The sequence below is a fragment of the Lithobates pipiens genome, unplaced genomic scaffold, assembly GCF_037356315.1.
Source record: "Lithobates pipiens isolate NorthernLeopardFrog02 unplaced genomic scaffold, aLitPip1_a1.2 Scaffold_22, whole genome shotgun sequence".
Lineage (NCBI taxonomy): Eukaryota > Metazoa > Chordata > Amphibia > Anura > Ranidae > Lithobates > Lithobates pipiens.
In genome coordinates, this window is record NW_027507784.1 from 35,799,053 (window position 1) to 35,863,592 (window position 64,540).

A 64,540-nucleotide genomic window follows, 5' to 3' on the forward strand; every position below is an offset into this window, starting at 1 on the left:
TCTGCCCGCCCACCAGCTGTCTGCCCGCCCACCAGCTGTCTGCCCACCCACCAGCTGTCTGCCTGCCTACCAGCGGTCTGCCTGCCTACCTGCTGTCTGCCTGCCCACCAGCGGTCTGCCCGCCCACCAGCGGTCTGCCCGCCCACCAGCGGTCTGCCCGCCCACCAGCTGTCTGCCCGCCCACCAGCTGCCTGCCTGCCCACCTGCTGTCTGCCCGCCCACCTGCTGTCTGCCCGCCCACCAGCAGTCTGCCCGCCCACCTGCTGTCTGCCCGCCCACCAGCTGTCTGCCCGCCCACCAGCTGTCTGTCAGCCCACCAGCTGTCTGCCTGCCCACCTGCTGTCTGCCCGCCCAGCACTTACCCCATCTTAGAAGTGGGTGACGGGCTTCAGGTCAGGCAGGGGGTGACGGTCGGCAAGCTGTAGCTCAGGCAGCTGCTCCGGTGTTCTCTTAGATGTGAGTCTCCTCTCTTCTCCTGCCAGACGAGGAATAGCAGAATATGTTTTGGTGTGTAATTCTAAGTATGTCTATGACGTCTGTTAGAAGTATTTTATCGACAATGTTGTGTAAAAATAAATAAATAAATAATATTATTTCACTTTCTTTCTTGCATTTTCCAAAAACTTGTGGTAAAAAAATGAAAATTTTAAAAGACCCATTATCAGTGGCGAAACCCTCCCCCGGCGGCACCTCAAACCACCTCCCCCCTTCGCTATCTGCCAGTCCACTGGCACTTACCACATCTAGGCAGCAGGGATCCGGCATCAATGGGAGGCATCAGCGGGCACATCGGGCTCATGGGTGTCCTCCTTGCGTCCACTGTGCATCTCCTTTCCTCCTCATATATCTCCAATAGGATCGCCTGCCCTTTCAGCCAATCAGGTGACAGGTGTCAGTATTATTTCGCTGTTGCAACACACCTGGGTGGGCTCCAGAAGCAATGATCTGCACCCCAAGTCCACCCTATTGTGAGCCTCTGGCTCTAATCAGGTGCTTACAAAAAAAAATGCACCCCACATTAATGTAAGGGGCTGGGTGCATGCATAAGGAGGACAGTGGATTTGGGGAGGTGGCGCCCATGTGCCCACAATGGACAGACTGCCCCTGCTCAGAAAATACCTTGGAGTGTCTGCTTTCCAAAATATTTTGTGGATGTTTTTTCATTGTCCTGGTTCTGCAGGGCCTTCAAAAATTTGATAGGTAGTGAGGAAATTATATGTGGAATGTAGGCGTGCCGAGGGTGCATTTGGGGGGGGGGGGGGGGGTTACATGACAATTAAAAAAAAAAAAGTGCTGCTGGTTGTTAAGGACTCCGGCGGTGCCAGCTCCTTAACAACCAGCCAATCACCAGTCTGAAGATGGAACCAGCCAATCACTGATTGTTAAGGACGCTGGTGGCGGCTACTTAACAACCAGTGAATAGCAGACCCGCTGTTATCCTTAACAATCAGTTATTCCCTGCATAGGCTTTGCATTCAATTTAAAAGCAATACATGTAAAATGCACTATAAAATAACTTCAATAGAGTGATGAGTACAGAGCTGGAAAACAAAAATATTATATTTTATGTTTATAGCCAGGACACGGCTGTCTCCCCATTGGTGGATACAAGCTGCTCAAACTCAGGATCATCATAACCAATGCTCAAATTACACCAAAGAGGAAAAAAAAAACCTAGTGCTCTCCATAATAAAGTATTTATTGCTACAAAGTAATTACTCTTACGATTTTTTTAAATTTATGATTTTTCAAATATTCTGAAAAGTTTGTTAAATGGGATACTTCCGAATGAACAAATTTGTTAAAAAAAACTAATTCAGAACAAAACGAATTGCACATGTCTAAACAAGACTACAGTCACTGGAAGGTCTCATGAGGGCAACATGACATATCAAATAACTTCTCCAGGAGCCCCCTATACACCCATCTCCCCCCCCCCCCCCCGGTTACAAGCTTGTTAGCCGGAGGAGATCGGTGTACAGGAGTTATTTGAGGACATGTAGTCACCCTGGGACTGAAGGATTATTTGATCTATTTACAAGTGAGTGTACAGTATTTACTTTGTAGTAGTAAAAACTTCCCAGAGTCGGAGCAGTTTGCATCCACCAGCTGTGTCCTGGCTATAAAGGGGATGTGCGCTTTGGACCTTTTCACTTAGTCATATTAATTAGGTGACGGAGTGTCTATAGGAGTTTGGTTTGGCTTTAGCAGGATGACTTTCCTCTGTGTACAATGTACATCATTTTATCGACCTTCGTTTTTTTTTTTATAATAGCGCAACATTCCTCTTGCAGTAGAAGGCCCAATGATAATTGTACATTATTGGGTTCAGACCACCGATCTGCGGTAAATGATAAAGTGTTTGGCAAAGGCAATGCCGGGTCTCATTAATTTTGTGCCAGTCTGATCCAAAGTTCACCAAAGTTAGAAGCGGGGCCGCTGATGAGGCAGTACAAATGGTCCTGATGTATTGGGCCCAGGCCTCATCAGCTAAACAGGGGGGGCTCTAAGCAGCTTTATTGTTCATTCTGCCTCAATTAATAAATTGATTTTACTAGACCACACCGTGGCCCCTACTTGTTTACAATAAATTAAATTACATTTCCCTGGGAGCCATTATGCCAACAGGGGAGGGCCTAGGAGGTGGGAGCGGTGGAGAGATTTTTCTTTCATTTTCTGGGCGCAGGCGGATAAAGTCAGTCTAATTTCCACTTGCGATATAATGGTATGTATGCCATAAACATGCACTTCTAGATTTGGATGGAGTGGGAGATGATTCAAATTCCTGGTCCGGTGATGGGTTGTCCCTGGGTTAGGAAGTATGAGGAAATCTTCCGAATGGAGGCCTTGAAAGCAGTAAAAGCATAACAGGGGCTCTAATCTGGTTCCCTGGTCTGTACACCTACGGTGCCTCTTATGAAGGGTTCCAACCATCCCTGTGCTGAGTTCCCAGGTTGTGTACACCTGCTGTGCCCATTATGAGGGGTTTCCAGGATCCCTGTGCTGAGTTCCCTGATCTGTACACCTTCTGTGCCCATTATGAGGGGTTCCCACCATCCCTGTGCTGAGTTCCCAGGTCTTTACACCTGCTGTGCCCATTATGAGGGGTTCTCACCATCCCTGTGCTGAGTTCCCAGGTCTGTACACCTACTGTGCCCATTATGAGGAGCTCCCACCATCCCTGTGTTGAGTCCCTGGGTCTGTACATCTGCTGTGCCCATTATGAGGGGCTCCCACCATCCCTGTGCTGAGTTTATGGGTCTGTACACCCGCTGTGCCCATTATGAGGGGTTCTCGCCATTCCTGTGCTGAGTTCCCGGGTCTGTACATCCGCTGTGCCCATTATGAGGGGTTCTCGCCATCCCTGTGCTGAGTTCCGGGGTCTGTACACCTGATGTGCCCATTATGAGGGGCTCCCACCATCCCTGTGGGGTTGCTATTTATGCTATATTATGGAGAATGTAACAGGAAGAGCTGAAACATGCAAAACTCCCAGCTTTACAGAAAAAGTCACTGGGGAAAGACTTTTATAGTCAGGAGATCATATTCTGGGCATATCAAAGACATATAAGACGTGAGGGGCTGACTGCTGGCCAGGCTCCATCTATGACTGAAATATCACATTCGTGTAGAGAGAACTATTAAAGGCATCTAGAATTAAAGTAGAACTATAGGCAAAACTTTTTTAATTTCTTTTATTTTGGATAGAGCAAGAAAGGGTTATAACCCCCCCACCTGTGTCCCATTGTGGAGATTTACCTTTACTAACTTTACTTCCTGTTTTATAGGCAAACAGGAAGTGAGAAGAAATCCCTGTAAATCAAGGGAATTCCTTGGAAACCCCCAGGTTACCAGAACTAATGTACAGAAATATAGTATACATATGCACTCTGTCAGCTCAAATAGAGAGAAATGGGCGACTGATCTACGCTCTATGGTGGGGAGTCCTTTTTTTAAATTTTTTAATTCTGTCTTGTTATATATAAAAGTCTTTTATCACCCCCCTCCCCCTTCTACCCCTGTATTATCTTCATTGCTATTTAAAAAAAAAAAAAAGCTCATCTTCGTTCACATGAGCTCGATCAGTCCAATCCAGCCTGACACACCAGTGCCTATTCTGTAATCAGAAGCCCGTCCCATGAGCGGTTGCCATGGCACCACATCAACATCTCCTGGCTGAATGGACTATAAAAACCTCTCCAAACATGGCTACTGCTACGCTAACGCCATCTGGAAGTGACACATCCAGTCACCCACTGAGCACCAGGAAGTGTTGGGAGCCACCAGTGCAGCCGGAAAACATCAGCTGCCTCTCCACCTGCGAGCTGACCGCCTTCCCCCCTGGAGTGGATCAACTTCCTATACAATTTCACATGCACTGTAATCTCTACAATCTTGTGAGTTTAAAATCGTCTGTCCTATATTAAAATGTCTTTATTAGGGATGAGCCGAACACCCCCCGGTTCGGTTCGCACCAGAACTTTCGAACGGACCCCAAATTCGAACGAACTTTAGAACCCCATTGAAGTCTATGGGACTCGAACTTTCGAAATTAAAAGTGCTAATTTTAACGGCTAATATGCAAGATACTGTCCTAAAAAAGGTTTGGGGACCTGGCTCCTGCCCCAGGGGACATGGGTCAATGCATAAAATGTTTTTAAAAATGGCCGTTTTGGCGGGAGCACTGATTTTAATGACGATTAAAGTGAAAAAAAAAAGTGAAATATTCCTTTAAATATGGTGCCTGGGGGGTGTCAGTAGTATGCCTATGAAGTGCCACGTGTTTCCCGTGTTTAGAACAGTCCCTGCACAAAATGACATTAAACGGAAATAACACCATTTAAAACTGCTTGCGGTTTTAATGTTATATCTGGTTCCTGCAATATGGTTGAAAATCATTGAGAAAAATGGCATGGGTAGCCCTCCCTGCCCATTACCAGCCTATTTGGGTCTTGTACGCATATTAAGGGGAACCCCGTACCCATATTAAAAAAAGGAAATGCGTGTATACTCAGAACAGCAGTATACAGACGGTGCAAACAAGACAGGGACTGTGTAGGTTTGTTGTGTTAAGTTGAATCTGTTTGTAATTTTCAACTGGTACATTTTTAAAGTGTAGCTCCAGTCCAAAAAACTATTTTTAAGTTTTTTGGAAAACATAGGGAAGGGTTATCACCCCTGTATAATTTGTTTTGTCGTCCATCTTTTTTCATCCCACTTGCTGTTGTCTCCTTCCGTTTGCAAGTAGGAGATGTTTGTAAATTGGATGTTTGAAAGTAGGGGCCTGCCCTATATGCTCTGCAGAAATGGCGGGACAAGGTGTTGGTTTTGCCACAACATTGTAAGCCCTCAAAGTGACTCTTGGTGGGCGCTGGAGCGCCCTGCTGCGAACGATTATATCAAGAATTGTAATTATATGCCATTGTTGAACAGTGGTAGAAAAATTGACCTTTGGTGGTTGTGGTGCTGGTGCCACAACACTATAAGTCCTCACCGTTACTCTGGGTGGGCACAGGAAGGGGCCCTCCTGTGAAATATTATATCAAGAATTGTAATTACATGTCCCTGTTAAACAGGGGCAGAAAAATTTGGCCTTAGGCACTGCTGCTGGTGCCACCACACTGCAACCTCTCCCATATACTCTAGTTTTATTGCAGGAATTAGCCCTGCTGCAAAGCATTGCATCAAAAATTGTACTTAAACACCCCTGTTAAACAGGGGCAGAAAAATTGGGCCTTAGGCATGGTGCTGGTGCCACCACACTGCAACCTCTTCCATATACTCTAGTTTTATTGCAGGAATTAGCCCTGCTACAAAGCATTGCATTAAAAATTATAATTAAACGCCCCTGTTAAACAGGGGCAGAAAAATTGGGCCTTAGGCACGGGTGCTGGTGCCACCACACTGCAACCTCTGCCATATACTCTTGTTTGATTGCAGGAATTAGCCCTGCTGCAAAGCATTGCATCAAAAATTGTACTTAAACGCCCCTGTTAAACAGCGGCAGAAAAATTGGGCCTTAGGCATCACCCAGAACCAGAAATGTTCTTCCAACATATCAGCAGAGGAGGAAGAGGATAGACAATCAACATAACAGGACAGTCACTCAGCATCAGCATAGGCAGTCTTGAAGGGATGTGATATTTAAAAAAAAATTATTCTGTTACATCAGCTTCAGGTGCTTGGTAGCTGTGGATGATCCAAGACTGATTCATCTTGATGAAGGTCAGTCAATCAACTGATTCGGTGGACAGGCGCACCCTGTGATCGGTAACAAAGCCACCAGCAGCACTGAAGGTGCGTTCCGAAAGAACGCTGGATGCAGGACAGGCCAGTAGCTCAATTGCATACTGTGCAAGCTCTGGCCAGTGATCCATCCTCAAGACCCAGTAAGCCAGAGGATTTTCGGTGGGAAAGGTGTCCAAGTCTGACCTTGCCCCTAGGTATTCCTGCACCATGTAAATCAGACGCTGGCGATGGGTGCTGGAACCGATCATACCTTGGGGCTGCGGACTAAAAAATTGTCTGAAAGCATCAGTCAGACGGCCACCTTCTCCACCGCTCCTTCTGACCGATGCCTCAGCAACACGTTGTCCAGGACCAGGAGTTTGTAACCTCCCAGTCTCTGGGAACGCGTTGCACAGACCTTTCTGCAAGGCCTCCCGGAGATGTCTCATCCTCTGCTCCCTCTGCGATGGCAAGATAAGGTTGGCAACCTTACCCTTGTACCGTGGATCAAGGAGAGTGGCCAGCCAGTAATGGTCCCTCTCCTTGATCCGAAGAATACGAGGATCCTTCCGCTGGCTTTGCAGGATCAGGGAGGCCATGCAGCGTAGGTTAGCTGAGGCATTCGGTCCGGAGTCCTCTGGGTCACTAAGGACAACATGATCCGCAGCTACCTCCTCCCAGCCACGTACAAGTCCACGTGTTTCTTGGGACTGTAAATCATCCCTACAAGACTGCTGCTGCTGCTGCTGCTGCTGCTGATGCTGAGTGCCAGCCTCCACCTCCATGCTGACACAATCATCCTCCTCCTCCTCTTCCTCCTCCTCATCCTCTTCCTGTGTGATGGGTGGCACAGCAGGAACACTGTCTGGATAAAGGGGGCCTTGAGAGGCAAGGAAGTCCTCCTCTTCCTGCCTCTGTTCTGCCTCAAGTGCCCTGTCCATTATTCCACGCAGCGTATGCTCCAAGAGGTGGACAAGAGGTACAGTGTCACTGATGCATGCACTGTCACTGCTCACCATCCTTGTGGCCTCCTCAAACGGTGACAGGACAGTGCATGCATCCCTGATCATGCCCCACTGGCGTGGTGAGAAAGAACCGAGCTCCCCTGACCCTGTCCTGGTGCCGTAGTCGCACAGGTACTCATTGATGGCCCTCTGCTGCGTGTGCAGCCGCTGCAGCATGGCCAACGTTGAGTTCCACCTGGTGGGCATGTCACATATAAGGCAGTTCTTGGGCAGGTTCAACTCCTTTTGGAGCTCAGCCAGCCGAGCACAGGCATTAAATGATCGACGGAAATGCACACAGACTTTCCTGGCCTGCTTCAGGAGATCCTGTAAGCCGGGGTACCTGCCCAAGAACCGCTGCACCACCAGGTTAAGGACGTGAGCTACACAGGGCACATGGGTCAGTTGTCCCTGTCGGAGGGCAGAGAGGAGGTTGGTGCCATTGTCACAAACCACCATTCCTGGCTTAAGCTGGCGTGGCGTCAACCACCTCTCGGCCTGCCCCTGCAGAGCTGACAAAACATCTGCCCCAGTGTGGCTCCTGTCCCCCAAACAAACCAGCGCAAGCACGGCATGGCATCGTTTTGCCTGCGTACTTGCGTAGCCCCTGGAACGCCTACGAAGCACCGCTGGTTCTGAGGACAGAGCACTGGAAGAGGCCATGGAGGAAGAAGAAGAGGAGGGGGTGGAGGAGAGAGGTGTGTCACAACCAATAGTAGCATTTTGGAGGCGTGGTGGCGGAACAACCTCCAACACTACTGCACCTTGTCCTGCATCCTTCCCAGCTGCCAGAAGAGTGACCCAATGGGCCATGAAAGACAGGTAACGTCCCTGTCCATGCCTGCTGGACCATGAGTCAGCGGTAATATGCACCTTACCGCTGACCGCCCTGTCCAGCGAGGCAAGGACATTGCCTTCCACATGCCGGTAGAGAGCCAGAATCGCCTTCCGTGAGAAAAAGTGACGTTTGGGGACCTGCCACTGAGGAACCGCACATTGTACAAACTCACGGAAGGGGGCCGAGTCTACCAACTGAAAAGGCAGAAGTTGAAGTGCTAGCAATTTAGCCAAGCTAGCATTCAACCGCTGGGCATGTGGATGGCTGGGAGTGAACTTCTTTCGCCGGTCCAGCAGCTGGGGCAGGGACATTTGCCTGCTATAATCGGACGTGGGTGTACCGCTAGCAGAGTTCCCGGAAGCACTTGGCTGTGACACACCTAATTCTACACCTTCATTCCTCTCAGAGCAGGTTTCAGAGAGGACTGAAGGTCTAGTGGGGTTGGAGATGCCAGCTGATGAGGAGCAAGGAGAGGTCCGCTTTGTTCTTTGGTGTGGGTCTTTGAGGTACGCTTGCCAACGAGCTGCATGGCAGGTCAACATATGTCTGGTCAAGCATGTGGTGCCCAAGCGGCAGATGTTTTGGCCACGTGAGATACACTTGAGACATATGTTGCAAATAGCAGCGGTGCGATCTGATGCACTCGTCTCAAAAAAGGCCCACACCAAAGAACTTTTAGAATAACGCGCAGAGGAAGCGCTCTGCACAGGCGGAGCTCTGCGGTGTGATTCAGTCGGTGTGCTGCCCCTAAGCTGGCCCCCGGAGGGCATCCTGCCTCGTTGGACATGTGCCTCCTCCTCCTCCTCCTCCTCCTCTCTCCTTCCAGGCACCCACGTGGAGTCAGTGCCCTCATCATCCCCTCCCTCTTCATCGCTGTAGCAAACCTGGCAGTATGCTGCAGCTTGTGGAACATGACTGCCAGATTGCTGTCCTTCTTGAGCATCCTCTCTCTCTGCGCTCACACTACTGCCTTCCTCTAGCTGAGTGTCATCATCAGAGCCCACAAAACACTGGGCATCCTCCTGGAGCATGTACCCAACACTGTGCTCAAAGAGTTCAGGAGACTCCTCAGGAGGACGTGGTGGGTCTAGGGAAGGAGTCACTGATGATGACATTGAGAGGAGGCAAGACGATGCGTTGGCAGCTGCTTTGCTAGTACCCTGAGACTGGGTGAGAGAGGATGAGGAGGATGAAGAGGGCTTGGTCATCCACTCTACCAAGTCGTTGGCATGTTGCGGTTCAACATGTCCAGCTGCCGAAAAGGACACGCGTGTCCCATGGCCACGTGCTGATGACAATGCACCGCGTCCACGACCAGCACTGTTGTCTCTAGACACAGAGCCTGCTTGCCCTCTTTTATCGGCTCGCGCCTGTCTGCCTCTCCTTGCTGGCCTTCCAGACATGGTAATGGCCTGAAGGGAGTTGGGTAAAACAGCAGTGTAATGGAGTCACACAACACCCACTAAGCCCTGCAGATGGCTCTATTAGAGAACAGCAATAAACGGTAGATACAGGTGTATATTGTGCTGGAGTCACACAACACCCACTAACTCCTGCAGATGCTTTTATTATAGAACACCAGAGATAAAGGGGTATACTGTAATTGAGTCACACAACACCCACTAAGCCCTGCAGATGGCTCTATTAGAGAACAGCAATAAAGGGTAGATACAGGTGTATATTGTGCTGGAGGCACAAAAAACCCACTAACTCCTGCAGATGCCTTTTTTATAGAACACCAGAGATAAAGGGGTATATACAGATGTATACTGTGCTGTGCTGGAGGCACACACAACTTCCAATAACTCCTGCAGATGGCAAGTGGGCTCAAATAGAGAAGAGCTATGTAGGTGGATATAACGGTATGTACTGGGTACAGAGCACGCAGACAGCACGCACAAGCTCCTAACACTACTGACTGCAAGCTCTATTATAAAAGATAGATCACTAGCTATATAGGTGAGGTGAATATAGCGGTGTATACTGCGGTCAGGGCACACAGACAACAACCACTACACAACAGCAAGATCGAAAATCGGCCGAAAACTATCGGTGTGTACTGTGTTGAAGGTACACAGAACACCCACTAACTGCTTCAGACGCCAACACACTACACTAGGCCGCCGCGCTGGCGGCCTTATATAGTGTGGGGCGTGTACTACACAGCCTGAGCTATGATTGGCCACAGGCATCCTGCCTGTGGCCAATCATGGCTCTCCTCGCTGCTGGCGCTGTGATTGGCCAAGCATGCGGGGTCACAGTGCATGCTTGGCCAATCATGAGCCAGCAATGCACTGCGATGACACAGTGCATTGTGGGCCGTGAGCGCCACACGAATTTGGCGCGAACGGCCCATAATGTTCGGAATTCGCCGAACGGGCGAACAGCCGATGTTCGAGTCGAACGTATGTTCGACTCGAACACGAAGCTCATCCCTAGTCTTTATCATGCTGCACTTAGATGGTGCTGCTTTTTTTTTCCTTTTTAACCACTTCCCGAACAGCGCACGACGATGTACGTCGACAGAATGGCACAGGCAGGCATATTGGCGTACAGGTACGTCCAATATTCAATGCCGCCCTGCCATCGGGAGCGCGGCGCGCTCCCGCGCTGGTCGGGACCCCCGTGATTCCGGTCGCGGGACCCGCGGACTCGATCGCCGCGGGCATCCCCGCGATCGTCTCACGGAGCAGCCGAATGGAGGAAATGCCGAGTAAACAGCATTTCTCCATTCTGCCTAGCAACTAGTGACGCTGATCTCTGCTCCATGTGATTGGAGCAGAGATCAGTGTTCACTAAATGAAAGCCCAACCCCCCCACAGTTAGTAACACACCCCTAGGAACACTTAACCCCTACACTGCCACCCACTGGTTAACCCCTTCACTGCCAGTGTCATTTACACAGGAATCACTGCATTTATATAGCAGTGATTACTGTATAAATGACAATGGTCCCATAAATGTGTCAAAAATGTCCGATGGGTCCCCCACAATGTCGCAGTCACAATAAAAATCGCTGATCGCCACCATTACTAGTAAAAAAAAAAAATAATAAAAAATTATTAATAAAAATGCTATAAAACTATCCCTATTTTGTAAACGCTATAAATTTTGCGCAAACCAATCAATAATCGCTTATTGCGATTTTTTTTTTTTACCAAAAATATGTAGAAGAATACGTATCGGCCTAAACTGAGGGAAAAAGTTTTTTTATATATTTTTTGGGGGATATTTATTATAACAAAAAGTAAAAAATAATGCGTTTTTTTCAAAATTGTCGCTCTATTTTTGTTTATAGCGCAAGAAATAAAAACCGCAGACGTGATCAAATACCACCAAAAAGCTCTATTTGTGGGGAAAAAAAGGACGTCAATTTTGTTTGGGAGCCACGTCGCACGACCGCGCAATTGTCAGTTAAAGCGACGCAGTGCCGAATCGCAAAAAGTGGTCTGGTCTTTGACCAGCAAATTGGTCCGGTCTGAAAGTGGTTAAGCAAGGATTTGTCAAAAGCTGTCTCTTGTGGTTTACTTTCGATGGTTGGGTACCCGATGCCCATTCACATAGGTTGGGGGGGGCCACCCTTGTTAAAGGGGGGGGCTAGCAGATTCTGATAAGCCCCTGCAGACCCCAACAACCGCAGCCCAGGGTTGTCAGGAAGAGGCCCTTGTCCCCATCAACATGCAGAGCCCCCCCTGCCCTAAAGCACCCACCCCCCCATGTTGAAGGCATGTGGCCTGGTATGGTTTACAGGTGGGGGGGGTTGCTAGCTTGGAGGGGCCCCTCCATCCTGACCTCCAGGCTGCATGCTTTGATAAGGATCTGGTATGAATTTTGGGGGGGAGGGGAAACTGCACGCTGTTGGTTTTTTTTTTTTTTTTTTTATGTATTGCCGTGAGCCAGCAATACATTACAACCATGAGCAAGTTTAAATGTCGTGGGGTGTTTTTTTTTTTTCCTTGAAATGCCATTATTGCTGTGGCATGTTCTATACATTACAGGTAGACTAAGGAACCCCCCCCCCCCCCCCCAGCACTAAAGTTAAAGGAATATTTCATTTTTATTATTTCACTCTAAGCATTATTAAAATCACCCACCCCCATGTTGAAGGCATGTGGCCTGGTATGGTTTGGGGGGGGGGGGGGGGGGAGGTTGCACTCGCTCGTCCCCCTGAGCTCCAGGCTGCATGCTTAGATAAGGGTCTGGTATGGATTTTGGGGGGACCCCACACTGAAGGGTATGGTATGGACTGGGGGTGGGGGGCCTGCATGCCGTTTTTGTTTTCTTATAATGTTGTAGTTGTTATTATTATTTATTTGTATTGCCATGAAATAATAATACATTCAAGATTAATCACTGCATTAGTAATGGTAATAAAGCAGCTGAATACATTTTATGGTGACAATAAGAAGCATGAAAAATATGATATGCAGCGCTATAAATGTAGTATTACAAGTAAAAAGTCCATAGTGTTTGAAATAAAGTCTATGTTCAGGGGAAAATGCTGGAATCATCCACAGTGTACACAGAAATACAAATTGGGTGAATACGGACTTCTCTTCCTCCAAACATCAACACACCAGGCCTGTTACCAAAAAGGATGGACCACTTAATCACAGGTGGTCAAACAGGCATAATCCACAAAACCATTACTGGAGATCACAGGTGGCTGGGTCTTGTAGTTCCACCTGTAGCGCTGGCTCCTGACAAGCAGGTGCTATGTTTTTCAAAGTAAAGTTTTTCTGAAACCACAGTTTTGGGGCTAAGTTTCAAAATTTATCGTTTCAGTACCAGTCCAGCTGGGTTGCACTGGGTTCTCCTTGACCGCAGGTGTCGCTGTCATCTCCGGCAAGAGTAAGAACAGTCTAGCTGGGTGTATTGAGTGCCGCTGTTCTTTCGGGAACCAGCCCAATGGGGGTGTTCTCCTGCTGTGCATTCTGGGAGGTGGTATTTGGGGTACCGACATCACGTGCTTCAGGATTCTGTTCCGGAGATTTCCTATCTGTTTGGTTCTGGTCCTCCTGACCAGCCCCATGGCCCTCCTGGCCTGTTGTGCGGAACCATGCATTTCAAGTATCGGGGCTGGCTGGCCCGAGGCAACGCAACTGCAGGGACAGGCCTGAATGAATTTCGGGGCCTATTGATCCAGGGGTGGTCCAGTGCCGTCTCCTCTAACGGAGAGAGGCCCAGCAACTGGAGAAACCCCAGGGGGGACTCTTCGGGAAAGGGCTGTGTGCAGGGCTGGCTTCTCTGGAGGAGCCTGGAGGCTTAGTTGAAGGATGCTACATGGATCTACACTCATGTGGTATCGCTGGATCGGCTGAAAGATACTGGTGCCGTGTGATGGCTCTTTGGGTTTGTCTATGTCCCTCAGTAATGCTCAAGTCTGTGGCAGAGACTTTGCTTAACACCCTACCGGCTGCTAGGCCTAGTGAGAGGAGGTCTATCCGAGGGTTGTAAAATCCAGCTGTGAAACGGTTGCTATTCTCCGGGTTTTTCCTATAGGAGACTTCATTTTTGCAGTCTAAGGTGCCTGAACTCACTCCTAACTAGGGGTGAGCTTCGTGTTCGAGTCGAACATACGTTCAACTCGAACATCGGCTGTTCGTCCGTTCGAACATTTTGGTCCGTTCGCGCCAAATTCGTGTGGCGCTCACAACCCACAATGCACTGCGATGGCGCAGTGCATTGCTGGCTCATGATTGGCCAAGCATGCACTGTGACCCCGCATGCTTGGCCAATCGCAGCGCCAGCAGCGGGGGGAGCCATGATTGGCCACAGGCAGGATGCCTGTGGCCAATCATAGCTCAGGCTGTGTAGTGCACGCCCCACACTATATAAGGCCGCCAGCGTGGCGGTCTTGTGTAGTGTGTTGGCGTCTGAAGCAGTGGGTGTTCTGTGTACCTTCAACACAGTACACACCGATCGTTTTCGGCCGATTTTCGATCTTGCTGTTGTGTAGTGGTTGTTGTCTGCGTGTCCTGACCGCAGTATACACCGTGATATTCACCTCACCTATATAGCTAGTGATCTATCTTTTATAATAGAGCTTGCAGTCAGTAGTGTTAGGAGCTTGTGCGTGCTGTCTGCGTGCTCTGTACCCAGTACATACCGCTATATCCACCTACATAGCTCTTCTCTATTTGAGCCCACTTGCCATCTGCAGGAGTTATTGGAAGTTGTGTGTGCCTCCAGCACAGCACAGTATACATCTGTATATACCCCTTTATCTCTGGTGTTCTATAATAAAGGCATCTGCAGGAGTTAGTGGGTGTTGTGTGCCTCTAGCACAATATACACTACCCAACTGCTTTTTTACCCAACTCCCTTCAGGCCATTACCATATCTGGAAGGCCAGCAAGGAGAGGCAGACAGGCGCGAGCCGATAAAAGAGGGCAAGCAGGCTCTGTGTCTAGAGACAACAGTGCTGGTCGTGGACGCGGTGCATTGTCATCAGCACGTGGCCATGGGACACGCTTGTCCTTCTTTTCGGCAGCTGGACATGTTGAGCCGCAACATGCCAACGACTTTGTAGAGTGGATGACCAAGCCCTCTTCTTCCTCCTCATCCTCTCTCACCCAGTCTCAGGGTACTAGCAAAGCAGCTGCCAACGCATCGTCTTCCCTCCTCTCAATGTCATCATCAGTGACTCCTTCCCTAGACCCACCACGTCCTCCTGAGGAGTCTCCTGAACTCTTTGAGCACAGTGTTGGGTACATGCTCCAGGAGGATGCCCAGTGTTTTGTGGGCTCTGATGATGACACTCAGCTAGAGGAAGGCAGTAGCGTGAGCGCAGAGAGAGGGGATGCTCAAGAAGGACAGCAATCTGGCAGTCATGTTCCACAAGCTGCAGCATACTGCCAGGTTTGCTACAGCGATGAAGAGGGAGGGAATGATGAGGGCACTGACTCCACGTGGGTGCCTGGAAGGAGAGAGGAGGAGGAGGAGGAGGAGGCACATGTCCAACGAGGCAGGATGCCCTCCGGGGGCCAGCTTAGGGGCAGCACACCGACTGAATCACACCGCAGAGCTCCGCCTGAGCAGGGCGCTTCATCTGCGCGTTATTCTAAAAGTTCTTTGGTGTGGGCCTTTTTTGAGACGAGTGCATCAGATCGCACCGCTGCTATTTGCAACATATGTCTCAAGCGTATCTCGCGTGGCCAAAACATCAGCCGCTTGGGCACCACATGCTTGACCAGACATATGTTGACCTGCCATGCAGCTCATTGGCAAGCGTACCTCAAAGACCCACACCAAAGAACAAAGCGGACCTCTCCTTGCTCCTCATCAGCTGGCATCTCCAACCCCACTAGACCTTCAGTCCTCTCTGAAACCTGCTCTGAGAGGAATGAAGGTGTAGAATTAGGTGTGTCACAGCCAAGTGCTTCCGGGAACTCTGCTAGCGGTACACCCACGTCTGAATATAGCAGGCAAATGTCCCTGCCCCAGCTGCTGGACCGGCGAAAGAAGTTCACTCCCAGCCATCCACATGCCCAGCAGTTGAATGCTAGCTTGGCTAAATTGCTAGCACTTCAACTGCTGCCTTTTCAGTTGGTAGACTCGGCCCCCTTCCGTGAGCTTGTACAATGTGCGGTTCCTCAGTGGCAGGTCCCCAAACGCCACTTTTTCTCACGGAAGGCGATTCCGGCTCTCTACCGGCATGTGGAAGGCAATGTCCTTGCCTCGCTGGACAGGGCGGTCAGCGGTAAGGTGCATATTACCGCTGACTCATGGTCCAGCAGGCATGGACAGGGACGTTACCTGTCTTTCATGGCCCATTGGGTCACTCTTCTGGCAGCTGGGAAGGATGCAGGACAAGGTGCAGTAGTGTTGGAGGTTGTTCCGCCACCACGCCTCCAAAATGCTACTATTGGTTGTGACACACCTCTCTCCTCCACCCCCTCCTCTTCTTCTTCCTCCATGGCCTCTTCCAGTGCTCTGTCCTCAGAACCAGCGGTGCTTCGTAGGCGTTCCAGGGGCTACGCAAGTACGCAGGCAAAACGATGCCATGCCGTGCTTGCGCTGGTTTGTTTGGGGGACAGGAGCCACACTGGGGCGGATGTTTTGTCAGCTCTGCAGGGGCAGGCCGAGAGGTGGTTGACGCCACGCCAGCTTAAGCCAGGAATGGTGGTTTGTGACAATGGCACCAACCTCCTCTCCGCCCTCCGACAGGGACAACTGACCCATGTGCCCTGTGTAGCTCACGTCCTTAACCTGGTGGTGCAGCGGTTCTTGGGCAGGTACCCCGGCTTACAGGATCTCCTGAAGCAGGCCAGGAAAGTCTGTGTGCATTTCCGCCGATCATTTAATGCCTGTGCTCGGCTGGCTGAGCTCCAAAAGGAGTTGAACCTGCCCAAGAACCGCCTTATATGTGACATGCCCACCAGGTGGAACTCAACGTTGGCCATGCTGCAGCGGCTGCACACGCAGCAGAGGGCCATCAATGAGTACCTGTGCGACTACGGCACCAGGACAGGGTCAGGGGAGCTCGGTTTTTTCTCCCCACGCCAGTGGGGCATGATCAGGGATGCATGCACTGTCCTGTCACCGTTTGAGGAGGCCACAAGGATGGTGAGCAGTGACAGTGCATGCATCAGTGACACTGTACCTCTTGTCCACCTCTTGGAGCATACGCTGCGTGGAATAATGGACAGGGCACTTGAGGCAGAACAGAGGCAGGAAGAGGAGGACTTCCTTGCCTCTCAAGGCCCCCTTTATCCAGACAGTGTTCCTGCTGTGCCACCCATCACACAGGAAGAGGATGAGGAGGAGGAAGAGGAGGAGGAGGATGATTGTGTCAGCATGGAGGTGGAGGCTGGCACTCAGCATCAGCAGCAGCAGCAGTCTTGTAGGGATGATTTACAGTCCCAAGAAACACGTGGACTTGTACGTGGCTGGGAGGAGGTAGCTGCGGATCATGTTGTCCTTAGTGACTCAGAGGACTCCGGATCAAGGAGAGGGACCATTACTGGCTGGCCACTCTCCTTGATCCACGGTACAAGGGTAAGGTTGCCGACCTTATCTTGCCATCGCAGAGGGAGCAGAGGATGAGACATCTCCGGGAGGCCTTGCAGAAAGGTCTGTGCAACGCGTTTCCAGAGACTGGGAGGTTACAAACTCCTGGTCCTGGACAACGTGTTGCTGAGGCATCGGTCAGAAGGAGCGGTGGAGAAGGTGGCTGTCTGACTGATGCTTTCAGACAATTTTTTAGTCCGCAGCCCCAAGGTATGATCGGTTCCAGCACCCATCGCCAGCGTCTGATTTACATGGTGCAGGAATACCTAGGGGCAAGGTCAGACTTGGACACCTTTCCCACCGAAAATCCTCTGGCTTACTGGGTCTTGAGGATGGATCACTGGCCAGAGCTTGCACAGTATGCAATTGAGCTACTGGCCTGTCCTGCATCCAGCGTTCTTTCGGAACGCACCTTCAGTGCTGCTGGTGGCTTTGTTACCGATCACAGGGTGCGCCTGTCTACCGAATCAGTTGATCGACTGACCTTCATCAAGATGAATCAGTCTTGGATCACCCACAGCTACCAAGCACCTATAGCTGATGTAACAGAATAATTTTTTTTTAAATATCACATCCCTTCAAGACTGCCTATGCTGATGCTGAGTGACTGTCCTGTTATGTTGATTGTCTATCCTCTTCCTCCTCCGCTGATATGTTGGAAGAACATTTCTGGTTCTGGTTGATGCCATCAGCCCAATTTTTAAGCCCCTGTTTAACAGGGGCGTTTAATTACAATTTTTCATGCAATGCTTTGCAGCAGGGCTAATTCCTGCAATAAAACTAGAGTATATGGGAGAGGTTGCAGTGTGGTGGCACCAGTGCCTAAGGCCAAATTTTTCTGCCCCTGTTTAACAGGGACATGTAATTACAATTCTTGATATAATATTTCACAGGAGGGCCCCTTCCTGTGCCCACCCAGAGTAACGGTGAGGACTTATAGTGTTGTGGCACCAGCACCACAACCACCAAAGGTCAATTTTTCTACCACTGTTCAACAATGGCATGTAATTACAATTCTTGATATAATCGTTCACAGCAGGGCGCTCCAGCGCCCACCAAGAGTCACTTTGAGGGCATACAATGTTGTGGCAAAACCAACACCTTGTTACGCCATTTCTGCAGAGCATATAGGGCAGGCCCCTACTTTCAAACATCCAACTTACAAACATCTCCTACTTGCAAACGGAAGGAGACAACAGCAAGTGAGATGAAAAAAGATGGACGACAAAACAAATTATACAGGGGTGATAACCCTTCCCTATGTTTTCCAAAAAGCTTAAAAATAGTTTTTTTGACTGGAGCTACACTTTAAAAATGTACCAGTTGAAAATTACAAACAAATTCAACTTAACACAACAAACCTACACAGTCCCTGTCTTGTTTGCACCGCCTGTATACTGCTGTTCTGAGTATATGGGGCCTGGGGGCCACACGCATTTCCTTTTTTTAATATGGGTACAGGGTTCCCCTTAATATGCGTACAAGACCCAAATAGGCTGGTAATGGGCAGGGAGGGCTACCCATGCCATTTTTCTCAATGATTTTCAACCATATTGCAGGAACCAGATATAACATTAAAACCGCAAGCAGTTTTAAATGGTGTTATTTCCGTTTAATGTCATTTTGTGCAGGGACTGTTCTAAACACGGGAAACATGTGGCACTTCACAGGCATACTACAGACACCCCCAGGCACCATATTTAAAGGAATATTTCACTTTTTTTTTTCACTTTAATCGTCATTAAAATCAGTACTCCCGCCAAAACGGCCATTTTTAAAAACATTTTAGGCATTGACCCATGTCCCCTGGGGCAGGAGGCAGGTCCCCAAACCCTTTTTAGGACAGTATCTTGCATATTAGCCGTTAAAATTAGCACTTTTCATTTCGAACGTTTGAGTCCCATAGACTTCAATGGGGTTCTAAAGTTTGTTCGAATTTGGGGTCCGTTCGAAAGTTCTGGTGCGAACCGAATCGGGGGGTGTTCGGCTCATCCCTACTCCTAACCCTCTACCCTAAACTGGCAGGCTCGGTTTCCATTTCAAATAAATAACCCAAAAAAGATTCAGTGTCAGTTTCCACGTTTCTACCATGGGAACCCCTAGATGGAGAAGCAGTCAAGAAGGTAACGGTAAGCCCAATTAAACCAGCAGCTCCTTCAGGGGCTAGTGCTACACGCCAAAGAATCAGCGGCGCATGCATAAAATATAAAAGAGGGAACTCCTCACGGTGTAGTATTATAAAACCAGGGTCATACATATTCACAGAAAAATCCATGGTACTCGCATTTCATCAGATGAAAACCAGCATATAAAAACAGCAGTCTGCATTTGTTTCCAACCATAAAGATGGCCGCAGTCGACATGTGTTGTGATGTCAGAACTCCTCCCTTGAGCCAGCAATACACTACAGCTGCGAGCAAGTTTAAATGCCATTTCTATTTTTTTTTCCCCTTTAGAAATGTCATTATTGCTATGGCATGTTCTATACATGCCACAGATGCACCACTTTGCAGGCAGACTAAAGCTGGCCATACGCCTATAGATTATCTGCAGATTTTCTATAGTTAGATGGAAAAAGTGGGAGATTCCTCCAACCACACAGTTTAGCAAACATGGAGAAATCTGTTGCACTTTTTCCATCTAACCATAGAAAATCTGCAGATAATCTATTGGTGTATGGCCAGCTTAAGGGGACCCCCACAGCTCCTGAAAATGGTTGAAATTGTTATTATTTTTTTGATACATGTCCCCCCAGGGCAGTACCCATACCCTCATAGCCCTTTTTTATGGCCAATTACTTTTTACATACCCCTTTTATGGCGCTTTTATTTTTATTTTTTTATTCAGCTGTCAGCGGGAAAACCCATTGATAGCAGATGACTCATCAGTATTTAAGGACGCAGAGACTGGCTTCCCGGCCCTGTTCCATAACAACCAGCTTACACTGCACTCTGATTGGGCAAAGCTTTGCCCGATCAGGGCAAAGAGTGCACTGTGCAGTTCTCGGTGCATTGCAGGGTGTTCGTTGGGGAAAACGCCCTGCAAATTTGGGTGTTCAGCGACTGGCCAAACAGGCAAACGTACGGGGGCACAGACTGCAGTAAAAACCTGAAAATGTACATAAGCAGTGCAGCGCTAAAACAATGATACAAATTGTACAAGAAAAATTGTGACGAAAAAGTTCATAGATGGCAGAACACACGAGCACCAAAACAAAGTGTCCAAGACATGCTTCAATGTATGATCATAGGGACCACTCCACCACTCCAGTCCTCAGAGCCTTATATTGAACACAAGCATAGAGGATGATCAGTGGAGCTGGGAGTATATTCAAAGTATTCTCATATCCAGGTGAAGTTACAATCATGAGGAAGGTCTCTTGGTGGAGCTGAAGCAGTGGAACATCACAGTTGGTTTCAATTGCATCTAAGCGTGTTTGATCCCTATAATCTGAGATCCATCCCTTTTGGTAAGAGGCTTTATTTGTCATTTATTGTGAAAACATAGATATTCATGACACAAGAGCACTGATGGACTCATTTTTTATTTTTATTTTTTATATTAATGTGGACTATTTGTCCAAATATTTTTAGGCTTGCACACTCATTGGTATACAGTGCCTTAAAGTATTCATACCCCTTGACATTGTCATGTTACAACCAAAAATGTAAATGTATTTTATTGGGATTTGATGTGATACACCAGTGATGGCAAACCTTCATTCTGGAGGTCACATGGCAAGATGACCTCTACATATACAGGCAGCTAACGCTGAATGCAAATATCGCCTTTTTGTGTAAGTCTAGATTGGCTGTGGCCCCTCCCAGGATTTCCTATACTAATGTAAGAGACAGTCTCACTGACCAATAGGGAGGCTCTGGAGGCATTGAGGGGTGGGGCCAAAAAAATTTAAATTTGTTTAGAACTTCAGTGGTCAACGACTCAGGATATGATTACGTTTCTACATCGTAACCTCTGTTTATGCCTCAACAACTCCCCCATATTTTCAGTCTCAATTGTTAATGTTTTTGGTATAGATCCACTTTGAAGAGACAGTTTCATCTTTCCCATACAGGTTAAAGTGACAGTGTGTCTGCAAAGATAAAAAGGACCCCCACCCGCAGAATGTCCCTTAGTAAAAAAAAAAAAATCTTCTGTTTTATCATTATAGGTGAGTCCAAAATGTTGACACGACAGTTTGAAGGACAAGAGCATGCATCTTATTATCAGAAATTCAGATTCGAGCCATCACGAGAAATAACAGACCTCATCTTCGGTTATGTGGATGAAAAGGTGAGTGATGGCTTTTCTGTCTGGTATATGCCCAGCTAAAAACAATAGGCCACTTTGTAAAATTTCAAATACATTTTTCATTTTTTCTATTAGGCAGATCAGGGAAGGGTGCTGTCGTGTTCTTGCTTCTGTCTGTGACCCAATAGGGAGATCCCCCCAACTTCCTGTCCCAATTAATGGTGGCACCAGAATGCGAGTAAAAATGTAACAACCTGACAAAGGGTCCAACTCTTCCAAAAATAGAACAAAAGGAAAAAGCCGCGCACATAAATAAATAATATAAATACATTTAAATAATTACAATAGTGAGAGAAAATCTATTCTCCCCTCTAGTAAATAAAACATACCATAACTTTATAAATGAGAATTATAAATGACTAACAAATGTGAATAATGAAATTCAAAAAATCCCAGTGAAGAGAGAAGTCCAATAAAGTGAAAAATAGTTCAGTGAAAACTTATTAAATACCTAAAGTGAAAATTCATATAAATTCATAAATAATAAAAAATAGTAACAAAATAAAAAATTTAATATGAGAAATATATTAAAGATAATAAATTGGTGATAATATGAAGTGATCAATCTTCTGTGCAGCCAAAAAAACACCAAGGAACGTGACCAGCACCACCACACAAAATATGCGCTTACCAAAAGGCAAGCATCCGCAGCACCTCATCAGACCATGATCACCATAGGCTCCCTTATTGAATAAAACAGGCCGGGACCATCAACCACCGCACGTGAAGCAGAAAGGCAATACTCGGGATCCCAGAGAAATGGAAATAAAGCTCACCATAGCATAATTCTGTATACCACATTTAATAAAGAAATACACTTACATAGAAAGCAGTAAAAAAGCCCATAAAAAATGCCGGCCAGCATTCAATTGCCCGTCCAACTTTACACTGTATCACAAAGACGTCAGCACGTCTGCCATCCTAAAATATATTTTTAAAGCTTACTAAATAACAATCTTTTTAAATATCAATATAGGAAAAGTGCATTTTGGGACTTTAAATGAGGCCAGCATCAAAGGGATGCCAGCCTCCATCCCTGTCAATAGTTTATAAGGAGAGGAGAGAGATGGGACTTTGAGTGAAGCACACAGCAGTAAATGGATTGGTCAAGTGACTAAGAAAATTTTATTTATTTATATTTCACAAATCATACATTGTTTGCAAGTATTTTGGGCAACAGGCCTCTAAAAAATACTTGGGGCAACATGCCTCGTACAGTATAAATCACAGTTCAATAAATAAATAAACATGTATTGAGTAGTTTTAAGACCTTAGCTAGTAAGTAAATTAACCAAAAATTCAGATTATATAAAAACTTGATATTCCATGATTGCAATAAAAAGAAGGTAATAATTCAAGGCTCTACGCGTTTCACGGCACTATAGCCGCTCATCAGGAGCAGGTACCATGGAATAGATCTAAAAAAGAAAAATAGCAAAAAATAATGAAAGGAGAAATAATAAAAAAAAGAGCTAAAAATGGGTGTTGGCCCATGTGAAAAAAAAAAAAAATCTGTGCATCCAACTTACATTTGCATCCACACACCATCTGGGTGGCATCGAGGATCGCCAAAAAAAGACCGCAATGTGAAGCCCCCAGGTAGCACAGTAGCCTGCATGGATGGTCGCAACCGCCAAGAACACCTCCAGAGTCGGTGAGTGCAATGGGTGTGATGTAAACTTAATGATTGAAAGAAACCCCAAAGGGGACCTAAGTGAAATAAAGTATAAAAATATGAATGGTAAACAAGTGTTGCAGTAGTGATGGATGGATGGTGCAAGAAAAAAAAAAAATAAAAAAAAAAAGGGAGCAATTAAAATGAAAAAAGAAAGGAAAACATGTTGTGTACCTATGTCGACTGAAAAGGACCATAGTCGATCCACGTAAGTGTGATCATACTAGTGAAAGAGAAAGGTGGAATGTGTGAACCTACAACGGGAGATGCCTGGGCAGACGCACCATCTACGTCCCGTCACCAGAGCCACGCAGGTGCATGCAACAGTGGAGAGAGGAAAAGCAGTCACCTAGACGGCTCAGCCATCTGGCGATTAGCGCCTGGCCATCCCCACACTGTGCACGCCTAGAGATCAAATTCGGTCGGCAATGCGGCGCCACGAGGACGCCATCCATCCGACCCTTATAACGAGGCTCCGGCGAGCAGGGACCATCTCCCCACCCCTCCTACGTCAAAAGGGGGCAGGATGGACAGGCGCTAAGCGCTAATGCACAGTGTGGGGATGGCCAGGCGCTAATCGCCAGACGGCTGAGCCGTCTAGGTGACTGCTTTTCCTCTCTCCACTGTTGCATGCACCTGCGTGGCTCTGGTGACGGGACGTAGATGGTGCGTCTGCCCAGGCATCTCCCGTTGTAGGTTCACACATTCTACCTTTCTCTTTCACTAGTATGATCACACTTACGTGGATCGACTATGGTCCTTTTCAGTCGACATAGGTACACAACATGTTTTCCTTTCTTTTTTCATTTTAATAGCTCCCTTTTTTTTTTCTTGCACCATCCATCCATCACTACTGCAACACTTGTTTACAATTCATATTTTTATACTTTATTTCACTTAGATCCCCTTTGGGGTTTCTTTCAATCATTAAGTTTACATCACACCCATTGCACTCACCGACTCTGGAGGTGTTCTTGGCGGTTGCGACCATCCATGCAGGCTACTGTGCTACCTGGGGGCTTCACATTGCGGTCTTTTTTTGGCGATCATCGACGCCACCCAGATGGTGTGTGGATGCAAATGTAAGTTGGATGCACAGTTTTTTTTTGTTTTTTTTTTTTTCATATGGGCCAACACCCATTTTTAGCTCTTTTTTTTTAATTATTTCTCCTTTCATTATTTTTTGCTATTTTTCTTTTTTAGATCTATTCCATGGTACCTGCTCCTGATGAGCGGCTATAGTGCCGTGAAACGCGTAGAGCCTTGAATATCAAGTTTTTATATAATCTGAATTTTTGGTTAATTTACTTACTAGCTAAGGTCTTAAAACTACTCAATACATGTTTATTTATTTATTGAACTGTGATTTATACTGTACGAGGCATGTTGCCCCAAGTATTTTTTAGAGGCCTGTTGCCCAAAATACTTGTAAACAATGTATGATTTGTGAAATATAAATAAATTAAATTTTCTTAGTCACTTGACCAATCCATTTACTGCTGTGTGCTTCACTCAAATCTCTCTCCTCTCCTTATAATCTTTTTAAATAGTTGTGGACACTGGGGGATCTATTTATTAAACCTTCTCTGGACGAATGTCTCACACAACAGTGCACATCACCAGGGGTGAACTGACTACTCGTGGGGCCCCCGGGCAATAGCAGATTGTGTAAACACACGTATACACAGACATGTTTCTATTGGCTGAGAAGGTACTGGAGAGGTGGGGCAGCTATAATCTCAGGGTTTTTAGACCAAAAGGATGTCGTTAAGGGACATTTCAGAGACAGATGTTAAAAAAAAACACATTTTTACATGCTGTCCCTGGTTTTACTGAGGCTGGCAACCCTGATGGGGCCCCCTAGTGGCTCGGGGCCCTCGGGCAGTGCCCAAGTGGCCCAATGGTCAGTCCACCCCTGCATGTCACACAAATTGTGGCTGTAATTTCTCTAATAAATCAATCCCTATGATCATCAGCTCCAGCTAGTGGCTAACATGTAGCAATCGTTTTCTGAAATACCTCAATGAGACAATATACCACATTTTGGCCACTAGATGGTGCTAAATATCACAAGGATTACTGTATATGGAGAAATTACAGCAAAACTGCACTGATGTGTTTGAAATTCAGCCAATGATTGTTTAACCACTTGCCGACCAGCCGCCGCAGTTGTACTGCGGCAGAATGGCACGGCTGGGCAAAACTACGTTATGTAACATCGCTTCGCCTTTTGGCCACTAGGGGCACGCACCCCCCTGCTCGCCCATTAAGCCAATGTGATCACTCGGGGCACACCAAGAACCAGGATCTGTGTTTGTAAACAGTTTCCGGTTCTCTGAGGGGAGAAGTGACAGATCGTCTGTTCATATTCTGTATGAACAGCGATCTGTCAACTCCCCTACACAGTCCCCTCCCCTACACAGTCCCCTCCCCCTTCAGTTATAATCACCTCCCAAGGAACACAATCCCTTGATCGCCCCTAGTGTTAACTCCTTCCCTCCCAGTGACATTTACAGTTAGCAGAGCATTTATATTTATATATTTATGCATTTATAGCATTGATCACTGTATAAATGACAATGGTCCCAAAAATGTCAAAATTGTCCATGTCTGCTATAATGTTGCAGTCCTGATAAATTGCAGATTGCTGCCATTACTAGTAAAAAAAACAAAAAACTTAAAACTATCCCCCTTTTTTTTTTTTGTAGACCTTATAGCGGGAGTCCACCGGGACTCCGCGTTTTTTTTTTTTTTTAAAGTCAGCAGCTACAAATACTGCAGCTGCTGACTTTTAAAATAGTGACACTTACCTGTCCAGCGCGCCCGCGATGTCGGCACCCGAAGCCGATCTCTAGATCGACACTCGAGTGCTGCCGCCGCCATCTTGGGTATGGGAATCAGGAAATGGAGCCTTTCGGCTTCATTTCCCGGTTCCCTACTGCGCATGCGCGAGCCGCGTTGCGCAATGAGGACGGTCCCCGCTGCCTCTGGGATCTGTGTGTTTCCCAGCAGGCAGCGGGGCACTTGCGGAAGGGGGCGGGCACTTGCGGAAAGGGGCGTAATGTACGCCCCTTTCCGCAGAGAGCTAGCCCGGAAGTGGGTGCAGTTACCTGGATTATCCAGGTAACTGCACCCCCCTCCCCCCTGAAAGGTGCCAATTGTGGCGCCGGAGGGGGGGAGGAATCCGATGAGCGGAAGGTCCATTTTAGGGTGGACCTCCGCTTTAACTTTTTTGCAAACCAATCAACATATGCTTATTGCATTATTTTTGGTAAAAAGCAGAAGAATGCAAACTGGGGGGGGGGGGACTTTTTTTTTATATATATTTTTAACCACTTCCCACCCGGCCAATGCACATATACGGCCGGGTGGGAGCCGCCTACTCCTGATATGACGTTCAGGAACGTCATTCAGGAGTAGCGGGATCGCGCGCGCCCGCGCAGCGGCGCGTTCCCGATGCGCCCGTGTCACCCGGACACGGCGCATCTCAGATCGGCAGGAGGGCTCTGTGATTGGCCCTCCTGATCACATGACGGCCGTGTCCAATCACGGCCGTCATGTGATGTAAACAAACAGCCGGTTGCTAGGCAATCGGCTCCTCCTCTCCTCACACAGAAGTCATCGCTGAGGAGAGGAGAGCAGATCGCTGCAGCCGGCTGCTGATCAGTGAGTATGAGCTGCTTTTTACTCACTGATCACCAGTCTAGTGTACACAGTAAACACACCACACAGTAAACACATCACACAGTATAAACACAATGTCCCCACACATGTCCCCAAAACATACATGTCCCCAAATAATAAAAACACATGTCCCTAATAATAAAAACATGTCCCCCACATATGTCCCACTAAAATCACATGTCCCAATGATTATCTGCACACATATGTACGTGATCACCTGCACACATATGTACATGATCATTTGCGTACATATGTCCGTGATCACACAAACCAATTATTATACACTTAACGGATTTTTTTTTACCAAAAACATGTAGCAGAATACATTTTGGCTTAAATTTATGACAAAATTTGATTTTATTGGATTTTTATTGAAGTAGAAAAAAGAAAATATTGTTTTTTTTTTCCAAATTTCTGCTTTTTTGCGCTTATATCGCAAAAAATAAAAAACGGAGTCGTGAATAAATACCACCAAAATAAAGCTCTATTTGTGCGAACAAAATGATAAAAATTTCATTTGGGTACAGTGTAGCATGACCGCGCAATTGTCACTGAAAGCGCTAGAGCGCTGAAAGCTGAAAATTGGGCTGGGAAGGAAGGGGGCGAAAGTGCCCTGTATTGAAGTGGTTAAAGAGGTTTCTGTCTTCCTAGTTTCCCAAACCGTATGGATTTGCTGTGGACGTTGGCTGTGGAACGGGGCAGAACACAAGAATTCTCTCTCCATACTTCAAGAAAGTTCTTGGAATTGACATCAGTGAGGCTCAGATTGAAGAGGCCAAGAAAGCCACGGAATCATCCAATGTCACATACAGGTGGGGACATTCTAAATGTGTTTCGTTAGTTGCATTCAGGGGTGCTTCACAGCCGGGCACCCACTGTGCATGACTGTGCGGCGCCGAGGGGAAGTGATGTCAGTGCCCGGGCACTGAAGGAGGCAGACTACGAGGGACCCCCTAGCAACCCCCTTTTTTGTGGAAACACCACTTTAAGATTGCACACATGATTCAAGAGATGGTTAGACTGCATTTTCTTGACCTTTCTTGCACTAAAGGTGTCAATGGCTAACAATAAATTCAAATTAATTAAAAATTGATATTAAAAAGTTCAATATAATGCAATTTATATAAAAATTATAATTTTATTTTTATTTTTTATGTAATTTTTGGTTTCGGCACCAAAATTTCCATTCGGTGCACTCCTACTCAAAACTCATCCTGTCCCCCACAGAAGATCAAATCTCTTAAAGAGGAATTTCTGTAATGCCTTTCCCAACTCTGGTAGGTTAGTCTCATGGAAAACATAATTTTTTGAGGGTTCGGTTGGTCAAGAGGAGCAGTAGAGATGGGGGCTGCTTTAGTGATGCCTTTCAAAAAAAATTTTTTTCTTTTTTTGGTTTTTAGTTCTCGGCATCCTCATCGTATGGAGAGCTTTCCAGTTGATGAACTGGGTTACATGAGAATTTCACCAGTATGCTATAGAGCTGCTGGACTGCCCTGCATCCAGTGTGCTTTTGGAATGGGCATTCAGTGCTGCTGGAGGTTTAGTGACAAATTGAGTGTGTCTGTCCAGACTCTGTGGACCAGGTGACATTTATCAAAATTAATCAGTCCTAGATTAGCAGCAACTATTAAGCCCTTGATGTTGAGGTCACTGATTAAGTGCTTTCTGGATCTAGAATCTCTGAAAGACTGTCTAGACTCTAGGCTGCCTAGCTTTATGGGTGTTTTTTCATCTGTAAGAACTCTTTTGATGTAGGTTTCATTGGCACAAACACCCAAGGACCAGGTTTTGCCACACCTGTTTGACAGGTGCATATCATTGCAGTTTTTGACAGTCCAATTCTTGCTTTCATCAAGAGTACCTTGATAGGGTTACAGTGTGAAGGCACCACTGACGCCCAAAGACTTTTTTTTTTTTTCTGCACTTGTTAGTTCTATCCAAGTCTGCGAAAAACACCAGAATTTTTATCCAAAGAATCTCTCATCCTGTTTCGAGTCCACTAAATTGTGGCCTCCATCATACAGAATGGCTCCCCGAGCTGTTTATAAAAGAGCTTGAATGGAAAGTCCTTTTTTGGATTCATAAATTGTATTGCTGCAACAGGCTCTATACACAGTACAGATGTGACACATTACAGCCAGACTAAGGGACCCCCCCAGCTCTACTTTAAAGGAATTTTTCATTTTGTTTGTTTGGACAAAGCGCCTCAATCTTGACCATTGGGTTATGTCGCAGGAGTAGGACTAGGCAAAAACGCCTGGCTATGCCCATGGGCTGTCCTCAGTCAGTATATAAACCCCCCCCCCCCCCGTCTAGGTATTCAATTTTTTATTTTTTTTGTCTGTCTAGTCAGGTCTCCTCAGTGCAGCTATGCGCTAGGTCAGCTGCAGCATAGCCTCAACAAACGGAGGCTGGCTTGCGAATTAAACATCTCACAGGGTCGTTTATGAATGGACTCTGGTCCACGTCACAGTGGTTCCTTGGCCAACAACCCCCTACTTCAGTGGTGAGGAGTTCTGTCTGGAGGGCCACCTGCATCATGGATCAGTAAGTACAGTCCCCCTTTGTGCGATTTTGGGGTGGATGCAGGTACCCTCCAGGGATGGTTGGACCTGCCTGCAGGATCCCTCATCCCTTGGTTAAATTGCGCTCCCCCCTCCCCCCCAAGACTTGTGGGTGTTCCAGGGCAGGCAGCAGAGACCCCTTGGGGTGGTGTCCTGCCCTGGTGATATGGGGGGAAAGTTCCAGTGCAGAGGGTGCAGCGGAAACCCCTAGGTGCATACCCTGCTGTGCAGAGAGCACAGCGGTGTCCCCTTAAATGTTCACCCTGCCTGGTGAAGTACAGTACCTCTTTTGGAAGGGTGTCCCCTTGCAGAGGGTGCAGCAGTGTTGAAGGCACAGAGGATCCTGGCAGCATGCTTCAGCATGTCAAATGGCCGGCAGCCATGTTTGGGTGGTCCGATTACATCAGTGACCATTTTTCCTTGGTCTTGCTGGTCTCCAGCTGTTGGCCATGGTTTTTGTTGCCAATGTCATGGCGGCCATTTTTTGTTAGTCTAGTGAGATGCCAGAGCTCCGTCTCAGGATATATGAAATGGATGCCAACATTGGTGTTGCTGGGTCTAAAATTGCGGTGCTCCTCCGTTTGGTAGGTTGAGCCTTCCTTCTCAGCCCATAAGAAATTCTTTTGGGATCCCAGGACTGCAGATAAAGGAAACAGGTCTCTTGTATTCCCCAAGGAAGTTCCAAGCAATCTTGGTCTGGTAAGTCTAGAGCAGGCTTCTCCAGATCCACTGACAAGACTCCTTCAGAATGAAGGTCTGCCCTCACCCATTGCTGGGGTGGGGGGACATCTTTGCTGGTTTCCAGATTAATGGACCTCCTTCGTGAGCTTCCATCCTGCTTTACAGTAACTGGTTTTAATGGCCTAGCCATTGAAAGCCAGGTACTGAGACAGTGGTCTGTCAGGATCACTAATCCCTACTATGGTGAAGGCAAGGAAGTCTACTTCTAGTAAGAAATTCTAATTATACAGGATTTATATAGCGCCAACAGTTTACGCAACGCTTTACAATATAGGAGACAATACAGTTACAATACAATAAAATTTAAGAGGGCCCTGCTCAGAAGGGCTTACAATCTAATAGGGTGGGGCAGGTGGTACAAAAGGTTGTAGAATGGGAGGAGACAAGAGAGCTTGAGAAGAGCAAAGGGAACGATTTGGGTGATATTCGGTGATGTATGGCTTCACATAGCCGGCCCGGGGGCTATTACCTTGGCCCGCAGGGTTTTGGAGTTGGCAGCATTATCCTGTTGTAGTCCCTATTTGGTACTCAATAGGGATAAAGAGGTTCTTTGTCCCTGTCCTTCACTTCTGCCCAAGGTTGTCTGACTTCCATTTGAATGAGGACATTGTGTTGCTGTCCTTGTGTCCCAAGCTGGCTTTTCCCAAGGAATTTGCTTTGTATATCTTGGATGTGGTTTGTGCGTATCTGGCAGCCACTGCGTCCTTCCTGGGGTCAGACTTGCTTTTGTGGTTACCCAGGGACCATGGAAAGGGCTGGCCGCTTCTTTGGCTACCATCTCCAGATGGAAGTAGATATTTTGGCATCTGCAGATGCTGCTGTTTAAGAGTGTTCCCTCTTAAGGGGTGTTTTTAAAGATGGTGCTGCTGTCACCTGGTTTGGGCTCTTGTGCTTAGCCTTGGGTTATTTTGCCCAACTTTTTTTTTTTTTTATATATATTTACTTTTTCCTTTGGCACTGCTTTTGGACGTCCCAATAGTCAAGATTAAGGAGGTGCTGTCTGTAACTAAACGAAAGAGAATAGGATCTCTGTACTCTCCGTAAAATCCATTTCTCTGAGTTTGCCAGACATAGCACCCATCCCTCTATAGAGCTTTTTGATACTTCTATTACTGCTTGCTACTAAACTGAATACCTAGAGCATGGAGGGGGTTATACTGAGGACAGCCCATGGGTATAGCCAGGTGTCTTTTTTTGTTCTGTCTTGTCCTACTCCTGGAGGTGATATAACCCAATGGTCATGATTAAGGAGATGCTGTGTCCGTTGAACTCAGAGAAACGGATTTTATGGTGAGTACAACTTTTGATTTTACCAGTTTGGGTCCCATGGACTTCAATGGGGTCCAGACTTCTGCGATGTTCGAAAAATCTGCTGTGAACCCAACAGGGGGACATTTGGCCCATCTTTTTTCCTGATTATATAGACAGACCTCTTTTGGCTAAAGTTTACCTTGCAAAGTGTGCCATATATTGCTGCAATAAACTGGTGGGTATTCCTAAACAACATTGTTGGGGTGATTGGTGGGTATTCATACATGATATTGTTGGGGAATGGGGGGGGACATGCTGTTTTGTTTAAATTTGTAAAAAAAAGTGGCCCTTCTAGTGTGTAATAAACAGTTCACCACTAGTGAGGAAGTCTACCTGTACAGCTACTGTACTTATGACCTTGTTGGTGGTTTACTGGCTGCCTCATTGGCCTGGTACACATTCATTTTAATGTAAACGGGGTGAATGTGTTTGGAGCATGTCGGTGAAGGATTCATATTTATTCCAACCAGATGGTGTCACTAAAGCCTAGTCTCTCGTTTCTGCAGTGTCTGCCCAGCTGAAGAGGTGACGGTTGGTGACGCTTCTGTCGATCTACTAACAGCGAGTATTGCTGCCCATTGGTTTAACATTGAAAAGTTTCTAAAAGAGGTAAAAACAAACTTTGTTTCTGACTGGTGCACCCTGTAAAATTATGTCCATTAAATACATTTGGCTGCTGAATTCTGTTCTGTGCTGTATGTTAACATAATCTGGACTCCTGAGCAATGTGCTGCATGTTGAATACTGCAGACAGCTGTACAATTTATGGATTTTGTGTGCTCTATTCTGCACCCTATGCATTATGATTTGCTCAGCCTAAACTGCAATATGTATGCTGTGCTGTATGTTGCATACAGTGGATCACTGCCATCTGTTCACTGTGCTGTGCAATACATACACCAAACTAAAGTCCAATTAGGCCCCATACACACTATCAGATTGTCTGCTGATTTTTTTTTTTTTCTTCAGATTTACCAAAACCATGTAGTAGAAGGGCCTGCCTGATTGCATACACATTGAAACCCCTAAGGTTTGACCTCATATTATATGGTTTTGGTAAATCTGATGGAAAAAATCAGCAGACAATCTGATGTGTATGGGGCTTATTAAACATCTGGGATCCCAAAAGAATTTCTTATGGGCTGAGAAGGAAGGCTCAACCTACCAAACGGAGGAGCACCGCAATTTTAGACCCAGCAACACCAATGTTGGCATCCATTTCATATATCCTGAGACGGAGCTCTGGCATCTCACTAGACTAACAAAAAATGGCCGCCATGACATTGGCAACAAAAACCATGGCCTACAGTGTGTATGGGGCTTAAGACAGGCCACACACTAAAACCCTCTGTTCTACTGTGGTTTAATCCATTGACAGCACACACTGAAAATTCCTGCTGGGAGCCATGCTCCAATGCTTTTCACCCATCACAGGGCTTGATGAGTGTACCATTTTAGGGGTGTGGCTTCTGGCATGAGTTTTCAGTGGATTAAGAGTGGACTTCTGGGCTTGAGGACCCGGCTGGTATATAGGAGGTGGATGTGGGTTGCTTGTGACCAACTATATGGGTTGGAATCATTGAACATACAAATGAACGAAGGGCTGCACTCTGTACACCGTGCTATATATTACAAATATTCAGTGGCATAGGGTGGGTTGCCAGCTCCCAGGCCAAGATAAGTAACTTGCACCCCCTAACCCATGGCCTGGCAGCAGTCCCTTCCACTAGTACAGTAGTACTGACCTGCCTGGTCCCTACCTCACCACTACACTGACCTGCCTAACCCCTACACTGACCTGCCTAACCCCTACATTGACCTATCTTTGACCTCCCCGATCATGTCCACATCTCTGGGCCAGCAACACTTCATTCACCTCTTTCGGTCTCCCAAGTCCCATCCGGAGCAGAGGAGAGCCAGCAAAGACATACCAGTGAGGTAGGATGCTAGAAGCGGCACTGTACATGATGCAATCATGCACCAACTGCGATCTTCACCCACAAGCCAGCCCCAACCTGTTGCCGCAACTTGACAACTTCATCACGGCAGTGGGCACCCATGTCTTCCACTCATCCGTCAGAGCACATTCCAAGTGGGTAAAGTAGGAAGGCCACCAGATGGGACAGTGTAGAAGGGTGGACAGACTCTGGATGGTGGGCGTTTGAATGTGCCCCCCCTAACTGTCATGCCTGGGGCCACCATCCACTTTGCCCCCCCCCACTACTTCACTACATACACTGAACTGCTACTCTATACCCTGTGCTATGTATTATAAACCAAACATCTGCACTCTATAAACTCTGCTATACATTATTTTCCCCAAATCACTGAACAATATATAAATACAGTCAGGTCCATAAATATTGAGACCTCGACACAATTCTAATCTTTTTGGCTCTATACACCACAATGGATTTGAAATAAAAGGAACAAGATGTGATTTAACTGCAGACGTTCAGCTTTAATTTGAGGGTATTTACATCCAAATCAGGCGAACGGTGTAGGAATTACAACAGTTTGTATATGTGCCTTCCACTTTTTAAGGGACCAAAAGTAATGGGACAGCTTGATCATCCATCAAACGTTCACTTTTTAATACTTGGTTGCAAATCCTTTGCAGTTAATTACAACCTGAATTCTAACGCACAGACCTCACCAGACATTGGGTTTCATCCCTGGTGATGCTCTGCCAGGCCTTCACTGCAACTGTCTTCAGTTCCTGCTTGTTCTTGAGACATATTCCCTTCAGTTTTGTTTTCAGCAAGTGAAATGCATGCTCAATCGGATTCAGGTCAGGTGATTGACTTGGCCATTGCATATAATTCCACTTCTTTCCCTTAAACTTTGGTTGCTTTCGCTGTATGTTTCAGGTCACTGTCCATCTGCACTGTGAAGCGCCATCCAATGAGCTCTGAAGCATGTTGCTGAATATGAGCAGATAATATTGCCTGAAACACTTCAGAATTCCTCCTGCTGCTTTTGTCAGCAGTCATAACATCAATAAATACAAGAGAACCAGTTCCATTAGCAGTCATACATGCCCACACCATGACACTACCACCACCATGCTTCACTGATGAGGTGGTATGCTTTGGATCATGAGCAGTTCCTTTCCTTTTCTATACTCTTCTCTTCTCTTCCCATCGCTCTGGTACAAGTTGATCTTGGTCTCACCTGTCCATAGGATGTTCCAGAACTGAAGGCTTTTTTAGATGTTTGGCAAACTCTAATCTGGCCATCCTGTTTTTTGAGGCTCACCAATGGTTTACATCTTGTGGTGAACCCTCTGTATTCACTCTGGTGAAGTCTTCTCTTGATTGACTTTGACAGACACACACCTACCTCCTGGAGAGTGTTCTTGATCTGGCCAACTGTTGTGAAGAGTTTTCTTCACCAGGGAAATAATTCTTTGTCCCAATATTTTATGGACCTGACTGTATAATATAGAATATACTTTTTATAAAATATATTTCATTCTGTTCAGTGGAGGGGCACACTTTTGCTGATATATTGTTATCATTTCAGGTCGATCGGATCTTAAAGCCAGGAGGCTGCCTTGCAATCTTTACCTACTTCCCCAGTATGGAAGTCCACTACAAGGACCGCTCAGAACAGATGACTAAAGTCTTTGCAGATGTAAGTACTGAATATCTTTGTTTTCAGTGTCCCTTGTCTTACATACTGCCTTGTCTCTGATCACTGTTGTCTTTGTGAGCTATGAGAGCCTAGCATAATAAGTCTGATTTATGAATTTGGAAGCAGTCACCTGCACTCCCCTTTCTTCACTGTGCCGCACCCTCTGGGGGCTTCCAGGTCTGGGGTGCTCAATATGCAAATACTGACTGACTCCAAAGTCAGAGCTATGCCCCGCCCACTCCATGTACAATACTTCCATTGGTCAGAAAGTGGCAGTGCATTGTACCGAGGGGTGTGCTGGTAGCCCTCATACACATAATAGCCTGGGAGTTCCCAGGGCCCCTCAGCATGAATATAGTATGTTGGAACCTTGTGATCTAATTTTTAAAACACTTTGTCAGCTTCAGTGATTGGGATGTTTGCTTTAAATACAATATTAATCAGGAGGTACTTGTAAATATTTTTTCCACATACCAAAACCATGTAGTGCAAGGCAAATAGACTGTTACTGTCAAGTAAATGAGGGGAAGCTCTGACTTCAATCATGTGCAAGCAAACTATTTTTTTTTTATATATTTTCTTTCCTTCCATGTGACTGGTTATTCTTAGCAAAGTGAAGCTTCACCTCCTTTTTTTTTTTTTCTTTTTACTAAACTATGGAGGAACTGCACTTGCAAAGTGCACTGACTGTTTGCCTTTAGTAAATCAACTCCAAGCATTATAATAGAAAGGAGCCCCAGTCAGTGTTTAACCACTTCAATACAGGGCATTTATAACGCCTTCCTCCCCAGTCCGATTTTACACTTTCAGCGCTCACACTTTGAATGACGCTTGCTCTGTCATGCTACACTGAACCCAAAAACTTTCCCACACAAATGGCTTTCATTTGGTATTTAACCACTTCAGCCCCAGAAGAATTTACCCTCTTCCTGCCTGGGCCATTTGTTTGCCAGACGGCACTGTCTTCTTTTCTTCTTCCCATTGATTAGTGTATAAATGTCACTGGCAGGGAAGGGGTCAACACTAGGGGGCAATCAAAGTATAAATTGTGTTCTAACTGGGGGAGGAGACCGGCCGGTGTCCCTATTTACTAGTAACACACGATCTGCTAACCCACAGATCCCCATTCCTGCTCTATTTGGACATCATGGCTGCCAGGCATGCACATCGCCTCCTCTGACACGATGCGTGCCCCCTATACCAGTGGGAAGCTGAGGATGTCTTGGGACGCCCGCCCAGGATGGGAGGTCCCATCTGTGGACATCTGACTATAGCAGGGATGTGAAGTGATTAATCACTACTGGGGTTTTTGTTTTTTTCCTTAAGGCCCCCCTCTTCACACACTGAAGAGAAACTGGAAATGGCACTACACTTTGTTGAGATTGGTGGCAGACTGTGATTGGAAATGTGGTAAAGAGCCAATTTCATTGGCGCTTTACCCTGATCGGGGAGAGGCTGTGTCTGGGAGACATTCTTCATCCCAGGGAAGACATATAGAAAGGGGCCCAAGGAGGGAGCCTTGGGGTAACCCAACAGGAATTATTTAGAGATTATCAGAATCTGTAAGCTCCCTTTAACGGTGGGGGGGGGTTGGCCCCCAGATCCCAGCCCCCTATGTGAATGGGTGTGGGTAACATTAAAAAGAGATGGTTTTGACAAGTCCTTTATTGAAAGAGAAGCACGGAGCTGCCTACTAAGAACAAAAAAAGCTGCTCTTCCTCCATTGTGTTGTCGCCTGCTGTCTGGCATCTCTTATGTAGCCATGGGATGTGGCCATCTGACATCACTCGGATGGCCACATCCCATGGCTATATAAGAGATGCTAGACAGCGGGCAACACAATGGAGGAAGCCAGCCTTGGAAGATGGACTTTTGTTTTTATTGGATAATCAGCAGTGTGGAAGAAGACCACTTCAGGCTTTTTTTCAATAAAGGACTTGTCAAAACCAGCTCCTAGGGGTGTTTAATAAAAAATAAAAAATTCCCTGCTTTTTGGGTTGTAGGGGTATGATGTACCCATTCACATGGGGGGGGAGTGGGTTCTGGGGGGCCCCCCTTTCTCAAAGGGGCTTTCATATTCCGATAATTCCCTGCCTGCAGACCCCAGCAATCGGTGCAGGGTTGTTCGGAAGAGGCCTTTGTCCCCATCAACTTGGGGGGGGGGCAGTGCTGTGGGGTGCACCCCCATGTTGAGAGCATGCTGCCTGGTATATTTTAGGGAGGTTGCTCACTCACCCCCCCCCCCTTTCCTGACGGGCTCCATAAGGTTCTGGTATGGAAGGCCTGAAGGGCCTGGTATGACCCGGGGTACCCCACCCCGGGTTTATTTTTATTTTTTGTGCAGCCACATAGATGTGAACCTAACCTAAATGCAGGTCAGTTATGAAAGAATTATTGAAAAATGCCTCCATTGTCTGTCTCCATGTGTAAAAAGATAATTTTCACGTATTTTTCAGGTGGGAGCTAGTCTGGCCCCATATGAGCATGAGAAGATAATTCATCTCCGGAATGGATGCAAGGAAATGTATGAATCCATCCCGTACACCGACAAAAGAAGGTCCGACTGCATCTACAATATATATCAATCATCTGATCTGGGGGTTTTTGGTAGATCATAAGCTCAATAATATGCAATGGCAAGCTGCGGTTTCCAAAGCGAGCAAAGTCCTTTCTTGTATTAAGAGAGGTATGGGCTCAAGAGAGATCATTAGTAAGACCTCATCTGGAATATGAAGTTCAGTTTTGGGCACCAGTTCTCAAAAAGGATATCAGAACTGGAGAGAAGAGCAACCAAACTGATAAGAGGCATGGAGGAACTCGGCTATGAGGAACTGAATTTATTCACTCTTGATAAGAGGAGATTAAGGGGGATATGATCAACATGTACAAATATATAAGGGGTCCATAAGGGTGAACTTGATGAGTTATTCACTTTACAGTCAACAAAGAGGATAAGGGGGCACTCTCTACGTCTAGAGGAAAAGAGATTTCATCTCCAAATATGGAAGGGTTTCTTCACAGTAAGAGCTGTGAAAATGTGGAATAGACTCCCTGCAGAGGTGGTTCTGGCCAGATCAGTAGATTGCTTTAAGAAAGGCCTGGATTATTTCCTAAGTGTACATAATATGATGGGGTACTGACATTTATAGGTAAAGTTGATCTGGGGAAAATCCGGTTGCCTTTCAGGGGATCGAAGGAATTTTTTCCCCTGCTGTAGCAAATTGGATCATGCTCTGCTGGGTTTTTTGCTTTCCTCTGGATCAATATTGGGTATATGGGATTGTATTTTTTATTTATTTATTTATTTATTTATTTATTTATTTTTTCCAACCTGGCTAACTATGTAACCTCTGGTCAGGGCTCCCCTGCCCTTTAAGGGGTTATGAATGTTGGGAATTGACAATCTGGGAAATGTTGGAGGAATTGTGGACAAACGGGAAGTTTGGCCCATATATGGTGGGATTGTCCCAAGATTAAAGAATATTGGAGAGAAATAATAAGATATATAGAAGTAATAGCTAAAATACAGTTACCTGAGAACCCATGGTTATGCCTATTCCATGCAGTAGATACCCCAATTAAGGAGTATAGGAATTCCCTCACAAGCTCATTAATAAACGTGGCAAAAAGCCTGATTCCGAAAAAATGGAAAGAAATAGAAGCACCCAAAGTAAAGGAATGGCTAGGAAAAGTTGAGGAAATGCATAGTATTGAAGGGCTGGGAATGGAGGAAGAAAGAGAAAGAAAGAGATTCCATGTGAAATGGAAATACTGGAAAATCTTTAGACAATCTATGATTTTTAACGAGGTAATGGGTCGGTAGGGGTGGGGAGAGGGGTGGGAGGGAGATATTTTAGAAGAACTCGAGAAGTAAAGAAAGAAAACTAGGATAATGGGAAAAATTGAAGGGCATGAATGTATTTTGGTCCTATGGTTTTCTTTTATAATACTTGATTATGTTTTGTACGCAACTTAAATGAAAAATTTAAATAAAGAATAAAAAAAAAAAAAAAAAAAAAAAAAAAAAAAAAAAAAAATGAATGTTGGGAATTTACAATGTCATACTGCCAAAGCTTTTCAGAAAATGGCTTAAAGGAGCAATTTTATTTTCTGTTCAGCATTACAAAAATATAATCTGATAGGGGTGTTTTTAAATAAAAAATAAATAAATAAATTTACAAATATAACTGTGCGCAATGCACTGAATGTATAGAATGCTACTTAAAAATTTTTTTTTTAATTTCATGTTTCTCAAACGGTAAGTCTTCCTCCTCCACTATTAACAAAATTCAAAAGATAAGGCAGCAGTCATGGGGCTTGACAGGTGAACACTCAACAAGCTCATGCTGAATCTCTCCTTCAAGTCATTAAGACAAGCTTGCGCCATTGAAAAGTCAAAATTTGATCACGGAGTGATCCCCCTTTTAAGCTCCATGAGTGCTGCCTTCTCTTTTGGATTATTTGCATCTTTTGTTCCGTTGAGCATCCGGGTCCATTTTTTTCCCTTGGATATGTCTGCAGTGACAACCACTGGATTATACACTGGCACCTTATGTACAGCATTCCGAGCCAGCACTTCTATCTGCCTAGGCATACACATTCAAAGCTTAATTCTTCTCTGATCTGATGTCCCTACTCTTTGGCTGGGGTAGATATAAGATTGCCAGGTCTGGGATCTCTTGTTTAATTTAAAGAGTAAGTAAACCCTGATGAGTTTACTTTCTCTTTGATTCCCTGCAAAGGTAAAGCATAATGGACTACTATGCATTGCATAGTAGTCAATTATGTGTCACTTACCTGACACAGGAGCCAGCGAAGTCACCGCTGTCCCCTTGTGTATAGAGCCTCCATCTTCTCGGTGGGTCTCGCTGCTCTGCCGCTGTCATTCGGCGAAGTCGCAATGACGTCACTCCCGCGCATGCACACGGGAGCCACCACTCGCTGCATATCGCCGTTGACCGCGGCGCGCTCAGGGTGCCTGTGCCTGTCTTTCGGCAAATATCTCCTAAACCTACACGGTTTAGGAGATATTTCTTGGACCTACAGGTAAGCCTTAATCTAGGCTTACCTGTGGGTCAAAGTGTGTTGTAAGGGTTTACAACCACTTTAAAACCCAACTCCAGGAAACCTTAAAATAACTGCTTGCAGTGGAGCTGCTCTCACATTTCAGGGGTCATTTGCTCATTTAGATCTAGGGAATATAATAATAAAAAATGATATACTCAATCCTTCATGCTGCTAGGCCTGTCCTTAGAGTCTTCTACATCACACTCTAAAGTCCTAACATTATCAAGACTGATATGGGGTCCATAGCCCTGCATTGGGCGTGATGATGCCAAGAAACAACCCACTGCCGGAGTATAGGGGAATACCATCTGCCAAGGGAGTGGAGGATCAGGTAGGGAGAAATGCTTTTACTCTCCCTTAGTCTGGGTTCACATCTATGCAAATTGGATGCGGGTTTCTTCGCATAGCTGGAGATGGACCGGTCTCTCTATGGAGCTTGTTCACTAATCTCTTCATCAGCTCTGGTGCAAATTTGAACAGGTGTTGTGTGTCTTTTGGTCAATTTCAGGTCTGACTTCAGCCCAAAATTCGGGCTGAAATCTGATCTAAAACGGTGAATGGAGACACACCGGACCCCTGCTGTGAGCCGCATGAAGCAATAGTGTGAACCCAGCCTTAGAATAAATGAGCAATTAACAATTAACATTAACTGGAAAAATGGACTTTATAGGCACTCCTGATAAAAAAAAAAAAAAAAAAAAAAAAATGTTTTATTGAAACTTACCCCATACCATTTAAAATCGGTTTTGAAAAGACACAGTACTCAAATGTCTCCAAGACAGCCACCTTAATCAGGGATGCACAGCCGCAACCCTAATAGTAGCATCACGGCTATACAAACAGTAATATATAAGGGAAGCTCGACCTGTCATAGATGTGACAATTGGTTAAATTGAACTCCTGCTGTTCAAGTAAAAAGTGGAAAAAGAGAGCATCAAAGTCCAACTATGAGAATTGCAGGGTGAGCACCAGAAATAAGAATCTGGAAAGTTGCTTATATTTGGAAATATGCATTTCCTTATTTCTGCAACCTGCATTCTGGGCCGACTCATATTTAGAATTTAAGGAATTTTCCTGACTTTTTTTTAATTTACTTTTTCTGGTATTTCTCAGTGTACTAGGATGTAACATTTTTTTTTGTACACCCACAGCACCATCCTATGTTGGTGTACTCCGCTTCTTTTACATCAACCACTTGCTGACCTCCCGCCGGCAGTACGGCTCCCCTGTGCGAATCACTGTAGCTGTACGGATGGCCACTTTAAGGTGTATAGGGTGCGCACGCCCGCTGCGTCGCTTAAATGCACGTGCCCGACGGCCGCGATAACCACCGGGCACTTGCAATCGCTCCTGACAGCCAGAACAGTGATCTGTGTGTAAACGCACAGATTCCGGTTCTGTCAGGGGAGTAGAGACAGATCGTGTGCTCCTAGTAATTGGGAACAGCGATCAGTCTTCTCCCCCCCAGTCAGTCCCATCCCCCTCAGTTAGAACACCTACTGAGGTGACACATTTAACTTCTTGATCACCCCCTAGTGTTGATCCCTTCCCTGACAGTGACATTTATACAGTAATCGCTGGCTATATATATATATATATATATATATATATATATATATATATATATATATATATGTGTGTGTGTGTATAATTTCTATTTTTAGCGGCGTTTTACCGCCGGATTTGCGGCGCATTTCGGCCGCTAGCGGGGCGCTTTTACCCCCCGCTAGCGGCCGAGAAAGGGTTAAAACCGCTGGCAAAATGCCATAATAGCAGCGTTTTGCCGGCGGCATTACAGCGCTGCCCCATTGATTTCAATGGGGTACAGCGGTGGAGGAGCGCCCTGATGTGAAAGGGGTGAAAATGTATTACTAACCTACAGTATACTCTCTGTGATGCAGAAGCTGCAATTAGTTGTCAGGCTTGTATGTATTGATATTATCTGTATTAATCGCCCTTTTTTTATATCACTTGTACAGCACCACAGCATAGGATCCCGCTATATAAATAACTGACCATAGAAATGTAAAGATTGCATTTGTTTTAACCTCATTAACTCCACAGTGCTGTTTGCCTTTGCAGGATAGAAAACATTGTGACCAAGTTTCGAATGCCATTGGCAAGTCTGATGGGTCTTATTCAGACTTTCCCTGAGTTCCAGATCTATCTTGAGACTAAGCCTGAGGAAGCGAAGGAAATGATGAGAACAGCTGAAGAAAGGTGAGAATGGAGGTGAATGGGACAGGAAATGGCAGCAGGGAACAGAGGACTAGAAAGGAACAAATTGTGCAGCAGTCTTGGCAGGACCCTCTCACTGCCCGGTCCATACTTCATACAGACCTGACAGCTGGGTGTTTACACATCACTGTGGCTGCAGCATCAGGATTGTGTGTGTAAAATCTCGCAAGCACGCTCTTGCCTGAAAGGTGGAAGCCCCCCCACGTGCCATCGTCATGTATCAAGAGCCCTGCTTGCCCATTTGTTGGCCTGGGACCCCAACCACATAAACCCCCCCCCCAATCCTTGTGTAATCTTGTATGCATGTAAATGCACACATTGGGGTGCCTACAGATGAAAACATGCATTGCAATATACATGTTGCGTATCACTGTGCATGCAAGAGTGAGCAATATTTCTAATGCCAGACCTCCTCTAACTAAATTGATGCCCTATAGGGGGCTTTTAAAGGGTCTCCTATTGAAAATATAGACACTTACCTGTCCCACGGTCCAGCCACGCAGCTGCCTGAAGTCTTGTGCCTCTCGGCGGTGCAGGAATTCCAAGTGTGGGCGCCCAGCTGTGGCTTCACAGCCAAGTGTGCATTGTGCAAGCCACGCAGTGCATTGTGAATGGCCGGGAAATCTTCTGGGACCTGTGACGTGTCCCAGAAGATTGCAGGGAGGGGGAGAGGTGTACTTCCGCACGGCGCCAGGAGAGGAAATGGGAGCTGGGTGCTGAAAACAAGGTACCCGCTCAACCCCCCCCCCCCAAAAAACAAAACAAATGTGGCATGTCAGGAGTCACCAGCTCTTAAAGCTGGGTTCCACCCAAAAAATGGAACTTTTGCTTTCAGGTTTGACATGTTGGGTATCTATTTACTCAGTGCAACCTCGTGCTTTTTTAAAAAATTCTTAATTTGTTTTTTTAACCAAACAATTGGGTAATTTTTATATTTGTGTGCCCTAAAATTAGCTTTGTGTATACATTTTTCTTTATTTTCTGACATTTTGCACTTTCTAGACCTTTGTGGTAATATTGTGTGACAAAAAAAAAAATTGGAACTACCATTGTTTTATTCCCTAGGGCAGTGATGGCGAACCTTGGCACCCCAGATGTTTTGAAACTACATTTCCCATGATGCTCATGCACTCTGCAGTGTAGTGGAGCATCATGGGAAATGTAGTTCCAAAACATCTGGGGTGCCAAGGTTAGCCATCACTGCCCTAGGGTGTCTGCTCTCAAAAGATATAATTGGGGGGTTTTATGTAATCTTCAGGGCTAAAAATTGTTAACCACTTGCTGACCACCCACTGCAGTTATACTTCAGCAAGGTGGCTCGGTTGCGCAAATTGCTGTACTGTGCAGGCTTTTGTGGGCACGCTGTTTGGCCAACGGGGGGAGGGGAGCAGATCAGCAGGTCTGGTGGACTCTACGGCCACCTGCAATTGCTCCCCGCAAAGACAGAGTGAGGAAAGCAGTCACACAGTCCCCCATACAGTTAGAAAACCCAAACAGGGAACCCATTTAACCCCTTGATCGCCCCTGATGTTAACCCCTTCCCTGCCAGCGTCATTAGTACGATGTCTGTGGATATTTTTAGCACTGATTACTGTAATGTCATTGGTTCCCAAAAAAGTGTCAATGTCAGTTAGTTGTCTGATCTGTCTGCCAAAATGTTGCAGTCCCACTAAAAAGCACTGATCAGCGTCATTACTTGTAATAAAGTAAAAATAAAAATTCCATAAATATATCACCTATTTTGTACTCTAACTTTTGTGCAAACCAATCAATATATGCTTATTGCAACTTTATTTAACCAAAAATATATAGAAGAATACATATTGGCCTAAACTGATGGACATTTCCAAATTAACGAAAATGTATTCAAGTTAACAAAAACCCACTTGACAGAATTTTCTGGAAGTCTGAAATGACTAATACCTATAATTTAAGTTCGTAATAATTATGTTATTGGAATCTTCCTTTCAAATTTGGCTGTTGGTGAATGTAACGAATATGAATTTATCCGAAATAACGAATGCATATCTAAACAAATGGAATATAACAAATTGATAATAAATAACAATGATGAACTTATTTGTTCCACTTGTTTAGAGGCAACATTTGTGGTTTCAGATAATTTTGTAACTTTGGATAAATTTGTATTCGTTACGTTTACTAACAGACAAATTTTGAAAGGAAATTCCAATACCTATAATTGTAGTTGTTTTGAATCTACGGATTTTCTTATTTTTAAATGTACGAGTTGCGATCATAACTAATGACCCAAAAAAAAACGGGGGGGGGGGGGGAGGGGGGAGAAACAAACAAATGAAACTTAAACTAACAATTTTTCTGGCAGTGCTCATGTCGAATTCATGTTACACTCGTAGGCTCCATGCACACTGAAGCTCAAAGCTGTTTCTGGACACCAGATTGCTGGCAGAAAACGCTGGTTGAAAAACTTGCTTTTAACAGCGTTTTGTACTAGCGTTTATGGGCGTTTTTAAATAAAAATACAGAGGACACTCCAAAAATCCCACAATGCATTGAAAAAAATAGAATGCCGAACACTAATGTGTGTTTATAAGCGTCTATCTGCATTTGTCGTTTTTTTGACGGTGAAAAACGGCACTTTGAACGCGAATTTCTGGCGTTCAGAGAAAAGCCCATAAACTCCACTGCTCATTAAAGCTAAAAAGTCCATGTGTGCATGGACACATAGACTAACAGAGTGGAATTTATGGCTTTTAAAAAAAAATACCCAAAATCCAATAAACTGCAGTTTATGAGCTCCAGTGTGCATGGAGCCTAAATATGACTGTAATATTAGCATGGTCCAAAAAGGTTGACAGCCTTTAACCCCATTGCAAGCCACCTAAAAAGTTTTGAGGAGTTAGGTTTGGAAAGATTCAATCTTTGGGAATGTTCTCAGACTCTACTGTACATGATTCCTGTTTCAGGTTCCTTCGGCTCATGGGGACGTCCTCCAGTGAAACTGAGGTTGAAATTTGGCTAAAAAATGTCCTGATATTGGCTTCTAAGCCACAGTAAAGGAAGAATTTGGGGAAAACCAACGCTGAACCCTGCAAGACATGGCTGGAGACCCCGCTAATCAGAACTTTACCATATCAATGTTCTGTTAAACGTTTCAATATGTCAGATGTACAAACGGAAAAATCGAGCACAATTTGCCTTGTATATAATCAAACCATGAGGTAAATGTATACACCTAAGAGTTGTTAATGAGACAAAATGATCAAATGTAGCAAAAAGTCCAAATAAAGAGAAACCGTTATACATTTGTATCTTTTTGTGATAATTTATCTTCAACTTACACTGTGTATGAATCCCTTCTAATAGCTCAGTCCCATACACCAGTAGCTACAAAGAACCCACCAGAGGGTATTGACTTTATTTTTTTATTTTTTTTTTATTTTTTTTCAGCTGCCCCTGAACTCGTTCAATGTTATCTTATGTGTTCATGTACACAGATTCGTTTAATGTCGTATTTAGGCAGTTCTGTTTTTTTTTTTGTTGTTTTTGTTTTTGTTTTTGTTATAGGCTTTTCTTTTGATTGCAAAAAAAATGCGTTCAGATGCCGAAGTTTCAGACGCAAAACACTGCTGAACACAGTAACTCTCCTTTAGCTGCGTTTCCTTTTTATAGGCATTTTTCATTTTTGGCTATTATGAAGAAAAAAAAGCGCTTCTAAAAGTAAACACAGCAAAACTGACATTTTAAACGTGGGTTCCTATCTGTCAAGTTGAATCGTTCAGGAGAGGTTGTAAAAATGTCCCATGTACATCAAGCTTAACACCCATCCTCTGCATATATGCATTCCTGTGGTGGTCTGGGTGGGCATTTAATCAGCACTACTAAAATTGTGACTGAACTGTCACTGACTGCTACCGATGATGGTGAGTTGGTAGGCCAGTCTCCAGATGGTGTCATCACTGTGCAGCCAATTGGTGCTCAGGATGATCAGGAACCTTTTCTACCAGTCTCAGGTGCTATGACCTGGTAGAGACTAGGTGAAATCAAGAGGCTGCAGGGACACACAGCAGCTGGCAGGAGGACCTGTTGGCGCATCATTGAGGACTGGCTACAAGAACATGGAAGAAATGGCCGGCTCCTGATAAACAAGGAAGGGAATATGGTGGGGAAGGCTATGGCTTGTGCTACAAGACTAGATTTGGTAAACAGAGAAGTGTGTTTTCTGGAAACATCACTGCGTAAGAGGATTGGGGGGGGGGGGGGGAAGCAGTGGGAGCCTGGTATACCATCTCCTGGCATATCTTGACAACCATTTAAACAACTATGGTGTAGCCCCTGTCTTTCTTCTTTGTCAGGAGGTATTCTGTGAAAATGCATGCTCGGGACCCTCCTCTCAATGGAGAGAGATCTGCTAAAATTGGTGCACACAGAATCTGGTGCAGCTGTGCATATTAACCAATCAGCTTCTAACTTCAGCTTGTTCAATGGTGCTTTGACAATAAAACCTGGCAGGTGACTGGTTCGGCCAGAGCATGAGTTCACCTCACCTGCCTCCCCTTACTGCACATCCCTGGTGTAGTGAGTACTCAAGTTTAAAGGCCACAACGCCACTTTAGTTGGCACAGTGCAGCTGCAATTGATGGGTGGTTTCAGTATTTTTCAGTTTGCTTGCCCCCCCCCCCAAAAAAAAATTGAGCACAACTGGTGTGGACTAAGCCTTTAACCCCACTGGAAGCCACCAAACTACATATTATGAGTAGAGCAGGTGTAAAGTTTTGATGCGTTCAGGGTATTCTTCTTTGGGAATGTTCTCAGACTATAAATTAATCCAGTTTCAGGTCTCTTCAGATCATGGGAATGTCCTACACTGAAACCAAGGTTGAAGTTTGGCTACGAAACATCCTCGTATTGGCTTCTAAACTGCAGTGAAACAAGGATTTGGAAAACCAATGCTGAGACATGGCAGGAGACCCCACTGATCAGTATTTTACCATATCAGAATTTGGAGACCCCATTGATAAGCATTTACCTTATCAGAGTTTTGGAAAAACACAACAGGGGCAAGGGATCTAACCCTTAGGGACTTTCAAGGTGCTGATATATCATAATAGAAACGATATCCAGTAGAAAAAAAAGCGTAAAAATAACACAAATTTTTATTGTATATAAATCATAAAAGCGCTTAATCACATTATTTGATTAAGGATTTTGATACAGCTTATGGAGCTTATAAAATATACCACTCAACATGTTTCGCTCCGAAAATGAGCTTCCTCAGGAGTAGTTGGTATATCTAGTAGATAAACTGTAAATGAAATAAATACATACATAAATCAAAATAAATTGGATACATGCATGGATATAATTCATGCTAACTAGCACTAAGACAAAATAGTTTGAAGTTACAAGATACAATAGAGTATATACAAAAGTCAGGAAAAAAGCATTGAAACACACTTTTATGGTATAAACAATATATGTCCAAAATGTGATCTCACCTACACACCCTGTTAGTAATACAACTGCGCGTCCCATTCGACTATGTTCTAATATGTTGGGATCAAGGTCAGAGCCCAAAGATTGATGCAAGGGCGGTCCATATGGGAGGTCATAGGAAAGCTGCCAAAAGTAGGACCTAAACAAACATAAAAGGTCTAAGTATGTGTACGCATATAAAATCCTACCCCATTCAAACATAGGCAAATGTGCCATTACCTAAATCTAATAGAGCAATAGGGTCAGCCAAGGCTCAGCTTATTTGAACTTGCTGGTTCAAATTCAATAGTTGAAACGTGATTTGTGCAGCGAAAAACAGATGGACAGGAACCCCTGCAATATTGGTTGAATAAATAAAAAGATAAATCAATAAAAAGGAAACAAAACACAAAAGGCAGATATTGTCCTAGGTACAAGGTATTCACCCGTATAAGGGACACCAACTACTTATTAAACATACCTGACAATCGGTAACCAAGAGTTCTGCTGGGAGCACAATAAAGTCTGCTGTTGTTTCTATTATGATATATCAGCACCTTGAAAGTCCCTAAGGGTTAGATCCCTTACCCCTGTTGTGTTTTTCCATATATATTGGGATGTGGCACTAAGAGTCATCCAGGTTATACCTCCTTTATGTATATCTTATCAGAGTTCTGTCAACAGTTTCAATATGTAAGATTTTCAAATGGAAAAACCTAGTGTAATCCACTCTGAATAAAATAAGACTTATGCCTCGTACACATGGTTGGATTTTCCAACGGGAAATGTTCGATGTGAGCTTGTTATCAGAAATTCTGACCATGTATCTGCTCAATCGGAATTTCCAACAACAAATGTTTGAGAGCAGGTTCTCAAATTTTCCGACAACGAAACTTGTTGGAAATTCCAAGCGTGTACACAATTCTGATGCACAACATTCCACACATGCTAGGAATCGAGCAGAAGAGCTGCACTGGCTATTGAATTTCATTTTTGTCAGCTCGTAATACTTGTTGTACGTCACCGCGTTCTTGACGTTTTGGCATTTGTGTGACCGTGTGTATGCAAGACAAGTTTGAGCCAACATCCTTCGGAAAAAAATCCACGGTTTTGTTGTCGGAAAATACTATTGTGTGTACAGGGCATAAGAAAAAAAAGTATACAACAAATGTGACAATGTAGCAAAAAGTCCAAATAAAGGAAAAATATTTTTAAATGTATAACTTTGTAACTTCTGTGATAATTTATCTTCAACTATTCTTGTTTAGGGATCTCTACAAATAGCTCAGTCCCATACACTAGTGCTCACAAATAACTCAGTAGAGTGTATTGTACCCTATTATGATCTACAGTGCTTGATTAACCTCTGTATGGCAGCTTTAGGCATACTGTATATGCAGCAGTAAAGAAGGTAGGTCTGCATATATATGCATTGCTGTGTTCTGGGGGGCATTCCATCAGCACCACAAGAACTATAAATGAACTGTCATTGACTGCTCGTGGTCAACTATGGACGTTTATGGATGATCTCCAGATGACTTCATGACTGCACAGTCAAATGCAGTGCTCAGGATGATCAGGAGCCTTTCCTAAAAGCCTCAGGTGTCACAGCAGGAGCAAGGACATACAGTGACTGGAAGGTGTACCTGGTGGCTAATCAATGGGGGCTGGCTACAAGAACCCAGAAGATAGCTGGCTTCTGACAAATAAGGAAGGGAATATGGTGGTGCAGGTCCTGGTTTGTGGTAGCAGAGCAGCAGATATTGGCAGGGCAAGGCTAGATTTGGTGAATAGATGAGCGTTTTCTGGCGACAACCCTACATAGCAGGTAGGAGGAGGAGGGGAGGGGAAAGCAATGGGAGCCTGGCATGATACCATCTCCTGGCATTTCATAGTCATCTATTCCAACGATGATGCTGTAGCCTCCAGCTTTCTTTGAAGGTATTCTGTGCAAGTGCATGCTCAGGGATTTCCTCTCAATGTGTCAAGGGTTCCCTTTTATTCATAAGGTACTTTTTACCCCTCTAGTAAGTTCTTTGTGAGCACTGGTGTATGGGACTGTGCTATTTGGAAGAATTCATACACAGGGGTAATTGAAAGGCGAATGACCAGACAATACATGGTTATATATTTAGAAACCTATTCCTTTTTATTTGGACATTTTGCTATAATATTGCATCTAATCATTTGTCGTGGTAATTTTAGGTTGCATATGTTCACTTGATGTTTGGATTTTATACATGGAGGATTGGGATTGATTTCTCCTTTATTCATTGTTGATTACATATGATATATTGTTTATGGTATATTTATAGATGGCACAAAATTCTCACCCTCAATGTCCGTTCATCGAAATTCACAACCACTCCGGCTTCTCCATCTACAGTGAAAACATTTCTCTAGTTTTTACTTATGAATCCATTGCATCCATTTTGTATCCTCTATTATCCAAGGAGACTCTGTGATCAATCACTAGCTGACCAACGTATGTATAAAAATGTCCCATCGGCAAGTAGTTCTGCAAGGATCATGGCTGCAGCTGTACTGTGGTTGTGTGTGGCTTTTCTTTTTTTTTTTTTCAGCCGGCAATTGGTGGTCTTGTAAAAGTGACCCGGGTGGCTTTATAGCCGCCTGATAATTTTTACAGAACTCAAAGGGCCCCCCTCCTGGCTGGGGAGCCTGGGACCGTGGAAAACCGTTTCATATACACAATGGTATGAGGTGAGGGTGCCCTCTTTCTCCATTATGTGCAATGATACTAGAACTCTTTCTTTGTAAAGTGAGGAAATATGGAAATAATGGACCTGTTGAACATAAAGTCTCAGCTTATGACTTATTTTATCTTTCCACCCCTCAGGCATCTCTAACTGCTTTGATGTCTGAAGTTAAGAAATTTGGTAGTTTATCTAACTTTAAAATAAACTTTGAGAAGTCTGCACTCATGCCCAGTCATGACCCCCAGATATGGTAGCGACTCTGCAATATTCCTATCCTTTTATCTGGAATACTGACTCTCTATTTTATCTGGGGGTGCACATCACTTCGGACCCAAAACATTTATATGAGCTTAATTATATTTCCCTATTGATGGGAATAATGGGGGCCTGCAGAAATGGAAGGGCTGCTACTTAAAGTGGAGGGCCACCCCAAAAAAAAAAAAAAAATATATATAATATATATTTTTTTTTCACTTGTCTGAAACCGCTGTTGCTAGGCAGTCTTCCGAATCTGCCTCTTCCTATTCCGTGGCGCTTCCTCCTCTTCAGCGAACAGCCCTGTTGCCTTCTGGGACATGTGTGTGTGTCCCAGAAAACAATGGGGGCCATTCAAAAAGCACCACTCGTCTTGCGCAGTAGGAAATGGGCAGTGAAGCTGTAAGGTTCCACTGCCTGTTTCCCTTTGTTTTAAGATGGAGGAGTCGTTAGCCAATCCAATGGACGGATCGGCCTTGGGGCAGCTAACCTCGTGGGATTGCTGGACAGGTAAGTGTCCTTATTAAAAATCAGAAGCTACAGTGTTTGTAGCTGCTGACTTTTACAAAAAAAAATGTATCGGCCGGAACGCCCCTTTAACATGGTTCAGAAGGGTGCGTGCTCTTAAAATGATTATATTACCCAGAATAATCTATTTTCTATACACTGTACCAATTACACTCCCACAGATCTTTTTTAAACGTCTACGGAAAGCCTTTGTGGCGTTTTTATGGCATGATAGATGACCTAGGCTGGCTTATGATATTCTATGTAGAAGTAAATTGGAAGGAGGAGTGGGGTTACCATATGTAGTTTTGTATTACAAGGCGATGGCTTTAGTACGCATTTTGAATTGGTGTCACTACTCCTCCAATAAAATATGGGTTTCTGTAAAGAAGACAATGGCGGGTAGAAATCTGGTGGGTGCCCTATGGATACCAACATTATCTAGGGGCCTTTCAGAATGGACTTCCCCCTCTAACCCGGAATTCTTTATCTGCTTGGGATAAATTTGAATAAATTAGGTAAATGTGAACCTCAGGTATCCCCTCTGGCTCCACTGGAGGAATACCCTAGGTTTCCCCCTGGGGAGGAGGTAGCATTCGTAGGAGTATGGGGGTGAAATGGGGATACGACATGTTGAAAATTTGCCCCACGGGGAATTCAATCACACTATTCAGAGCTGGATTCAGGCTTGGGGAATGTACCCCTAGCCAGGTGGAGATACCATCAAATGATGTTTTTCTTTAATAAACTGAAACCTCTATTAAGGCCCTTAAACTCACTCACCAGTAGGCATGGGTTTCATGTTTGGGTCGAACATGAGTTTGACTCAAACATTGGCTGTTTGCCCGTTCACCGAATAGCGAAAAATGTGGGGTGTTCGCTGCAAATTCGAAAGCCGCGGAACACCCTTTAAAGTCTATGGGAAAAATCAAAAGTGCTAATTTTAAAGGTTAATATGCAAGTTATTATCATAAAAAAGTGTTTGGGGACCCGGCACCTGCCCCAGGGGACATGTATCAATGCAAAAAAAAAAAAAAGTTTTAAAAATGTCAGTTTTTTCAGGAGCAGTGATTTTAATAATGATTAAAGTGAAACAATAAAAGTGTAATATTCCTTTAAATTTTGTACCTGGGGGGTGCCTATAGTATGCCTGTGAAGCGGCGCATGTTTCCCTTGTTTAGAACAGTCTCAGAGCAAAATTACATTTCTAAAGGAAAAAAAGTAATTTAAAACTACTCACGGCTATAATGAACTGTCAGTCCCGGCAATACACATAAGTCATCGAAAAAAAACGGCATGGGATTCCCCACATGGGATTCGCTATTACCTTTTGTACCACCACCCCCTCCCTTTAGAATGTAAGCTCTACGAGCCGGGCCCTCCTGTACCTTTTGTATTGTACTGTAATTGTGTTGTCCCCCCTATACATCTTTAGATCTTTTAGGCATGGAGTGAAATAAATTAATAATATTGGTAAATGTTGATTAGGAAATTTCGATTTATACATTTATGGACTCTAATATTGACCAAATAAACGAACTAAACCCGGACAAACCACTCCTAACATCATAAGGCACCAGCTGCTGCAGCAATAGTGTCCAGTCCAAATTTCCTCTGGACCAAGGTATCTGGACACACTTGTAAATCATCTCCCAATTTCTATTACCAATATGGTAATTCTATAAAATTAGGATTAGTGGTTGGGCATTGGATTAGAAGCAGATGGCATTAGAATGAAACAATCCATATTGGACATAAAATTTTGAAACAGATTGCATTCAAATTAATAGCTAATAGTTTGATATGAAACAATTCACATCCATTTCTAGATTTAACCCTCTAGGCATTAATGTATCCATCTGATATATCCATCTTGATTCATTTTGAGAAATGGTTCTTCTCATATTCGTATGCACCCCGTCTATCCCACAAAATCGGAGTTGTCTAGAGTCTCTGTGCTGGAGTCTAAAATGATTGGATAGGCTATGATGACTAAATCCTTTTCTTATATTGATGTGTTCTCTTAATCTAATCTTTAGTTGTCTAGTCGTTCTTCCAATGTACTGCAGGCCACAGCTACACTCCAAAAGATTTTTGACATGAGCGGTGTCACATGATATGAAGGTTTTTATTCATAGATTTTTTTTTCCCGTAGTTAGACCGACATTTTGTCATTGCTACTTAAAGGGCCCTTACACCATCCATGTTTAGCTGCATCTCTCATTAGGATCAGAGGTTAGACCGGCCAGTCTGGGCTTCTTTCAAGAAGTATTGTCAGCATTGCTGCTTAATTTTTTTTTTTATCCTTTCAGGTTATGCCCGAGTGGTATGTTACTGTACATAGGTGTATATAATCTGTTGTCTTCTGTGTCAACTGACATTTCTTAAGTGGTCATTCGGCTGAGCTTGTGCTGCTATCCCAAACTCAGTTGAACCATTACTTCTTTGTACAACCATAGCTTAACTGAAGTAATCCAGTAAACATTAATAGAACACAAACACATTGGGTGCTGTCTTATTGCTTAAAAGGTGTTGCTATGATGTCTGAACCCAGAGTGTCAGGTGGTTTGGAAGGTTCACAGGGTCATGGTGATGCAGATGAGCAGGTAAATCCAAGCAGCCCCCTAAAGGGCCATGCTACAATGGTAGTTCCTCCCCTCGTAATTGGGAGTTCCCCGAGGATGGTGGTCCCTGGTGATTAGTTTTTATTCCTCCCCTCGTGATAGGAACCCCCTTGTTGTGGGGGGCCATGGTGGTAGTCCATTTTCTTCTCCTGGTGTGTAGGGCCCCTGTATGTTGGTGAAGGGGGTAGATATGGGGGACCCCGATGATAACCCATGCAACTCGCTCCTACTATATTGCCTCTCCATGGGGAGCATCTGTGTCCTCTCCAATGAAAATTCCCTCTATATTGTCTTTGTTGCCTGTCCTGTAAGGTGGAGGTTGTTGACCATAATTAGGTGTGTCATCAGATCTATAAGGTCTGGATTCCTGTCTCAGTGACTCATATGTATTGTATACCACAGGGGCGGATCCAGAGTCTAATCTCGGGAGGGGCACTGCTATAAAATATGTTTTTTTTGGGGGGCAATTTATATGGGAAATGGCTGGTATTGGCGCTTCAATCATTATGGCACCGTGGTTGTTATGGTGTCAGGATGATTGAAGAGCATTATTTCTATTAATACATTGTAACATAAAATGAAATGGTTCAACTCACCATAATGCAGAATCAGTGGGAGCCCTGAGGGTGTCATTTGCCATGTCGCCTGCCACCAAATGCGGATTGTCACTTGCCATGTCACCTGCCACACATTGCGGATTGTCACTTGCCACGTAGCCTGCCACACATTGCGGATTGTCACTTGCCACGTTGCCTGCCACACATTGCGGATTGCCACTTGCAACGTAGCCTGCCACACATTGCGGATTGTCACTTGCCACGTCACCTGCCACACATTGCGGATTGTCACTTGCCACGTCGCCTGCCACTAGATGCGGATTGCCACGTAGCCTGCCACACATTGCAGATTGCCACTTGCCACGTCACCTGCCACACATTGCGGATTGTCACTTGCCATGTTGCCTGCCACACATTGCAGATTGCCACGTCACCTTCCACACATTGGGGATTGTCACTTGCCACGTCACCTGCCACACATTGCGGATTGTCACTTGCCACGTTGCCTGCCACACATTGCGGATTGCCACTTGCCACGTAGCCTGCCACACATTGCGGATTGTCACTTGCCACGTAGCCTGCCACACATTGCGGATTGTCACTTGCCCAGTCGCCTTCCACACATTGCGGACTGCCACTTGCCACGTAGTCAGCCACACATTGCGGATTGCCACTTGCCACGTAGTCTGCCACACATTGCGGATTGCCACTTGCCACGTAGCCTGCCACACATTGCATATTGTCACCTACTGTGTCACTTTTCTGCTAAGGTGGTCTTTTGTTGAGTCCTGAGTGAAGATAGGCAGCAGAGAGTTGATGTAATCTCTCTGCTGCACACAGCTTCCTGCACAGTGAGGGCGGAACTGGAGGGATGCAGGGCAGTGAGAGATGTCATCTCCCTGCTCCCCTACCTGCTGGCTTCCTGATTGGCCAGCAGCCCTCCTAAGCCACCCAGCTGCCCCCCCCCCTCACCTGTCCACTTAGCGCAGGTACTCGCGGAACCGGCCGCGCTGTCACCCGCGGAACCGACCGCGCTGCCACCCGCGGAACCGCCCGCGATTGCACCCGCGGAACCGGCCGTGCTGTCATCAGCTGCCGGTATTCTCGGAGGGGGCAATTGACCCGTTCCCCCCCCCTGGATCCGCCCCTGGTATACCGGAACATTGTATTTGGGTGTTTCATGGTGAGGATGCTATTGTGAGGACATTCTCTCAGATTCTCATTTATCTGATTTATCTTGGGATACATATTCCTCTGCGGAACATTATTTTATGTAGGTGTAGTGGGGCAGAAATTGGCTGAATGAGTGGATTCTCAATCTGCCGATTAATTCCCTGGATACTGCTTCTTCTGTTATTTTATCGACTTGCCATTTTTTTACCTTTCCCTGTTGGTAATCCTTAATGTCTCTTTGATATTGCTTCGTTTTTTTTTTCTTTTGGGTCTCATTATCCAATTTGCTAATGTAATCCTGAATGTGTTGTAATTTTTTCTTTGCATTGTAAGGATTCCAGTGCTGTTCCAAATTTTTCTTTTAATATCTGTGTTTTTTTGTTTTGTTTTCTAAACATTTTAAGTTTGGTCGCTCTTCTTCTGGACACTGAGTTCTAATTGTTTCTCCATAGGGGGCCTCTGTGTTCTTTCCCATGAAAATCCCCTCTATATTGTCTGTTGCCATGAATAGGGTTGACCTGTCCTGTAAGGTGGAGGTTGTTGACCATAATGAGATGTATCATCAGATCAATAAGGGCTGGATTCCTGTCTCAGTGACTCATATGTATTGTTTACTGGAACATTGTATTTGGGTGTTTCATGGTGAGGTTGCTATTGTGAGGATCTCACATTCTCATTTATCTTGGGATACGTATACACTATTTTGTGTAGCTGTCCTTGGGCGGAAATTGGCTGAATGAGTGAATTTGCTATTATCTTTTGTACCACCACCCCCTCCCCTTTAGAATGTAAACTCTACGAGCCGGGCCCTCCTGTACCTTTTGTATTGTACTGAAATTGTGTTGTCCCCCCTATACATTGTAAAACACTGTGTAAACTGTTGGCACTATATAAATCGTGAATAATAATAATCTGCCGATAATTCCCTGGATACTGCTTCTTCTGTTATTTTATCTACTTGCCATTTGTATACCTTTCCCTGTTGGTAATCCTTAATGTCTCTGATATTTCTTAATTTTTTTCTTTTTTTTTTTTCTTTTGGGTCTCATTATCCAATTTGCTAATGTTATCCTGAATATGTTGTAATTTCTTTACATTGTAAGGATTCCAATGCTTCCTAATTTTTCTTTTAATATGTTTTTTATTTTCTAAACATTTAAGTTTGGTCTATCTTCTGGACACTGAGTTCTAATTATCCTTTCACTGACATTGAAGAATGTAAACCATTCTTCCTGGAGATGTTCCCCTCAAGCCCATCATTGGGACCCAGATCCCACCTGAGCCTCCTGCGGGTGATTTTGTCTTTGATATATTGTTACAAAGAGATTATGTCCCACCGTGTTCTAACTTATTCATCCAATGCTTTTAATTAAGGCAGACATTGTTCACTATCTGTACTCATGTCAGCCTGTGTGAATATTTCTTCTGTGTTTAACAATTTTATTCCTGGTGAAACTGAAAATATCCAAAGCTGCTAGAAAATGCTACCAAGGTAGTGTGAATGATGGATGAGTATGTGGATGTGTGAAACACACCTGGTGAATTTCTGCGCTAAATAAGTGATTTAAATCAATACAATTACCAAATAAACTATCAACTAAGGTCTCAAAGTGCATATGTTATTAAAATCAGAGCGCTGCCTCGTGCTATGCTAATAAAATCATTGCCACAAACAATGAACCAAAATGAGAATATCATAACCATAATACATATAAATAATACAAAAGATGCTAATAGTCCATTGAAAATTCAAAATGAAATAAAAAATTTGAACTTCAAAAACTTTGCAATGTGGCTTCAAAATTATTACTCAGATGTGCAATTTATACGAGTGCTTTTGGATTTTCTGGAACAAATTATGCTTGTACTCCAAGGTTCCACTGTACATATAAATAATACTAAAAATGCTAATAGTGTGGCTTCAAATTTTATTATTCAGATGTGCAATATAAAGTGCCCAATGCTGGGGAAAAGAACATCTGTGCAATCCGTGCTCTCCTCTGTGTGCCCTCTCCCTCACCAGAAATCCAGGGCTCCCATAACAGAAGTCACAGACGCTTGAGGGGGTGGCTGGGCTCTGTAGTCCAACATGCTGTATATACGTCTACAGCGTGCGTCGCCCTCAATAAACAATCAGAGCCAGGATTCCCATAAAGCCCCATACACACGAGTGGACTTTTCAACATCCAAAGTCCGACGGACTGATTCCGTCAGATTATTCGATCGTGTGTGGGCTGCAACTGACTTTTGACTCGCCAAAGTCTGAAGGACTTTAGAAATGAAACATGCTTCAAATTTTTCCGAAGGAACTCCGCCGGACCCGGTCCCTTCGAAAAATCCGCTCGTGTGTGTGCTATTCCGACGGACTAAAACCGACGCTAGGGCAGCTATTGGCTACTGGCTATGAACTTCCTTATTCGAATCCAGTCGTACGTCATCACGTTCGAATCCGTCGGAGTTTAGTGTGATTGTGTGTGGCCAAGTCCGCTCAGCCGAAAAATCCGTCAGAATTCTGTCGGAACTCCGGCAGAACTCCGACGGAACTCCTTCGGAAGTCTGTCGGACATAAGTCCTCTCGTGTGTACGGGGCTTAAGAATGCCCACACACGCTTGGAGGGACGGCTGGGCTCCGTAGTCCCACATGCTGTGTCACCATCACCAACTGCAGCATACGTCGTCCTCGGCAAACCATCAGGGATAAGTACAAATGGCAGCGCAATATAACATAATTCTCTTTGTTTATTACATATAAACGAACAATAGCCACTCGCATGTAAAAACAGTGTTGGAACCCGGACTCGGAAGTGGCCAATGGCGTGCGTCTCACCGACCGGAAATTAGGTGGACAACTGAATGTTTTTATTAATATTGTAATTTATTATTATTAATTTGTTACGTTCTATTCGTTCAAATGTGGCATTCATTATTTCGCTTCTCGGCCTTTTGGCTAAGATCAAGTGTAGTATCTGTTCTTATCAGTTGCCAATAGGTGGCGCTAGTTTACCGTCCCTGCTCTACGGCGAGGTGGAGTAGGGGTGGCGGTTACTATGCAAAGCCTGTTGGTGTAAAGGTGACCCGGACTGGTTCGTAGCCGGTTCGGGAAGCCTCCTGATGAGGGCGGAGAACCACTGGTCGGCGCCAGGGGAGGGGACCCTGGCAGACCGGCTTGGATTGTGGCAGCTTTAGCCCCAGTCAGTTTTTCGGGAGGGAACGCTTAGCTCTTCTGTTCCAGCAGAGGGGCGGCCGGTACCTTTCGAATATAATTAGGTAGGAGTGACGGGAGTGAGGGTGGGACCTGATGGCAAAGGGTCTCACTAAGCTCGCTGATCTCCATGCCTTTCTGGCTGGGGTGGGGGCTGTCGTGGTCTGGGCTGGGCTGTCGGGGATGCTTTTGTTGGAAAGCCCATGGTGATGTGCCCCTGGAGTGGCAGTCCAGGGGTGCCTTCTTTCACTGTGCGTCTGCACTTTGATTTAGGCACCTAGGTCACGTCACTATAACACGCTTTTTTTACACCTGCCTCTAGGGCCCGGCCTTTTGGCTAGGACCAGAGGAATTTTTGATTCCTGGCCGGAGGGCCGGTCATTGTATTGCACAATGGCCACTTTTTCACTCACCCTCTTCACTATCCCTTCCTCACTTTTTTTGATTGTATGTCTTTGTTTTTGTCACTGTCACTGCACGTTTGATGAGTAGGGTGTCGGTCCTCGGACCAATCCTGAAAGTCTCTGGGAGAGCGGACATAGGCCTTATGGCTTGGTCCAATCTCCATGAGGGGGGGCCTACCTTCGGGGAAGCCCCCACAGTACCAAGTACCTAGGAGGTTCTGTTTCGGCAGTCCTCCCGGGGAAAGGAGGGATTCCGGTTTTGTCCGGGTCCCACATGTTGAGTCTGGTACCTCAGTCCCTGTCTGGAGCCTAACGCCCCGGGGGATCAGGGTATGGTCCTTCTTTTGGAGGACATCAGGCACCCGTCTGCACTTTTTAGTGTTTCACTCTTTATGTGTGTGCACTTTTTTTATGCACCGGGTGGAAGTTTTTTGGGTGTGTTTGCACGCCATGGGCTTTTTCAATAGAAAAAAAAATTCATTATTTCAGATAATTCGTAACTTCGGATAAATTTGCATTCGTTATGTTCACTAACAGCCAAATTTGAAAGGAAATTCCAATACCTATAGTTTATTAGTTGCTTCAGATTTTCAAATTTTTTGGGGGGTTTCGAATGTCCGATTTAATAAGGTGAGGGAGTGTCCATAGGAGTTTGGTTTAGCCTTAGCGCGATGACTTTCCTCTGTGTGGCTAGTCTAGTCTTGTTTTTTTTTTTTTGTTTTTTTTTTTATAATGGTGCAGCATTCCTCTTGCAGTACAAGGCCCAATGATAATTGTACATTATTGGGTTCAGACCACCGATCTGCGGTAAATGTTAAAGTGGAAGTAAACCCATGGATTTTAAACAGTTAAAAAAAAAAAAGGCATGCCGGGAATGCTAACTGCACATTGGCTATCAAACCATCAAACCATCCAATGGCTGGTGTCATAACGAATCACATGTGCAGCACCATAGCAGTTGAAGATTAAACAGAGGCAAAGATGGCGGCTTCCTTGGCTGAAAACGATAGGGGAGTTTACTTCCACTTTAATGTATTTGGCAAAGGCAATGCCGGGTCTCATTAATTTTGTGCCAGTCTGATCCAAAGGTCACCAAAGTTATATAGATGAAGCAGGGCTGCTGATAAGGCAGTACAAATGGTTCCGATGTATTGGGCCCAGGCCTCATCAGCTAAACAGGGGGGGGGTCTGAGCAGCTTTAGTGTTCATTCTGCCTCAGTGAATAAATTGATTTTACTAGATCACACCCTGGCTCCTACTTGCTTACAATAACTTAAATTACATTTCCCTGGGACCCATTATGTCAACAGGGGGGGGGGGGGGGCCCAGGAGATGGAAGCAGAGGAGAGACTTCACCTCTTCGGGACTGATGTCCCTTCAACAGAAGCCGGTGATCGTCTTTTTTTTTTTCTCCTCACGCTGTGAGCACGAGGAGAAAAAAAAGATTACCAATCTTCTGTTTACATCACGTGATCAGCTGTGTCATTGGCTGACAGCTGATCACGCGGTAAGGGGCTGGGATCGACCCCTTACTCCGATCTAATCGCCCGAGTCTCATTGACTTGGGTGATCACAGCACGCGCCCTTCAGGGGGGGCGCAGCGAGCATGCAAAGGGGAGGACGTCTATTGACGGCCTCCTGGCTAAGCAGATCTGGGATGTAGCCGTCATTCTGAAGGAGTTAATTACCCCTTTGTGTTGCAGCAGGAATAGGTTAACACTGGCCACTAATGCAGCACATAATACACATCGAGCACAGTTTAGCCGGCACTGTCCACACTGTCATCCTGCCGATTCCAGGGGGGGTCACTTGACCCCCCCCCTTGCCCCCTCTTGCGGATGCCCATGCTTGGGTGGAAGAAGGACAGAGGTCTGCCAAAGTCAAGATTAATAATAAAACATTTAATACGTATTTGTTGTACCTCAGACTGAGACAGTGAGTGAGCTCTGAATACAGCCAACGCCAGGTAAGTTCACATTTGTTTGTCTGACTCTAGTTTCCATTTCCTATAGAAATGTATGTAAGCCATAAACATGTACTTCTGGATTTGGATGGAGTGGGAGATGATTAAAATTCCTGGTCCAGTGATGAGTTGTCCCGGGGTCAGGAAGTATGAGGAAATCTTCCGAATGGAGGCCTTGAAAGCGGTAAAAGCATAACAGGGGTTCTAATCTGCACTGAATCCCCAGGTCTGTACACTTGCTGTGCCCATTATGATGAGTTCCCACCACCCCTGTGCTGAGTTCCCAGGTCTGTAAACCTGCTGTGCCCATTATGAGGGGTTCCCATCATCCCTGTGCTGAGTTCCTAGGTCTGTACACCTGCTGTGCCCATTATGAGGGGTTCCCACCATCCCTGTGCTGAGTTCCCGGGTCAGTACACCTGCTGTGCCCATTATGAGGGGTTCCCACCATCCCTGTGCTGAGTTCCCGGGTCTGTACACCTGCTGTGCCCATTATGAGGGGTTCCCATCATCCCTGTGCTGAGTTCCCAGGTCTTTACACTTGCTGTGCCCATTATGATGAGTTCCCACCACCCCTGTGCTGAGTTCCCAGGTCTGTACACCCGCTGTGCCCATTATGAGGGGTTCCCATCATCCCTGTGCTGAGTTCCCAGGTCTTTACACCTGCTGTGCCCATTATGAGGGGTTCCCATCATCCCTGTGCTGAGTTTCCAGGTCTGTACACCTGCTGTGCCCATTATGAGGGGTTCCCACCATCCCTGTGCTGAGTTCCCGGGTCAGTACACCTGCTGTGCCCATTATGAGGGGTTCCCACCATCCCTGTGCTGAGTTCCCGGGTCTGTACACCTGCTGTGCCCATTATGAGGGGTTCCCATCATCCCTGTGCTGAGTTCCCAGGTCTTTACACCTGCTGTGCCCATTATGATGAGTTCCCACCACCCCTGTGCTGAGTTCCCAGGTCTGTACACCTGCTGTGCCCATTATGAGGGGTTCCCACCATCCCTGTGCTAAGTTCCCAGGTCTGTACACCTGCTGTGCCCATTATGAGGGGTTCCCACCATCCATGTGCTGAGTTCCCGGGTCTGTACACCTGCTGTGCCCATTATGAGGGGTTCCCACCATCCCTGTGCTGAGTTCCCGGGTCAGTACACCTGCTGTTCCCATTATGAGGGGTTCCCACCGTCCCTGTGCTGAGTTCCCGGGTCTGTACACCTGCTGTGCCCATTATGAGCAGTTCCCACCATCCCTGTGCTGAGTTCCCAGGTCTGCACACCTGCTGTGCCCATTATGAGGGGTTCCCATCATCCCTGTGCTGAGTTCCCAGGTCTGTAAACCTGCTGTGCAAATTATGAGGGGTTCCCACCATCCCTGTGCTGAGTTCCCAGGTCTGTACACCTGCTGTGCCCATTATGAGGGGTTCCCACCATCCCTGTGCTGAGTTCCCGGGTCTGTACACCTGCTGTGCCCATTATGAGGGGTTCCCACCACCCCTGTGCTGAGTTCCCAGGTCTGTACACCTGCTGTGCCCATTATGAGGGGTTCCCACCATCCCTGTGCTGAGTTCCCAGGTCTTTACACCTGCTGTGCCCATTATGAGGGGTTCCCATCATCCCTGTGCTGAGTTCCCAGGTCTTTACACCTCCTGTGCCCATTATGAGGGGTTCGCATCATCCCTGTGCTGAGTTCCCAGGTCTTTACACCTGCTGTGCCCATTATGAGTTCCCACCACCCCTGTGCTGAGTTCCCAGGTCTGTACACCTGCTGTGCCCATTATGAGTTCCCATCACCCCTGTGCTGAGTTCCCAGGTCTGTACACCTGCTGTGCCCATTATGAGGGGTTCCCACCATCCCTGTGCTGAGTTCCCAGGTCTGTACACCTGCTGTGCCCATTATGAGGGGTTCCCACCATCCCTGTGCTGAGTTCCCAGGTCTGAACACCTGCTGTGCCCATTATGAGGGGTTCCCACCATCCCTGTGCTGAGTTCCCAGGTCTGAACACCTGCTGTGCCCATTATGAGGGGTTCCCACCATCCCTGTGCTGAGTTCCCAGGCCTGTACACCTGCTGTGCCCATTATGAGGGGTTCCCACCATCCCTGTGCTGAGTTCCCAGGTCTGTAAACCTGTTGTGCCCATTATGAGGGGTTCCCACCATCCCTGTGCTGAGTTCCCAGGTCTGTACACCTGCTGTGCCCATTATGAGGGGTTCCCACCATCCCTGTGCTGAGTTCCCGGGTCTTTACACCTGCTGTGCCCATTATGAGGGGTTCCCACCACCGCTGTGGGATTTATATTTATTTTATATTATGGAGAATGTAACAGGAAGAGCTGAAACACACAAGGGTGGGCAGGAACATGAAAAACTCCCCAGTAGACAGGAAAAGTCACTTGGGAAAGGTTTTTATAGTCAGGAGATCATATTCTTGGTGTATCAAAGAAATATAAGATGTCAGGGGCTGACTGCTGGCCAGGTTCATCTATGACCATTGGAGAAAACCATTAAAGTCATCTAGACTTAAAAAAAAATTTTGCCTATAGTTCTACTTTAATTTATTTATTTTTCATTTTGGATAGAGCAAGGAAATTTTATAACCCCTGTCAGATTTTTTTTTTTTTATGTATTTTTTTCCCCCCCACCATCTGTGTCCCATTGTGGAGATTTTTCTGTCTCATAGGCAAACCAAGTGAGAGGAAATCCAGGGAATTGCTTGGAAACTCCCAGGTTACCAGAACTAATGTACCCATTGAAAGGTTTCCACACTATTACTTTTCTGGGGACAACTCAAAATTTGTGATTTTTTTTTCTTTGACTTTCAATGAAAATAGAAATCAGGACAAGTAGAGGGGGTGACTCTCTCAAAGCCCTTGTACACACGGTCGGACATTTCGACAACCAAATCCGTCAGATTTTGTCCGGATTCTGTCCGTCGAATCTTGTCCAAAACTGTTGCATACACACGGTCGGACAAAGTTGTTGAAAAATCCGATCTTTCAGAATGTGATGACGTAATTTCGTTACGATGGGACTACGTTCAGGCTAGTAGCCAATAGCTTTGATGTAGGAATTTGATCTGAGCACGTGTGGCACTTTGTCCGATCGAAATTCTCTACACATGATCGGAGTATGTCCTATCGGAAAATATTTCCAACATGTTGTAAAATTTGGTCCGACGGAAACAGTCCGATGCATACTACACACAGTCGGATTATCCGACAACACGGTCCGATAGGACACATTCCAACGGATTCTCCGACCGTGTGTACAAGGGCTAATAGGGATGGGCTGAACACCCCAAACAGCGAACCCCATTGAAGTCTATGTGAGCCGAACAGGCAAAATCAAAAGAACCCATTTTGAAGGCTTCTATGCAAGTAAT

At 45.4% G+C, this 64,540-nt stretch overlaps 1 protein-coding gene and 1 pseudogene across 1 annotated transcript; both read left to right on the forward strand.

Annotated features, from left to right (window-relative positions):
* Positions 1 to 4,241: 4,241 nt before the first annotated feature.
* On the forward strand, positions 4,242 to 45,599 carry LOC143923552 (uncharacterized). The gene is made up of 8 exons (XM_077447320.1): positions 4,242 to 4,397; positions 21,254 to 21,375; positions 27,404 to 27,564; positions 31,875 to 31,977; positions 34,894 to 35,004; positions 37,461 to 37,561; positions 42,154 to 42,291; positions 45,255 to 45,599. Exons 2-8 carry the CDS (start codon positions 21,265 to 21,267, stop codon positions 45,343 to 45,345), a joined length of 816 nt encoding a protein of 271 aa, XP_077303446.1. The 5' UTR covers positions 4,242 to 4,397; positions 21,254 to 21,264; the 3' UTR covers positions 45,346 to 45,599.
* Positions 45,600 to 58,523: 12,924 nt separating this feature from the next.
* Positions 58,524 to 58,605, forward strand: LOC143925799 (U2 spliceosomal RNA; annotated as a pseudogene).
* Positions 58,606 to 64,540: the final 5,935 nt, after the last annotated feature.

What these genes read in the sequence shown, in the direction of transcription:
- LOC143923552 (XM_077447320.1), top strand. Translation starts at nt 21,265, where the DNA reads ATGTTGACACGACAGTTTGAAGGACAAGAGCATGCATCTTATTATCAG. An exon ending in TTGAAAAGTTTCTAAAAGAG is followed by an intron (nt 31,978 to 34,893) that starts GTAAAAACAAAC and finishes TTATCATTTCAG; the next exon opens with GTCGATCGGATCTTAAAGCC. An exon ending in TGACTAAAGTCTTTGCAGAT is followed by an intron (nt 35,005 to 37,460) that starts GTAAGTACTGAA and finishes CGTATTTTTCAG; the next exon opens with GTGGGAGCTAGTCTGGCCCC.